At 35.3% G+C, this 72,089-nt stretch overlaps 5 protein-coding genes across 5 annotated transcripts in view; 1 reads left to right on the top strand and 4 right to left on the bottom strand.

Moving 5' to 3' along the window:
- Nucleotides 1-3,759: 3,759 nt before the first annotated feature.
- Nucleotides 3,760-11,942, bottom strand: Smp_133030 (hypothetical protein; the record flags this gene model as incomplete). Its single annotated transcript, XM_018793484.1, has 3 exons — nt 3,760-3,825; nt 4,614-4,778; nt 11,709-11,942. 3 exons carry the CDS (start codon nt 11,940-11,942, stop codon nt 3,760-3,762), a joined length of 465 nt encoding a protein of 154 aa, XP_018647993.1.
- A 4,901-nt stretch (nt 11,943-16,843) lies between these two features.
- On the bottom strand, nt 16,844-22,574 carry Smp_019920 (hypothetical protein; the record flags this gene model as incomplete). Its single annotated transcript, XM_018793483.1, has 5 exons — nt 16,844-17,087; nt 17,845-17,980; nt 19,359-19,562; nt 20,617-20,728; nt 22,525-22,574. 4 exons carry the CDS (start codon nt 22,572-22,574, stop codon nt 17,849-17,851), a joined length of 498 nt encoding a protein of 165 aa, XP_018647992.1. The 3' UTR covers nt 16,844-17,087; nt 17,845-17,848.
- A 10,005-nt stretch (nt 22,575-32,579) lies between these two features.
- Smp_133020 (serine/threonine kinase) lies at nt 32,580-52,390 on the bottom strand (the record flags this gene model as incomplete). Its single annotated transcript, XM_018793481.1, has 7 exons — nt 32,580-32,665; nt 33,418-33,594; nt 35,259-35,337; nt 44,251-44,402; nt 47,637-47,694; nt 50,136-50,265; nt 52,359-52,390. The coding sequence occupies 7 exons, from the start codon at nt 52,388-52,390 to the stop codon at nt 32,580-32,582; spliced, it is 714 nt and encodes a 237-aa protein (XP_018647990.1).
- Smp_191040 (putative p38 MAPk) lies at nt 45,628-45,888 on the bottom strand (the record flags this gene model as incomplete). The annotated part of the gene is made up of 1 exon (XM_018793482.1): nt 45,628-45,888. The coding sequence occupies one exon, from the start codon at nt 45,886-45,888 to the stop codon at nt 45,628-45,630; it is 261 nt and encodes an 86-aa protein (XP_018647991.1).
- A 9,784-nt stretch (nt 52,391-62,174) lies between the features above and the next one.
- Nucleotides 62,175-72,089, top strand: part of Smp_019900 (putative zygin) — an 11,048-nt gene continuing 1,133 nt past the window's right edge. Inside the window, exons 1-7 of the mRNA XM_018793480.1 lie at nt 62,175-62,421; nt 62,460-62,571; nt 62,607-62,762; nt 62,798-62,903; nt 64,088-64,435; nt 65,252-65,772; nt 70,554-70,701. Of these exons, the coding sequence (XP_018647989.1) occupies nt 62,300-62,421; nt 62,460-62,571; nt 62,607-62,762; nt 62,798-62,903; nt 64,088-64,435; nt 65,252-65,772; nt 70,554-70,701 (1,513 nt within the window). The 5' untranslated portion in view covers nt 62,175-62,299. The remainder of the gene's footprint in view (nt 62,422-62,459; nt 62,572-62,606; nt 62,763-62,797; nt 62,904-64,087; nt 64,436-65,251; nt 65,773-70,553; nt 70,702-72,089) is intronic.

The raw sequence follows: 72,089 nt of genomic DNA, 5'->3' as shown, positions 1-72,089 counted from the left end.
AGAGTACGTCATTTATTTCAAAATGAATTTCCTTACTAATTTAACATTCTGAGTACCAAAATAATTTATATCATTCATTAAAATGTTTTACTGTTAGTAGTGTGGAGATTCATTGAATGGTGCCGTTCAAAATAGCATTCGACTAGTAAATGTTAACTATCGGCTACTTATAAAACATTAATAGCAGCAGATTAGGGTTGGTTTACATGATTTGTAAGGCAGTTTAGGCTGATGTATATATGTATCGAAGAAATGTTCTTGATCATCGGATAAGTTAAGTTTCATCATGAACTAATACAATTATCAGTTTTGGAAAATTTTCCCATGTGTTGGCCCATAAATTGTATTCTGGCTGTACGAACTATTTAATAATCATGGATTTCCATTGCCGTCCCAGCTGATAGTGATTTTTGAAGGACAAGTATTAGCAGTTATTTCAAACAGTTCTACTATTATGTTTTGATTTAACCTAACACATAGTGGTCTTTAGATGTCTTTAATCCGAAAGTCACTACAGCTGTTAGAAATAGTTGTGTAGTTTTATGATTTCTTTAGTTCGAGTGAATTATTCTTTTGTGACTGACTTTAGGGGTTCTGACAAAAATTTACCCAAACTGTCAAAACAAATCGGACTTTGGATATCATTTAGTTTGACAATTTATTTAAAGACGAATCCAAGCTGTTACGTCTTCAAAACGAAATTGAGTAGCTTACCAAAATGTTTAAAATAACACCAAATTTAGTAGTAATGCACAAGTTTGCTTAAGAAATAACTCTTCATGAATTTCAATTTAGAATCGGTATTTACATTGTGTATATCAGTATGAAACATGTACAAAATTCAAGTATATCTGTAAACATAATTTTCTATGTACGTTAGTATGATTCTATTGTTTCTGAATTTTCAAACGGACCAGTATTCACTATAGAGTAGGTAATTTTTCAAGTGTATTGGTAAATCCAAATGTTTAACGAAATAAGCGTAGTTGACACCTGATGAAAGTAATTATTCAAAAAGAAAATAATTTATATATGATAACAGCAAATATACAGCTTTATGAATAATCCTGGCAAAATTCACTTTCATACAGCGACGTCATGTATTTGAGATATTTCTTAGTCCAAATTATTCTGCATAAATGCAATAGTGAAGACGATTTATTCTTGAAAAAAAGTATAGATTGACTCGTTGCTGTAGTTGTTCCCTAACATTTGTTTCCTTACAATATATTAAATTATCATTAGACAAATATCTTAAAATAATGAGGAGCAACTATAGCCATCAGCAAAGATGGATTTGTAAGTTGAGCACAATTTCTTACCAACTGACATTGATGTTCAAATTTAGGCTTTTTTAACTTAGCTATCTTTGAATATCGTCAGGTTTTTGTCCATAATAATGTTTTTTATGCAAAAAATCGATCCTTGTAAATAAGAATCAGCACTTGGAACAGTCGGGGAATGTACGGACTGGTTCGGGTTTTTATAAAGACAAATATGTAGTTATCAATCTAGTATGACGAATACGTAGTCAGAGTTGATAGAAAACATTTTGCTTCGGTTTACAAGATGTAACTGTAGGAAAGCGTAAAAGTATTTGTAAATAGTATAAATACTCATACCTCTGACTAATAGCTAATCGCTATTAATTAACGTATAATTGGTAAAAAAAATTATGCTTAATTTCAAATCTCACATTTTATGTAAGCATATAGGGAGAGGACAATAACACAATGAAAGCTCTAAGTCGAAATGGTTATTATATCAAGTCTAATGAAATTCGTCTTTTGAAATGTAGTTTGAAAAGACAGAAATGGAACAATTTTAAAACTCTATATAGCAAAGGGTGTGTAGGGAAAACGTAGTTGTTTTTGTTTTCGAACAATAGTTATTTTCACGAAAAATGAACAGAATATGCGTATTTCATTTCAACTACATTTCAGGATTTTTATACGTGTTATCTAAAAAGAGTATTTATTAAACTAAAACTCATATTTATATAGTGAAGAAATTTCTGAGAACTGTGGTTGTTATATAAATTTATATGAACATTCACCGAAACTTGAAGGAATAGTTTCACAGTAGCTGAGATTGTTTATTATCTTTAAAAAATTGCCCTTCCTTTATCTATTGTTACCACATTTTTGGTTAATTTAGTTCATTTAGGGCTCTTTAATAATATTAATATGCTTTCAAAATAAGAAAGTGCGAACAGATGTTACATTAAAAAAAAACCCAAAACATTTAGCTAAGTAAGTTAGTATTAAGCCAAGGAATAACGAACATTAGTGTATCGAAACACCACCTTTACAGTATGTCCGTAAAGTTATTACGCTGTTGAAATTAAAATATATAAGTTGGAACTTGTTATTTGAAGCAAATCCAATAAACAAAGAAAATGTTTATGGATTATATAAATGATTGGTTATATTGCTAAAAATTATTAAACTCAGGAAATTTGAGTCAAAGTGCTTTATTTAAAATGTATGAACGTTGATATTATCTGACTTGACTTTATGATATTGGGGCATTAGACGAGTGCGCGCGAATTGAAGATTTCCTTTTCTTTTGCTTGAGTTGATTTTATTGAATACGTTGATCAGAACACACGCAGAATAAACTATCTGTTAGATAATTCATTTTAGTATTGGTTATTTGAATCTTCCCACTGATGTTTAGGATCATAATTAATCAATATTTCATTAGCATATATGCATCCTGCGAGGTATGCCTCGATATTACTTTACGTCATAAGAATTATAAGCAAAGGTGGATAAGCTAAGTAAACAACGTGATGGCGCTTCAAATGAATGGTCCTGGGTTCGAGTCCCAAATAGGACGAACCGCACGTGCTGGATCCCAGTGCTAGCCACCATCCGTCTCTGGTTATATCTGTTAGATGAATTGCTTTGATTTACTTGGTGGACACTACCTATTGGTGTCAACACTTTCCGAATCCTACCGTTTAGATATATGTATAACATAGAAATAGCTAAGATCTAACTGTTTTGTGATACAACTGATTGTTCAAATCAGTCATATTCATTAAGGTGTATTATGATGAATTTAACGCTTATTTTCTAATATCATATAAAGCGACCAGTTTGTGGCATAAAATGTAGCTGCATTAGTTTGAGACCTGTTGATTTACTATAATACTCTGGATAGACCCCGAAAGTTGATTCAAATCAGCGACCTGAGACATTATTCAGACAGCTTAAAATAGTGGTCAGTGAAGATCGTGATTTCGTTTTTAACTGCATTCTTCAAAAATGTAAAGTAGGCTTTTTACCTGGATGAAACCTGCTTTGAATATTTTGTTAGTTGAATTGTCTTTTTTAATAAGTACTATTCTTGTTTATTTATATATTGATTTATGATAGAACTTTTGTGGCATATATTTTCTCACACTGTCGTTATTTCGTTTTCTGTGGTGTATTTTGAGCGTCCTGAGTACCAAGCTTATCAAGCAGATAATAAACTACAAAAATTCCTATTCAGGAAAGTGATTTATTTGAAGCACTACTATAAGTAGCGTTATGACATACCTGATCTTTGAACTCAGAACAAAATATTTTCTCCAGTGATTGTCAGTTAACTTGTCGTATCCAACATAATTATGAAGTAAAAGTCAAAAGAGTGTCATTATTATTGTAATTTAACCCCAATTGTTGGTGTTTCGTTCAACAATATTTTAATATTAACTAAAATAAAAGAACTTGTGCAACTTCACATAGAAGCAACGAAAAATGATTTTGTCTAAGGCATTTTATTCGCCGGACGTATAATTTCAATGATCAGTAAGTCAAGACTAAATATCCAAGTCTACATAAATAACAAGGAAGTACTAATTAAAGGATAATGCTTAGTAATGTTGGGAGTGAGACAGTAACCACTAATGATACTGGGTGGTCACTTTGCTAAATGACTAATTGATTGAAGTACGGAACTTGGATGCACTGGGTTCTCAATCAAGTGGTCTGAAGGTTAGACGGTTACAGTCAGACATGGAAGTTTTGAGTTCAACCCCTGACGGGATCATAGTCGTACACTGTTATGGAATCCTACACTAAGATGAAAGGATTATCTAATGCTTCTTGATTGTTAAAAGCACTACAACTGAGGTTAATCAATGATGAAAATCACCTACTAGATAATGACTAGTATCCATTTTTTAAAACTCGAAGTTAGTTGAAAAGATTGTCATTTCTAAGATTGACTCAGTTTTATATAAATGGTATCCTAACCAAACAAATATAAATTTAATGAGAAATACAGGTAATAATATATTTTTTCTTCAAAATACCTGTTTGTTGTACTGCATATCTTCTCAATGAAATACGACAAATAGCTTGTAATTCAAATGGTTGTTGAATGTACATGTAAGTGTTGATGTTATCCCATTTGATATTCTTTTTATTTATAATTACTGTACGATAAAATAACCATGTATAAAATAATCTATTCCATATTTCTTCCCATTTATGCGTTACTGTCATATGTTCAGAGAAAATAGTTAAAAAATGTAGTTCCATAGTATATCGGCATTTATCATCTAATGTTGTATTATAATTTTCATAATATTTCTTAATATCATTTAAAATTTTACGTACTTCATTTATATCTGATAATATTGTAGGACAAATTTCTGGAGTTGCAATTATTAATTCAAAAAGTAATGATAAATTATGAACTGATCTATATGGACCAATTATTCTATTATTTAGATATTCAACTGCTCTACCAGGCATAACATCGTAATAATTCCAAGTGAAAAGCTATTAAATAAAAGAAAATGATTAAAACTCGAAATCCCATCAAGTAAACAGATGTTCTGTTCTCGGTCAGTCATAACATAGAACCTGTGTGTATGTACTCCAGTTCAATTTGCCATAAATCATTAACATAGAGATGTTGTCAGGCCAAATCTCAGATTAGTAGAAGTAGTAACGATACCAGTGGTGATTAAAAAGATTAGTCGCCGAAAATACGATTCAAGGAGAAAATATAAATTAGTGAAACAAAAAATGTCATGAGGAATTAAGAATCTCAGAATTTGAGGGAAGACAAAAAATAGATGCACCTGCGCCATTGCAAACGATTTTGAGTCATGTCATTCAAAGTCTCTAACCATTAGTTACAATAATCACACGGACCTCAACCAGATTGTCTGTATCTATTAACATGGCCTAGTCCAATTATCAGTGGCTTCATGGACTGATGGTATGTTCTGGTTTGTCCGCCTCTAGTTTTCTTCCAGCCTGCTCCTGCACTAGAAAACATCGCCCGTCGATTTAGGGGGTGGTTGAGCATACGTAATACATATCCCACCCACATCAGTTGATGAAAATCCATTACCTCCATCCAACTGATTGGTCATCTTTACCTAGTACTCTATTCCTAATCCAAGCAGTGCTTACTCAGTGGTCCCAAAATACACGAGTAACGCTTCGTAGACACCTATGATTGAATCCTGTTCTGTTCTATTAAACTTATATAATTCATAATTCTTAAACTTATTTCAAAGTTGTTCATTAATGGATAGGGTACACATTCAATATAAACAGTATTATTTTAGTGATAAAAGTGAGGCAAACTCCGTGAACAATTATGGGAACAAGTAACTTAGTGGGCTTTTATTAGATTCTTAATAGTTCCATCCCACAATTTTCCTGGATGTTCTCTGTGAAAGAAAAAAATATGGTAGAATCAATGGTTTTAATTAGTAGCTCTTTTGAACAGATCCAGTGAAATCCAATGGAATGGATTTGAAATTATTATTTTCAGATCATATGTTCATACAGACTGAAGGGAAAGATAAACCTGAATAAAGTAGATAACGGTGTTTATTAATCAAGATGTTTAAGAATAGCTTAACTAATAATACATTGAATAGTACTTCAATACAATTATAATTGGTTAAACGTTTGATTTCATTGATTGTGTGGTGAAAATCAGATAAATTTTTGCTTAAAATTTACATGAAATGTGAAAGTACTGATCAGTACATATAACAGGTCATTTATTAAAACTAAAAAAGATTAATATATTAAAGTTTTTGAACCCAATCAAAAAAAATTCTCAACTGGGTACCAGAAGGATTTTATTTCATTAAATGAGATTTGTGTGGCGCATATATATCTGGTGCCCCTTTGTACCAATACTTATATGTTTAAATGAAATGAAAATGAAGATTAAATTCAGGTGTTATTTTGATTTTATTTATAGTTCTTACTCAGTGATTGTAATTTAACAGAAGAAATTTGTCGAATAACCAGTTAATAACTAATTCACTAAATCTATTTATCCCATACAAAATGTATACTATTTATTGTTTATTTATCCATATATCAGTTTGTAACATGTTATATATCATTTACACAGGTAGTTTTCTTGATAGTTCACATATATTGAATATAACATTCGTCATTAAATGAGGTTGAGTACAAAATCACTGTAAAATAAAATAACTGTAAGACTTGCTTATGAGCATACAATTCGAGAAAACGTCCATTGATTTCACTCCTCGTTCTTATATACTAACAGATGGACAGTAAAGCGTTTACCAAATGAAATTAAGAAAGTGGAATTCCCAAGTTTTGCTGTGTTTTTTTTAATATCCTTTCAAATTTCATTCAGAAAGTTATTATGATATACTTCATCCAAATATGTCAACTGATAATATGTTTCTTTAGCCCATAAGATTTCTGTGCAAAATGATTTACTTTTCGAAGTCTTATGGTAATGATTATTGTTAGAAAGTGATAAAAGAAAATTGTAAGATCCAGAAAAATATTTCTGAATGAGTCAGCCCGAGAATTTTGAACGTGTATTTATTAGTCAGTTAGTTTATGGCATTTTTAAATAACTTTAATTTTAAACTACTATTGACCCTTTGATTGTCCTATATTTCTTAATGTCTATAACTTAATTTTAACTAACTAATGAATGCATGACTCAGTTTCATCCCGAAAATGAACAGTTATGTACATGTTTTATATGGTTTCTTATTTTATTATGTTGTGGTCTAGTACTTTAGTTTCATATAATTACATGATTCAAAAGTTTAAATGTACACAGTACATGAATGGTCTTTCTTGTGTTCTTGTCAACTGATTGAAAACATGTGAATTTTACGCCAGAATATCAATCATTAAAATATTAAGTAACTGAGTTTGTGAACTCAGTGTTACTCATGTCGGTGACAATGTAACTGTTATGGCCAGAAATTCAACAGTACTGTCATTAAGTGGACCTCCTGGTAGGAGATCGATTCCGGAAATTTCAGTCGACGGGAACGTTATTTTCAGCAATAGGTCTATAATGAAGTTAAACAAAAATGAGATAGTGAACAGCTTTGTCGGACACCACTTGACGTTGTAAAATCAGATGACAGTTCGCCATAAGCTCTCACTCGACTGGTAATGTTCGGTTAAAGAGATCTCACATGGTTTATGTACTTCTGAGGTACCCTTCTCAATGACAGATAATGCCACAGAACCTCTCGGTCTGCAGAGTCGAATGCTGCTTTTAAGTCAAGAAAAACTATATTGTCGGAAGCCGATAAGCATGTCTGTGCTTTAAAAGCTGACGAATAGTGAATACGTGGTCGATGCAGCCACAACCAGGTCTGAAGCCAGCCTGGTTTTCTCTGATATTTAACCATTCATCTAATCTGTTTATTTTTCTACATTATCAATAGAATGTTAAGAAAATGGAATAAAATCATTATAACTTTCGAAAATTTACAAGTTTTATTCTAAACAAACTAATCTATTTTCATTATCTAGATTTTCGAATAAATGAAGAATAAGAACAAATATACTAAATTGCAATGATTAAAATAATTTACTACTTACCTCACTATAAGAAAATGGTTCTGTAATAAATGCTTGTGGATAAATTAAAAGTGATGAAACTGATCGAAGTGAAAACTCAGGAGTGACAAAAAAATTTTCTGGTGAATTTGCTGCCATTATGTATTGCAATTTTAAACATCCTTGTTGTTCAGCTAGTTGCATGGCACTTTCCCCATTTTTATTCACGTAATATGGACTCCACATATATGGTGGGTTGATTAAGATTTGAATACAAGCGGAAGCATGATATAGAACTGCAAGCTGAAGACAAAGAATTCTATATGCAGTATAATTAGGTTTTGTATGTCCTTTTTTGGCTATTAGTTGCCAATTTTTTTAAGTCTAGATGAGGTGGTCTGTTGGATATTACTTTAATTTGTAGAAGGTATTCATCGCAGACTAATTTCAGTCATAGTGTTAACGAAAACAAGAAAGAGTTGGCCAGTTGTTTTGTTCTAATATAGGAATCCTCTACGCTATGACACTCATTTTAATGGTAACTGACTTCTGGATAAGCTCCTGAATTTTCAGTGAAAAAGTATAGCTCATAGAGTTCGTATATAGCTAGATTATCTTCAGATCCCTTTAATGACCTCACTTTATTGCAAATTTGTTGAAGTTCAAAACCTGTGCCATTCAACGTAAATCCAGTGGTTTGAACTCCTAAGCGTTTGCCACAAGATGTGAAGATCTTGAATCTGACCCCTGACAAAGTCATGACTATATATTACTGAGCAGCCCCATACTAGAATGAAACAGTCGCCTAATCCTTTCTTATTTTTAGTGGCAGCCCAACTGAGATTAGTCTGTAACGAAAACCTTTAACAAATTTTAAAGAATGTGTAAACTACAATCAATTCACTGGAGTTTTCAAAAACGTGTGTTGTTGATCGGCTGTTTTTAGATATGTGACTAGTAGAAGCACGAAAGGTGACCTAGTTTATAATTATGTACATGATTAAAACACTTCCTTGAATATCACCGAAATTTGGTTCATTGGATATTAGAACTGATCATCACAATTGTATCAATGCGTAACATATAGAAAAGAAAATTATTGTTAAATAAAGCATTGTCAACAACCATATAATTTGATCTTTTTAAAACTCTTAAAGAAATCTGTACTACTTACACATTTTTGAAGTAAATGTATACAAGATCTATTATCCCACACCGAAGTGTACATTTATGTAAAATCCTTTAAAAAGTCTCAATGTAGTTTAATTTATTTGCCAAAATAGCCAAACTAAAATGTTAACCAGACTAAATTTGACAGTAGCACCGATAACACAGACATTAAAGTATTGTTTTACTAACGTTTAAACTAAACGATCTATTGATACAAAACAAAATCTCTCGATAGTCAAATTGAGAAGGTTAAAGGATTATTTTACATCCTAGTGAAGATGAAAGTACAGGTAACTTCCGGGACCTATTAATGGACTATTATTCCATACATATATTATTATTGTATAACTATTGAGTAATTAGATTGTGTATATCTATATTCATCTTATTATAAGCTTCATTTTGACCTATGAATTATTATTATACGAATTACTGTTCCTAAATTATACCCAGTTTATTGATTACTGTCTCCCATGTTCACAGCCACATTTGGCTTGATCTTGTACAAATATTATTTTCTATTTTATGGTGTGATGAGGTCTGTCTGTCTAGTATATAAACCGAGTATGCTTGAAATAAATGATTCACATAGCAGACGCTGTAATTGGTGTTCTGGACTCAATTGGAAGGGCTAGGCGGACAGAGGACCAATAAGGACGCTAGACTGCTCATACCGGTCGAAGTCATTGGTTGGCACAGTGCTAAGATTGGATAAGTCATATTTCGATTGGTGGGTAATTCACGTGATAAAAAGCCGGACATAAAATCATAACAGATTATATAGTTATTATGTAATGTTACAGGCTTAACTAACCCCAGATTTTACCACAGTAATCTAAACCTGAATCTATTTTTCACCGGTAAGTGGTAAAAGTAAATCGGTGAATTTTACTTTTATAACTTTTCTGGATATCTATTACGTGATAAGCTCTATACTTAACCAAATTAAGAAATATGTATGTTTAAGGTCAAGTAAAATCAATAAATATGAAATAGATTATAAAAGAAGAGATAATATGCGCTTTCATTATCATTATTAATAGGACGAAAAAAATCCAAATAACTATGTGAATTTTGTTTAGAATATCTATTATTATTATTAATAGTATTAAATGGTGTTTACTTGTGCTTACAGGACTTGATAGGCAGGAAAAGTCGAATTTCCCAGTGACTTAGTAGTCATAACAAAATTCAATACAGTGAATTAGAAATCCTTTTTTTAAAACGACGATGATCCATTTATGATAAAATAAAAACGTACATCAATCAGTCGTACTTATAAAAGTATCAGATTCTGTTTGTTAATAAGATTCATTTAGGAGGTCTGATGTAGTGAATCCCATTGAAATTATCAGTTGCTATATTGAGAAACTTATCTACATTGTCAATCACACGTGAAACGAAGGTCATATAATCTTATCAAATACTTGCGTTAAATCTTTCTCAGTAAAAAAATAGTTTTATAATTAAGCTAGACACCTGTGATAGTAAGTTTTATTATGAATGACTTTCATCAGGAAAATCATAAAAATAAGGAGTGAAATGTCTGTTTAATACGTCCTGGGATTTTAAAAGTTATCCAATTAATATTCATTCATGATCAAAATTACTTTGAAATTATATTTGTAACTGAATAGTCATGTATAAGCGAGTGGGTCCTTCTTTGCGTGTTACAATTCTAATGTTCACAATAAATTTAATTGGTCTTTGCACAACCCAATTAGTTATTATGAAAAATGGGATCTTTGGTCAAAGATACGGGGATTTGAAAGGAGATAATCACCACAGTGTTTAATCAAAAACGTATCTGGGCCGGGATTAAAAGACAATATTTATTGTGGCTATAAAATTGTAACATTCTATGCGTAAATGAGTTATATTTTAAAATACCATGGAAACCTGAAAATAATAGGGACGAACCAATCAAAATCAAGGGTACGGATTTCAATTTTCTGTGGGAAATTCAAAAATGAATGACTTGTATTTTATGTCACGTAAGAAGAACAGTAGGAGAACTTTTGTATGAAACTTAAGACTCTTAAGTGTACCTATAAAACTTTTGTAGGCAATGATGAATTTTCTGAAAAACTATATATAGTTACGAGAAGGACTCAGAAAGAAACTCTATAACATGAATATATTTGCTCTCAGATAAATGAAGTAGCAGTATTTTGACAATATTAAGATTGAATTACCGATCATAAGTCTTTAAAAAAAATGACAAGCTGTTTAAAACCACCATAGTCTAATAGGTTTCACTTTGTCTAGTATGAAATACTTTTTATTTCTAAACAGACGCTGTTCATTGAATAATAAGTTACTTCAAAATCAAAAGATAATATTAAGATTGTTGTTGCATCCTCCTTAACTTAAACGTCAAACGAATTTCATTTGGTTTTTTGCCTCATCTTGTATGTATGATCAAATGATGTACTTAGGATTTTCTTCTAGGTTGTCGATGGATTAGAGATATAAAATCATTCGATACATTTGGAAGTATGAAAGACTAACGTACTAGTTGGTGATTAATAATAGTAGTTGAGAGAAAAGAAAAAGGTTATTTCGACTCCAATATGGGTTCGTCACTATATCATAGTTACATCAAAATATCTTTCTGAAATCCTATTTAACAGATGACAGCAAAGTTTTATCATTACATGATACTCAGTTTAAAAAAATGAACGAAAAAAACAATAAATATCAAGTGAAAAAGAGGCTTACATGCAATAAGTCTTCATATCCAAGAACTGTATGCTCAAAACCAAATAGTTTACTTTCTATTTCGTTACATTTATCCTTGTCAGTGGTATTTAAAGTAGTAGCATCCTGACTAAGATTATTTAATACTGCTAGCAATCGGTTTGCATCATCTTTTTTTATAATCGATTTTATGAGTGTTAGAAACTCAGGTTTATTATCAAAATTATTGATGAAAACATTTGAAGAATCCGTCATAGTATAAAATGAAGGAAAACATGTAAAACTAAGTGGAGAAAATTGAAATACACTCAAGTAGTAGAAAAGTCACTTCTTTAAAAATTTTGTCTCTATAGTTTCATAAATATACTATATCTGACCAATAAGAATAGATTTAGTATTTCTTTTCTTATGTCTTATTTTACGAATGACCCCATCACGTGATCAGTTGTTTGATGATTTCCATTAAGTATAACAATTTTTTGAATGTACTTTAAAACACAAACACGAGTGATTATGTCTTATATAAATGTACTGTTCAGTTAAAATGGTTTTGACATCTTTCAGTGTTTTAAATAATATACATATTAACTGATGATAACTACAAACTGGGGTCCATGTTAAATAATATTTTATGGGTAGATCGTTGTTACAAGAGGAGGTATAAATGAACATTAGTTATTTGTGAAATTTATTCTCTGCTTATTCATATATTGACTAAAAAGTAACTATTCAGATTTATGCTGCTCTGATGAAACAAATAACATTAATTTCCTAATAAATATTCATTTACTAAGTTAGTCATTTCGCTTCTTGAATTCTATTTCGTTTGGGTAATTAAGTAATATCAATACAATCATTTTGTTGCAGTAACTTTGAGTGTTTAAATGCAGAAGTATAGGTATATAAATTTGAGATGGTGAAGATTTGTAGCTCAGGTGAATGATTTAGGTGGAGTTTTGTTCTCTTGGCTGGATGGTTTGTTCGTGTGGCTTTCATTGTCCTTCTGACCGACATCATCAGCACAAACCACAAGTAGAAGTGATGTGTTCGGATTTCTCGAAATATGGCCCACAGCTTGCCCAGTGGACCTCGAACTAGATTGGTTATTGTTGACATTTAACCTGTCATTGTTTACTTCTTTATTTCGATTGTATCTCCCATTGATTTGGTTCTTGGTCCCATGTTTGTCCGTAATTCATTAAAATTTAATATTCTATGTAAATGAATTTCAAAAAAATAATCGAAAATTTCCTTAATCTTTTGTTATTAAACTTTTCTGATAGTGTATAGTTTTATAAAGCACGTTTCTACCATAAGAAATGCACAAGAGGAAGAAACCCTGTGGAGGTTACCTGGTTTGTATCCTCACTACTGTCTTAATCAATGAGTGGATAATGTGTTTTAGGACAGTTATCGATGGCGCATGTGCATTTACTCTTTTTCTTCCATTCGATCTTAAACTTCCAGATTGTCTTAAACGAGATTATTTTTGTCCTTCTACGAACTCATAGTTTCTTCCCAAATCATATTCTCTATACTTAATTTGTTCTCTTATCACTTATACTGTTGCTACATATGTTACTCTAGTATCTCGTTGTGCTAGTATGTCCGACCGTTGCTGCTACCTTGACGTGGTGGTCGGGTTTGCCTATCGTGATGAACCAGTCGAGCTATATTGGCTGGAACAATCGTTCCTCAAGGTCCTACCATGCCAGTCAGGTCGGTTGAAGAGCGGTAAGACTAAAAGCAGCAAACCCAAGGTCCGAAGGCGAAGTCGTACTGTTGACTGTAAAGAAGTGTGACAGCAGCAAGGTGTTTCCTTCATCAAACCAGCGATGCTGCCCTGAAGGAGGGATGGGGTTAGAAAAGGTCGACCCTAAAAATGCACACATCGCCTTATCCCAAGGATATCCATCTCCGGCGGTAAGGTCCCAACAAGTACGGCAGTGGCTGTAGACAACACCAGAGAACACTTCAGACTAACAAAAGAAACTGCAATCAAGAATTCTAGTGTGATACGATTTTGGGAAAAAGACGAAACTCCTATCTGCTCTCAGCCCAGACATTTAGAAAGGTGGACGGAACACCTTGAGGAGCAGTTCAGCTGCTCTACAACTACCCACCGATCCCAAACAACCTTAAGAGAACATTGAAGTAGGTCTCCTGACTCTAGCTGAAGTTCAAAAGGCTATAACTAATCTGAAACGAGGAAGAGCAGCTGGTCCTGATGGATTGGCTCCAGACGTCTTTGTATATGGTGGTCCAATTTTAACGATTAGGTTGACTAATATTCTGGCCAAAATCTGGGAGTTGGACGTAATTCCATCTGAATGGTCACAATCACTGATTGTCCCAATACATAAGAAGTGGTCAAAATCCTCCTGTGATAATCATAGAAGGATTAGTTAGACTAACATAGCATCTAAAATACTAGCCTCAATAAATATCGGACGCCTAACAAAACACTCGTGAACTGCAAACACGGGGAAACTAGGCTGGCTTCAGCCCTGGTCGTGACTATATCGACCACATATTTACTATTCGTCAGGTTTTAGAACACAGGCATACTTACCGTTGTCTAACAATGATATTTACTTAGTATTGTTTGTTCGGATCTTCCCATGGATGTTTTTAGGACTGCAACTGGTCAGTCTCTAATTGGCATATGTGCATACTGTGCGTATTGCCTAAATACAGCCTAAATTCACAAGCATGGTAAGCAAAGATGGATAGTGGCTAGCAGTGGAATCCAGGACGCGCGTTTCGTCCTACTTGGGACTCGTCAGCTGGATGCACCTGCATCTCAGAGCTGACGAGTCCCAAGTAGGACGAAACGCGCGTCCTGGATTCCACTGCTAGCCACTATCCATCTAACAATGATAGTTGTTCTTGAATTAAAAGTAGCATTCGCCTCTGTAGACCGAGAGGTTCTGTGGCATTATCTGTCATTGAGAAGAGTACCTCAGAAGTACATAAACCATGTGAGATCTCTTTACCCGAACATTACCAGTCGAGTGAGAGCTTATGGCGAACTGTCATATGGTTTTACAACATCGGATGGTGTCCCGCAAGGCTGTCCACTATCCCCATTTTGTTTAACTTCATCATGGACCTACTGCTGAAAATAACGTTCTCGTCGACTGAATATTTCCAGGAACTGATCTCCTACCAGGAGGTCCACTAAGCCACTTAGAATACGCAGATGACATAGTCCTGTTTGGTGAAGACGCTGACAAAGTGCAGAGTCTTTTAGTAGCACTGAGTAACAATGCCAGGACGTCTGGGATGCGTTTCTCCCCCTCTAAATGTAAATTGTTATTCCAGGTCTAGCCTGAGTCAACACGTGAACTAAGGATAGACAGTGAAGTAGTTGGACTCATCGACAACTCCACTTATCTTGGAAATCTGATCAACCCTAATGGGTTGGTGTCTGATGAGACCTCTCCACCGATTCAAAAAGCTCGTTTGGCTTTTGCCAACTCACGTCACCTATGGCGAAGACGAGATATCCATCTATCAATTAAGGGACGAGTATAATGCACAGCAGTTCGTTCTGTTTTACTTTACGGCTGCGAAACGTGGTCATTAAGGGTAGATGATACTCGTAAGTTACTAGTATTTGACCACAGATGCCTTAGAAATATTGCTCGCATCTGCTGGGATCACCGGGTATGTAATAGTGAGGTTCGACGCAGGGTATTAGGAAATGATGGTAAGTCAGTTGATGAGGTCATGAATCTTCATCGACTGAGATGGTTAGGCCATGTGTTACGTATGCCTGAACATCGATTACCAGGACCCGCTATGCTAACTAGTATTGGGGATGGTTAGAAAAGAGTTAGGGGCGGCCAAACCAAAACGTGGCATCAGTGCTTGAAGTCACTAACTTCCAGTCTGAGCCATGTTGGCAGATGCAGACTATCTGGTTGGGGTCCGCGTGACTATTGTAAATAATGGCTGTAGTCTCTGGGTGACATGGCTGGTAATCGATCACAATGGAGTAGGTGTATACACTCTTCTTCCTTTAAACCTTGAGATTAAAATTGCTTCATATCTGTCTTTCTTCCTGTACTATATCCTTATATACAACCTATCTTTTATATATTACCACCACTAAATTAACTATTTCTATGAATTCGGTGTTCATCTTGTTGTACTAATGAAGTATGGCAACTTGGACCGATGCATATATGTGCCTGATCCTACGTTGTAGCTGACTGACTAAATTTTTCTGATTAGTTGATAAATTGGATCGATTTCAATGTTTAATTGATAGCTGATTGACCTGAGTGCCAAGCTTCTAAAAATTCCCTCTATCCAGGATCTCAACATTTTCCCAGTCGAATTTGTGTCCACATGTATTGATATAGGCGAGGATGTGTCATGGCGTTTAACCACCAATTGATGTTCATGCAGGCGAAGATGAAGGGAACATACACTTTGTCCGATGTAGTGTTTTTCGCAGTTGGAACAATTTATTTTGTAGATGATGTTCGGTTTTTCTTTTGTCATCCCGTTCTTTGGTTTGCATAGGATTGATTGAAGTGATTATGTTGGTTTGTGTGCTACACCTATTCCAAAAGGCTTCAACAAACTCGTAGTAATTCCTAATATGCCTTTTATATACGGTAGGATGAGCAATTTGTAGGTTTCTGTACTTGATCTTTTTTCTGAGTTTGTTTGATATATTTTTATGAAGTTGATTGGGTAGCCGTTCTTTTGAAAGATAGTCTTTAGATATTTTTCTTCCCTTTTTCGCGTTGCAAGTGTGTTGCAGTGTGTCCTCGCCCTCTTGAATAAAGTTTATACGCAGTTGATTTTGAGTTATCGCGTTGTTGCTAATGTAGTTGAGAATTTGATTAGTGTGGTCGGCTTCCTGTACACTTGAGTCTCCAGTTTACCTGTGTCGGTTCCGGTGATTAATACATTCAAGAATGATAGTTTGTTGTTTGTCTCCTGTTCCATTGTAAACTATATGTCACAGAAGACGTTATTGATCAGTTTGAAGGTGTTTCCCAGCTCATCCTATTTGATGATGACGAATGTGTCGTCCGCATAACAAATCCAAATTTTTGGCTCGATCACTGGTAAGATTGATGCTTTCAGTCGTTGCATAACTGATTCTACAACAAGTCTTGATATTTGTGATCCCATCGGTATTCCTTTCGTTTGTTCGTAGGTTTTTATTATTGAATTGGAAGTATGTTGTTAAGCATAAATCTATGATTTCTAGTAAACTTTGACTTTGAAGCTTCCTGTGCTTTGGCAGATTTGTGTCGTTGGTAAGGAGCAGGGGTAGTTTCTTTTTCTCGAATGATTTGCTGAAATCGTTTTAAATAGATTTTTTGAACTCAGTAGCAACCAGCCAGACAGAATGCGGCACATTCCATTTCTTTCAAACTGAAAGCAAGATAAATTGAACATTTCAAATAGCACATTGTGTTAAACGAAGCAGGTACGAACTCAATTCAAATCAGTCTATGGATCAAAGGAATGATTTATAAAGGTAATAGGAAAATCCAAATGAAAATTTAACAGATAGGAACTATTAAGTTGAGGTGTTTTTTTAGATGCTCTGATTGAAGTGATTTTACTAGAATATCAGACTTTCTTTCACTCTAAGAATTGGGACATCTAATGTTTTTTTGATGAATTATCCTGATCGTAATAAATATTTACAGGCTAGTTAGGGATCTAGTCCAATTTCATGAATCGAAATAATATCACATACTACTTATAAAATTTCGATAGTTGAGAGTAAATCTATTCCAGCATTACCTTTTATAGATTAGAATTTTCGAGTTAGAATAAACTACATGGAGTTTCCAAACACAATATGCTCGTAAGTACATAAAAGTACAAAAATGGGATCAGAAAGTATTTTTGGTGGTTACCTGCACAACTCAGAATTATGTTGCATTATTTTTCATCCAAACACAATCAAACACAAGCGTTTAATCTCTTACAATTTTGAAAATAAATCTGGCGAGTAACAGAAAAACCAAAACTATTACGACTGATTTAAATTTCCTTATTTGCAGTAATAAGTGTCTTATAAAAAGAATACGTCAAGAAAGTACATGTTGTATTTGCAGAAAATAAAAACCATAATCATTTAAATAGAGCAAACCACTAGTAAGGTATAAAAAATGTATACTTTATTATCCAATTCCATTAATTCTCTTTTTCTGATTTGTGTTTATAGTAGATGAAATCTTATTTACTCGATGTGCCTTAAATTCAGCAAGTTTTACCAACCAAGCATCCCATGCGGATGGATCAGATTTATCCAGCTGTAAATTTACAAAAAAGAAAGGAAACGATTACTGTGTAAGTAAAATGTTACTCTACAAATTAAGTGATAACAATGTATTAGAAAAAGAACAATATTAAAAAAGTTATAAAGTGAATAAATAAGTTTATCAGTGGCTCATTGGTTAAGGCATTTGACTTTCAATTAACGAATTTCACGTTCGATCTCTACTACAGTCACTTTAGTTTAGGTAACTAAATAGTATCACTATTTCTCATACATTGGGTGTGAAGTGAAGTCAAGTAAACGAATTTGAACCTGATAAATGAATGAATAAACCATGAGCTAAGGAATATTTGAGATGAGAACATGATAAAGTATATATATATATATATATATATATATATATATATATATATATATATAACTCCATCGTTCTTCCATTCTTGTTGCTACTCCGATTGCTTTTGCTTTTCATTTCTTCTCTTCACTTTCCTTTTCTGTCAGTAAGGATTGTACCTCCAAATCTTGATACACACTACGTATATCTGTCTGTATAAGTAGCACACACCACATATATATATGCATCGAATTCTCAAAAATTAAGATAAACCATTAAGTTAATTCATAGCACACAAATTGAAAAAAGCAATGCCAGGGGAAAACAGATTAGGGTGTTTCAGATGACCTAAAACTAATGATGCTCGTAATGTAAAAAGCACGAGTTGTAAATTAACTAAAGCCTCTCAAACTAATATTTAGAAGAATATATTTTTCCAGTCTGAGAACGAATCGAAGCAAAAAGAAATATAACGCAACAACTAATTGTGCAATGAGTCACTAATTCATGTTAGTTATCTCCTATCAAAAATTGAATTTCTTCATGCATAAGCAGAAAGTTTCACTGTTTCTTCGTCTTTTTTGATCTGAAATGTTTTAATTCCAGTATAAGAGAATCGTTATTCAGCTTGAGTTTCATTATTTATGATTAGGATAAATCTTTTATAAATAGACTTTTATTATCATTTGACTTTATTTAGTCGACCAAAAGGTTTTTATCTTCAACAGTTTATTAAGATACACTGTAGAAGTGGCTTTTAAATAAGCAAGACACTGGATTTTTCCGGAAGTATGTATGACATTGTAATGAATGACAAAGCTTTAGCGACCAAACCATTCAGATCAAAAAATGTAACACCAACGAAATCATTCCAGCTTTTCATTAGTGAATACATTTGTACTTTCGAGTATTTTATTTGGTTGCAAAGTATTAATTCTGATATGTTGTTTAGGTATATTTAAACTTTGGGTATTGATAAATTTATTAGCATTAATGAATTCAAAGTCATGAATAGCTACAATATAGGACACGTAATGTGCGGAAACAAGGAAATATAATCTTTGTTAGTGCAGATTACCGAATGATGAAGTAGTTGCTTCACTGTATCCACAGAAGAAACTATTTTATCTTTGCCTTCAGCTGGATCTGTACCGAGAATGGAAGGTAAAGGAACGGAAGAATGACCAAATATGGCCGCTTCGTGTGCTCTTTCCAAAATCATCGTAGAGTAATGACCTGAATTGACACCTGCCGGCCGTGAATATGAATCCGGATTCAGTAGCTAAAAACATCAAATAATTATCAGTGTATATTTAATTATAAATATTGAGGTGATATTTACCATGGCGTAGATGAACTTTGACGTAAAAATCAACTTTTTGTAGTCTACAAGAGAAATGATGTGAACAAGACTAGACCAGATCCTCTTTGGATAACAGTCTGATGATTTACGTAGAGGAAATGTTCTGAAGGGTCCTGAATAGATAATTTGTAAGTATATAACTTGATAACAAAATTGCCGGAAATACTTACTCGCTTGAAATTTTTCCTTCAAGTTGTTCCGAATAACTTAATAAACTGAGAAACACTTATCCATTTATAAAGCAAGACTACCTGTTTACGCATTAAATGTTAGACAGAAAAAGAGCTTAATCAATTACTGGGCATCCCTATGTTTTAAGTAAACAAAATTAATTTTCCTGATAATTTAGTCCCAAAACCTTTTGACTTTGTGCCGACGCAACCATAAACAATTGAGTTGCCATAGAGAGTTATTGGGTTGTAATGGAATACATCGTATTTAAGGTATTTCGACCACTGATATTTTACATAACTCTCCACCATATATAAATGTTGTACGTTAACTGTCACAGGATATATACTTATAGTTCAGCAATAGGCTAGTTTTATCGATCAGATTTAAGATATGTTTACCAAATTAACTATTCATCAACATTTCGGTATACCGTTTTAGGTGCTTAACGGTAGGTAGTAATCTGGAAGTTCCAATTATATAATTTTTTTTTGTTTCAACATATTATCAGCGACTTGAAATGAAGTGTTTGTTTCATCTGGCACTTAAAGCTGCACAATCTAATTGTTACCTGGATTTTTTAGTTGAGCGATGAAAACTAAGAACTTAGATAAGTAATGAACTTTTGCAAGGTTGCAGATAGATCTTGATGATGAGTAATCAAATGTAAAAAATTTGGATCAATGGCTTCAAAAAACAGATAACAACAACATAAAAGCAGCATAGGCTAAAATGGATATTCTTTAGCATACAATCATATGGAACTTAGAACCATAAGCAGTTTTGCATAGCGTAAACCTACTGTGTCTTGTTTACGCGAAGATGAGAAGCTTTTCTGTGTGAAACTTGAGCCTTCGATGTAACTTATTTCATTTTGTCTAGTTAATTCATTATCTGAAGAAAGCATCAAAGGCCTAAGAAAAGTAGCGTTAAAATTAGATAGACGATAAAATATTGAAATCTTACTTCATTTGAATGCGCAGTTCTTTGTCTTTATCACTGAAATAAAAGAGGGGTATATTATTTTGCATTTGAAATTTAGCACTAACACATATTTTTAAAGAAGTGCACTATCAAGTGACATGACTATAACGGAGTTTGCAAACCAAAATTAGAAAGGTAAATTTCGAAAATATAGATTTCGTACACGGTATCCATTTACATCAAAGTTTACAGTGCCTTGACCCGCGTGAAATGCATAGTTTGACAAAAGCAAACGACAAGTTTTAAACAATAGGTATGGGTAACTATACTAACATCTATCTGTCCGAAAGAATTAATTAGAACTTCCAATCAAGATAGATTGTGGTAATCCTTAACATTGAAAAGGGTACCAAAGTACTGAACCCTCTTTGCAATACATGGTCAAACTGCAGCCCATAGGAAGCTACTACGTGAACCGAGTATGCCAAGTAGTGCCTGTTACAGCTGTAAATTTTTCGTATTTATGAATACTTCATCAGTCAGTCAGTCAGTCAAACGCAACGTAGAACTTGGTGCAATGTGTACATAGATACTTTGCCTCAGATATATTTCTAAAGCTAACCGTTTCCATCTGAACTTTCGTTGATCTATCTACTATCTGGAGATTACCTCCTCACCCTGTAGTACAGAGATGATGTGGTTCTGTCTGACGAAAATGGTAAGTATTGAATGATAATGATAAAATTTTTGAGATGTGTTTCTCTTACCCTTACTAATAAATTTTGCTTTAGGTCAAGCTTGTACCAAAATTTAACTTATCCGTAGGTAGTGAGGCAGTTTATTATGTTAAACATATCATTTTTAAAGTTTTTCCAGCCACTGTAGACTGATGATTGACGAAAATTGTCCATAGCCACAAACTCTTTTGCTTGTTGATAACTCGTAATATATGTAGAACAGGAGAGATGTCTGCCTACTTAGCAAAAGGCGTGCATACCGTGCATTAGTTAGCTCTATACGAATGGACTAAATAGAGTAGAAGATATGAACAGGTTGCGTGTAATCGATTATTGACCTCTTCGAAAGATTTTATCCGTACTGTGGAACCATCAATTGAATAGAGCTGTAAAATGTAGTTCTAGCTAGAAATATACCATGGATTTATGAGTGGGTTAATCTTCAAAAACCAATGTGTTTTCGAAACACGTTATCTATGCTCAACCACTACCAAAACAGGCTAGAATAGAAATAAATGTTAAAAATAGTCCACGGCAGTAAGACTTATTTATGGAATCATTTCATGAAATCAAAGTTAGCCTGAGGCTTTACAGATGTATGGTTGTCTATCGGATAGTGAAAACCTCTTAAACCAACAAAAGTAGTTAAAACTCAAAATAGCGGATGAAATTTCCTCAAATTACGTTTGGATGTCAGATGAGAATTCTATATTGTATTGTATATTGAATAAAGCCATTAATAATAATAGTAATAATTAATATATGGAAATTAGTTATACTTACTGTGAATGCGAGCGGCTATCCCGCCGATGTTTGCGTGAGGAACCATGCTTTTCATGATCTTCACTAAAATACATGGAACAATGTTACGTTAACATTCGTAAAAAATCCACTAGTACAAATAAATCGGTCATTTTATGGGAGAATAACACTACACTGCAAAAAAATACTGTGACGTAGGCGTTTATCAGTACAAAGGAACACAAAACTTTATTAAGAGATTATGAAGACTGAATATAAGAAAAAATTGGCTCAAGATGAAGAATAACCTTAACTTCCTCGATTTGTCGATATACTTGGCAAGTCTGAATTCTGCCATATTCAAATCTAAAGTGTCGATTTGAGACGAGAAAATCTTTGATCTGATAAGGCAATTAAATAAATACTGTTCAGATACATTAATAGTACCGGATTAATTTCGAAATTTAAAAATATCTACTGTTTCTGAGATTTGCTAACCTGTGACATTTCACGCAAAGAAGGAAGTTATTTTTATTCCTAATATTTACTTTTGTATATCTGATAAGTAGATCAATCTGAACGTATAAAGCCGCTCAAAAAAATGGTTAATTATGATATTATTATCAGAAGGGGGTTTTTGTGGGGATTTTAGTAATTTTATAGTTGAATTCATTAGTCGATTGAAGCTAGACCACCATGGAAAGCCTGAAGACACTGGACGGTCGTTTCGTCCTAGTATGGGACTCCCCACAAGTGAGTGTCGACGATGCCGCACACAGGAATCAAACTCGGTACACTTCTCGCTCTCAAAAGCTTAATCTCTAAACCACTGAGCCGACATTCCATGTAGTTAATATTTAACTTCAACCAATCCACGATATCGCGCGACCATCTTCCATTGTCTTCAATGAATTACTACCTCACGACAGGCCTAGTTGAACTCCACTGGTCACGGCTTCTCACTAGAACTCCTGGAAATATCTCTTGAAGCCAGTCACTAGTGAGCACATGATAATTATTAACAGAAGGCCATCTAGTGCTTTCAGGTTTTCCATGGTGATCTAGCTTTAATTGACTCATGAATTCAACCATAAAATTCTGATATTAGCTGGGAAAATAGACTGGCAGGCTAGAATAGTGATGCAAGAGCAAGTGTTAGGGAAATATCACAACTAGACGGAGAGAACAGAACTAATAACCACTGATAAAAGATTTAATAAATAAGAACGAGCTACGGTTTATATGGAACAAAAAGTTAGTGCTGTGATAAAGCACTAAATATTAACTTAAGTTTACATAGTAGAATAAAACACTAGGTATGCTATTTCCATTAGATCCACAGAGCTGTGAACAGGTTTCCCTTCAAGGTCTTCGGGAAAATAGACCATTTGTGGTATCCATAAAATGTAGATAAGTAACCTTCGATACCCATTATACCACCCGAGAAGCACGCAGGCTAAACGCGGCTGTTTGGGACCAAATATATGGCTAGTATTTTTGTTTTCTACAATTCGTAATAATTACATAATGTAAGAAGCGAAAACAACTTTCATCCATTTTGATGAACTGCCGACGAAAATCTTAGTTTTCAATTAGATGGTTTTCAATTTCTATCAAAGTATTTATGCAGATGACTGTTTTCATAAGACTATGATTATGAGTTAATTAGGGCAATCGCGATTTGGGAACAAGATAACAGAAAGACTCACGGAAAAAGGGTACGGCTCTAGAATGTCTTTTGCATAAAATGGCTTAAACAAATTCACATTGAAGCTTAAACATCTTTCTCATGGTAGGAAGACATCGTAGCTCCGACAGTCCTTAATTTGATATTAAACCCATTTAAACCTTATCCAATTTTAGACATGAAGTGGTACTTTTATGAAGTTTTGTCCCATATTATATCTGAAGAGACTACTTTAGCATATACCTTAACTAAACTTTGTTTTCCGAACAGTCACATCGATTTTAATAAATTTGCAAAGTCCTAGTTCAATATTTCGCAGTAAATAACTTCACAACATTGATACTGATGCAAAGTTGATAATTCGAAGACATCAACTAGGACGGCTGGAAGCATGATCACTTTTCAACAACCTACTGAATAACCTAGCACCATGATATCCGAGATGATCAAGTATTATTTGCGAAATACCTACTTGAGCAACTCAGGAATTTATACACATTTAAATGTACGTATCCTTAATATAATGATGGAAGAACTCATCAACGGATAATATTAATTTATAACTGATCAAATGATGAGGAATCCTGAATGAATTTGATGACTCAATCAACTTATCAATGAAGAAATCTGCAACATAGTAGATGTCGCATATACGACAATTAGATAGGTTTGCAAGACCCAAACAATCATGTTGACGTCGACGTCAACATGTTGAACTACATGACTCAAAACTAAAACTGACATCCCATTTGAACCTTCGCAACTATTATTCCCAGTGAAAAAGTGAAAATAACACGGAAGAAAAGCTATTATGACTGGTTTCCAGCTTACCACTGACTTAAAAATAGATTTTGAATGAAGTTTTGACTCATAAAACACTAAACAGAGCCTAGGTCATTTTTAGAAGAACTTGAGTCATCAGATTTTATGATAATCATTATGGAATAAAATCGGAAACTATGCTCGACCAGCTCACTGATATCTTTTGCTCATTGCAACCTTGAGAACAAAACGCCCTCCGAGGCTGATAAGTATTCTCTACATTCCAAACCGTTCAGATGGTTGTGGATCCAATAGAAGAAGTTTTCGCTTGGCAGGTTTCTTCATCGAGCACCAGTAGACCACCGATGTCTTCAGCTAGTTACCTAAGTATATTCAATAATTAAAATTTTTCGGTAAATCATGGTGACATACTGTCCTGAGTACTTAAAAATGTGCTAGCTTCCTCATGAATGACCCTAAAAAAACGCTTGGACCACCTCACATACATCAAACTCTAGAATTTGACTACCCGTAAAGAGTGTAAGGTTATTTTAATGTTTTGATGGTTTGGAAATGACAAAGTGTGGGTTTTACACTAAGTTGCTGCCATTCTACGATTAAGTGTATTGTTGTGTCGACTTTTGAAGTGTAGGATGATCGAAAACGTCCCATAAAATGCCCACTTACTCATCGTATTCGATTTTTCGTAAGTGGACATAATAACTTTAAATGGTTCAAATGATTCTGAATAAAATATGTAAGGTTTTCGCTTCACGGGCTCCTGTTTATAGTAGCAGCGTAACATTGATGCCTCCAGGTAGAAACCTACGCGTATTTAACGATAAAAGGAAGAATATTGGTGAATCATGGTGGGATAATTTCCTGCGTCTTGAGGGATATGTCAAATTTACTAGTAAAACACTCCTGAGAACTCTTTTATGCCGTCTTAGCCACCAGAGAATTCTAAAATTTGACTACTTGTAAGGAGTGAAAGGTGTGTCTTGTCGTAGCTAGAGTAACACTTAAGATCATAGGGTACCAACACTCCCTAATCTTTTTCAACTTAGTGTACCTTCAGAAGGAGTTATCCATGCTATTGTTATATCTAGATCTTAGATTCTTAGTATGCCGCGTATAACTTGAGCATTCGAACGCTAAAACCTTCCCAAACCGTAAATGAGAAGACGGAAGACAAGTGGAAGGAATGTTATTTCAAACAGTCTCAATCATGGTACTAAACTGTCGGGTATTTATAGATTTTAGTAAGAACGAAATCATCATTATAGTAATCTAATCCTCACACAATGGGTTATTAGCATTTGTTCAATAGGGAAGCTACATGTAGTGATTCTGGAATATTCTTCCATAAGCTGATTGGATGGAATATGTTCGGCTCTTTCTGAAATTCTCAGAGCTTCCTCAATTTCACCCATGGACCGCCCTCATAGTTATATATGTAGTGCACAACATGTCTCACACAGTCTAATATATACTTTGAAGTGCACATAGTAACTCCGTAGTTATCCGCCAAAATTTCAAGTCAGTCGAAATCCCCCTTGAGGGTCAACTTGTCATCTTGTTTGCAAACTGCTCCATAAATTTTATTATCGTCAACAGAACGCAATACATCAGAGGACACTTGCTGATGAAGGTCATTTATGTGAATTGAGAAAAGAAGAAGTCCTAGTGCTGAACCCCAGGGGACAGCACTGAGACATTTTTTAGCGTGGTAAAAGTGAAAACCCCTCTGAACTCAAAATTTCGACTATTTGTATATAAAGTGAGCCAATCAATCAACAGTGACTTGATACCTTACTGTTGATGACTAGGCTGCATGACGGAATAAGCTTGTAGTGACTTACTTTTACAACAAGAACGCGATTGGTATAATGGAAACAATTATTAATATAACCAATTGTACCAGAGATTGTTTTACTGTACTTGTTTGTATAATTGTACCAAACGCACTTTTCATCCCGTTGCCCGTGACCTTGCACGAACTTTCTCAGCAGTTCCGCCCGTAAACTTTGGCACGCCTCGGTATTCTTTCGACACTACGAGATCACAGACAAATATGTCCTAATGCAACCATTAACAGCCTCCTGGTTTTTGGCCTACCGAGGGATCCACGTCGATACCTGGCACGTAACCTTCATGTAGTGGTGATCATAGCCAATCGCGACGCGACACCAAATACAAGCTTTTCAGATTGGAAACAAGTTTATCGATTTGCTTTCTATGATATTGAAGCTTATTTTCTGTAATTTTCTTTGTGCACTGGTTCCTTGTCTGTTTTAACTGCGTATCTATTCTGTGGACACTAGTTCATTTGATGGGACTAATTTTTGGACGACTTTTAAGCGACCCTAACGTGACCTTGAGAGTGTCCACTTACGAATTTGGACTAAATAAAGGTTTTAAATTAGTGTGGCTGGTCAGAATTATGGTTAGATTGACACCAGCTATAAAGTTAAAATTTTATTCAGCCCATTGTAAGAATGAATTTCGCGCCATAACGTAAGACTCGTTGTCTTATGTCTGTTCGGTTCGTCCATCAAATATGGTCTTGCTGTTCGTTTGTATTCCGCCATATAGTACCTTTTGCGTCATAATACTTGAAGGGTAAGATTCTTTATGGTTGTACGTTGCTTTAACTTTTTGGAAACCGTTTGTGAGACAGACTGTTTTTCAGTGCATCAGATGGTTTACAGTAAGAAATCTCGAAGGATGTCAACATCAAGTTGAGGGTGAGATTCTCAGTCCACCTCCTGTCTGCTGTCTTGTAAAAAGGACCCATAAAACCGTTTGAAATTCCAGTGCACGTTTTTAGTAGGATGTTTTAGTTTGGCTTGGTTGATAAAATTAAGGGCTATGACAGAGTGAGCACTTTTCACAAGAGATCCAGGATCAAGATCTTCATTTGTAAATATGTAGTCTAATATAGATGGAGTCGTACGGGTTCTCCACTGAGTTTTAATCAGTATCTGCCATGTCCAATATGTAATCCACTAGCTTGTGCAGGACAGTCCATTTCTTGGAGCCTCCTTATTGTCGTTAAGATAATTTACAGGTCTTGAGTATCGACTCATGTATGATTTTAAAATCATAACAGAAAGCGGAGAGAAGGTAGTGGCTGGAATAGATGAGGACATAAGTATTTTGTCACTATAGGGTTGTGTAGATTGTTTAGTTTTGGTTGGGGTCATGAATGGATCAATATAAGACCACTATTGAAAACCTGAAAGCTCTGAACGGCCGTTTCGTTCTAGTATGGGGCTACTTAACTGCTAACGCCCACGATCTCGCACGCAGAATTCGAATTCAGGACATCTGACCACGTGAGCGAACGCTTAACCTCTACACAACTGAGTCGACATCCGATGGTGTTCTTGTTAAAACGTTCAGGCACGAGACTGAATCTCTTGAGTTCAGATCCTGCGTGTGGGACCGTGGATATTAGCAGTTAAGGAACCCCATACTAGAACGAAACAACCGTTCAGTGCTCCCAGGTTTTCAATGTTGGCCTAATATTGATCAATTCATGATCTCAATCAATAAGCATTATAGTTAATTAAACAACCACAATGATAAACGGGTTGACAAAATATACATGTATATATAATATGTGAATGAAGATCATTATGACACGTCGGTGTAAAAGGTCACCATTTAAGGCTTTTTGTAGTTTTGATAAAATTTCTTAGGTTAGAACCGTCTATACTGAGCACAGAGTTTGTTTTGGTATTATTTATTACGAGTAACTCAAAAACGCTTTGTATGCGATACAAGAGAACGTAGTTTGGTATAATCGAATAAATTTTAGTTCATTAGTTCTGCAATCAAACCGATTATTAGCAATTCGGTAGTTACAATTCCGATCTTTTAGATGTTCAGTATGATTTTCGAGCAATAATTTGCGGGTTAAATCGCCTATTCTGCTAAGTTCAGATACTGTGGTTTAACTACTCAGTCTAAAAACTCATACCTTCCGACGATCTCAGTCTTTCATAATTTCAATTTCTCAGCCATTGTCGGACTTACGAACAAGGGATATATAGAAGATGAGCAGTCATGAGCCACATTTCTGTTTGAATGACTACCTATCCTTCTACTATGATAAGGTTTCGAGAACTTTTCAGAAACCCAAGTCCACCTGAAATGCCTCGAATACCCTCGATCTTTTGTACATAAACTAACCTAGGAGTAACGCGTTCTTCCCGTATTTCGCACCTTTTCTCTCATGTTCGAGTTGGCGTGTAGATATAGCCTGAGAGTTATCAAAAGAGCTTAGTAAGCCAGCTCAAGAGTTAAAATAAGGTTTATTAAGATTAACCTTGCGGAGCAACAGCAATTTCTCACAAAACACAGGTTATTTATCTACCTTTCTGCTCCTACACTACACCAAAACCGTCATCAATAACAAGTACGAAATGTACATTGGGAGAGTAATTTTGAAGAACTGAATCACTTAGAATAAATTTTAGTAGACCTCACAGGTAACTATTCTATAGCTCGCCTCAAATAAATGTGCTGGATATCAAGATTTGAAAAGGCGGCTCGACATAAATATTAGGGAAGAACGGGAATGGTATTTAATATGACCCAATGGTGAATGTAATTCCGTGATATTTTTTCTTATATGGTGCATTTGTAATTGAGGCTGATTTCTTTATATCAGGTCTAAAACGGCTGCCGTCAACTTTATATTAAAACAATATGCACAAAATAAATGCCTATTGAGATTTAAAGCAATAACCTCCTCAAGTAGGGTACCCAATAAAGCAACATTTATCTGATCATGGGCTACTTTATCGGAACCATGAATAATAAAATCAACTTGATTAACTTCAGAAACCCTAATATTGTAGACTACACTATTCATCAATTCTTGATATTCGGCTGGAGAACAATGTAAACCAAGTGGAAGGCAGGTATGTTTTGGATACAACAAAGTTACTATTTCTGTCAAAATGGGTGTCGATTGATCTAGGGATCTTTATAATTGACTCCCGAGAATACTTAAGAACCATGATATCATATAAGCATATTTTCGGCTTCCACTATGGTGCATTTTTGCTTCGACAAACGAGAAATCGATGTTAGTCTGTAATCACCACATGTTCCAGTAGTTTTGCGATCAGACGTCGAAATCGTAACTATATATGTACTTCACACCGTGAACTGAATCAGTTCAGTTATTCTTTCCTAACGCATATTATTTAGCGAATTGCCTCGTGAAGACAATGAGGGATTGTTCGTCAGTAGAGACAGTGTCACTCACCACAGTCTCATTCCTACACTTCACTCAGCCATCAAAATTTATAAGTAAACTATCAGAAACTTCTTCTGAAGTCAACATGTCTTTTCAAGTTCTTCAAACCTAGTATTGACGGTCCTATTTCGCTTAGTAAAAACTCACGGTACATCTTTGGAAAATTGTAATTTCTGGTTCATAAATATCAGCATACTCGTAAAGAGAGCTAGTCTCCAGTTATCCCCAACAATAAAATGTCAGTTTTGTTGTGCATGCAGGGTTAACAGTATTGTAGATCAAGTCGGGCTCAACAGCGTAGGTCACTAACGTAGATGATAAGTGCTGAATGATTGGAGACCTGCTGGGGCTAGACAGAAATGCTGTGATCAATCAGTTGACGTCGAAGTTACATCTTGCAGTTAGTGTAAAATGTGGACTAACCTCTCATTGTATCCAGGTACTATGCCTGCTTTGATGACCATACAACACAAACGTTATTACAAAAATAGATTAGTATGAGTAGGCACAAGTTACAGTGTGCGACCACTGCCGCATGGGACAGTCCATCGCATGCAAATGACACACAATGCTTATCCTTATCAAGGATAGGCAAAATGTTTGAAATTCAGCGACCCGACTGCCGGTTGGTTTGGTTAGGACCCGATGACATCTCACTAGCCCTATAGTGTCATGCTGGTCAACAAGGTTACACTACCCCAGCTTATACAAATACGAGATGTTTCTATTGTGAGAACATACGCCTAGTGACGATTTCAGTTCAGTTTTGCACTGAATACGTCACGTCGGAAATCTATGAAAATAAAAGTGAAGGGGCCAGTTGTCATAACAGAATCCAAGCGACTATAATTCCTCAATGGAAACTAGGCACCACAGACATCTAAGCATTTAACTCGATGTCACCGTAAAGAATCATTATGGACTCAACGTCCATAAATCTATTTCCCCTTTTCAGACTATTCACTTTCCTGCACGCCGACGAACTTCATCATTAATTCAGAGCTTTTACTTTAAAGGCTGATGCTTTTATCCATCAAAGCTTGGAGAGCAACAAGACCCGTCGCAAAATAGCACGGCCTATTTCAGGAATAAAAGTTAACTTTGGGATGAAGACATGAAATTACTACCACATACGGCGTTGAATAATTATCCGGGACTGATTTACAGATCGTTTGTACTCGGGATTTTTTGGATATGTCAACCAAATGATGAATTCATTCCCCGACAATCCATTCTGTTTATTTTTATGGCTATGAAAATTGTCCTTTCAAAGTAGGTGACATTTTCAGGCTACAAGTTATGATTACATGTTTGTTCAAATTGTTGCTCGCATATGGTAGGACCACTAGATGTGTAATGTTGAAGTTGGACGTAAATTACTGAGCCAATTGGTAGGCCAAAATTTAAGTATTCATCCACTAAGGTGGCTGGGACGTGTCATTTATGTTTGACCCCTCTCTCTTGAGGACTGTTGAGGGAGTAGGTTGTAAGAAAATTAGAAGCATGAGAACAAGCACATGGCATCAGTCCATGAGAGAATTTATTGTCGATTTGAGTCACTTTGGTTGGTCCAGGTCATTTGGTTGTGATCCGCGAGATTCTTATGATCGACAGTTGGGAACATCAGTTGGGGTGTAACTTTCGATCACATTGTCACAGATGCACCGACTCTTGACTTACTTTTAGACTAAAAAGTAAGAAATTACTTTATTTTTGTTATTCCGCAGATTCATTCTTCTCTCTAGAACTATAGTTTTGATGTCAACCTATATTATAACTAATACTACCTTGGTATTCGTCATAATGACTTCGTCTACCTGTACTAATATTACGAACAATCTAAGACGATGCACATTTCTATCAGGTTATTACATTCCTTAGGACTGACTAAATTAACTAATACCATACACTGAGAGCTTATATATAAATTGGGAATCAAATGAATAAATGATTTTACAGTGAAAAAGCTGATGGTGAATAATTTATCCCAAAAAAGTGAGAATAGAAGCAATCACAAAAATATCAAAAGGAAATGAAAACATAGATTAGCATCACCCTTCATTTTGTGTTAAAAAACTTTTTTAATAAAGATGATAGAAGTACAAAAAAGGCTTTAAAAGCATTTTTCTCTGTCAAGGTTTTTCTAAAAAAAATTTCCATTTGCATATACATATCCAGTCTTAAATTGAATTGTGGTTAACTATTGAGCTGCATGTAGATTTTTTATGAAACAATTTATTCCAATACTAATGTACACTTTATTTAATGTTTTCAATAATAGTCACAAAATGCGAGATCTTTGTGTATAAAAAACAAGCCACAGGATAAAAGCGAAAAGTTTACATATATAGAAACGTTTGCATGAAGAAATATTTATGTAAATAAAATGTTTATACAAAGAATATTTAATATTAGTTTTTCGTAAAAAGAAAGAATAAAGCATGTTTAAGGATTTTAGGAATATGCGGAACAAGCAAACATGTCAACCAGATCAGAAAGTAAATGGCAATTGGGTTTAACTCTAATTTATTAATTGTGATAATTCCAAACATTATCAGTTGCATACATACACCGATGCATAAATGAGGCTAAAGAAACAATATTCCTCCGTGTATATAGAAATAAAATACATACATATACATTCAAGCTGCATTTGTCTCTTCAGAAGCGCATAAATGTAGAGAATTTAGATTCGGTACAAAATTCTCTAACGTATTCCATACAGCTTCTGTTATAAAGTAGAAGAATAGAAGTACATGCATTTTGTGTAATACTGTAGTCAGCGTTGATAGTTAACATTCAAAATAACAACTATTTAACCTAGATTAAATAAGTGGAAATTAGGTGAATATAACATTATATTTCTTCTGACAGTTAGTCATTTAGATTTAAATGCATAATCGGTGTGCAGATCGGGAGACTAGAACTAGAAAGCTATCAATGTAATTTAGTGTTATATTTCAATGGTTTGCAATACTTCAGCGAAAGTTATATTATGTAAACCAGTTTAATTAGTTAAGGATAAAAGAGACACTGATACTGTGAATAAGATGCGAAAACCGACTTCAGAATTTCGAATAATGTACTGATTTATACATCGAATGTAATAATTATTTTTTTGCTTCTATGCCACAATTCGCTTTCATCTAAAAAGTATACTGACAGTACAATTATAGTCTCCAGTCAAATATAACGTTAATTAGAATATGGAACTCAAAACTTCGCAGAAATATTGATATGAACATAGGAGCGTAAGACGTGAATAGTAAGCAAATGTATACAAAGTCAAATCACCACATATAGCAACAACAAACCAGTTTGAAGGCATAATTTAACTTGAAAAATAAATTTTCCTAAAAAATACTTCCAAGAATACTCCTAACAAATAAAGCGCGTTTTGTTTATATATATATATATATATATATATATATATATATATATATATATATATATATATATATATACAGAGATATTAAATACCTTTTAACTGATCTAAAGATACATTACTATCGTCTTGAAATGGATCATCGAATCTCTCTGCAATTGGTTCATCTGATTCATCATGATACGTTGTGAAATAACGATGAGCTAGTGCTTGAGCAGCTGTTAAACGTCGATCTGGATCAAGGTGCAGCATCTTTTGTAATAAATCAACAGCTTTAAAAATAAGAAAACGCAAAGGAAAACGTGTACCATAACAACCTTTGCATTGTCATTTCTTCACAATATCAAAATATATTTATTTTAAGTATGGAATATTATATGGATGTTAGATTAAAGCATTTAATGGTTATAAACCAATCAATGAATAAAGAATTCGCAAGAACAGATAAGCAAAAATATGCAAAACTACAAATGACAATCATTCAAAGACCAAACAACTCCAATAGTTCATCTATTTATAATTCAGTTGATAAATAATAACAAGAATGATATAAAACGAAACTATATACAATTTCTTCTGAAGTTTCAAATGAAAATCATATTTAAACACGTCCAGTCAATTTAAAAACCAGTGATTAATAAAAGGGGAGTAAGATGTTTTATAATGTTTACCTATTTCATAAATAAATAGCAAAAAGTTTATTAGCCCTGGCTGCTTATGATCATGGGACAAATATTAAAAACCAGCAATACAATTTCGAGATCATGGAGACGTCTCTTTTAAATATGTGCTAATAATGTTGTTCAAAAGGACAATGAAAACCTCATAACCAAACGATCCGGAGCAGAGACCATAACACCAACATTATACAAATTGAAATGAAAGTCACCATACGTTTGAAAAGAATTGCTGAGCTATTGAGATAACATAACTATATAACTTACAATAATTGCTAAAGAAACTCTTTTCACATTATCTCCACCAAAGTACATGCGCTGACATTTTAAACATTTAAGACTAAAATAACACGGAAGTGAGGAATCACGTATTAATGTAACCGTTGATCTGTTTAATCATCAATTGGAACGATTATTACATTAATGCTGAAATCATTGACAACAAAATAACTCATTAACATTGTATTTGTACATAATTAAATAGAATTATCCACATTCCTCTATGAACGAGAATATGTTTAGTTACCCAACATCTATTCAATCACTGAAACTAGAAAAACTAAAACACGTTTGGAAGGACATAAAGATTTTGTCATTTACGACAATAACTTCCTTAGAAGATCCATTACCACACAAATCCGATCAGGGAAATTCATGAATAATATGAAAACAAAAACTCGATATCAACTAAATTTTATTATGAAATGTTACCCCAATAGACCTTCGAGGTGGTTAATAGAGTTGGCAATTTATTTTATCATTATTATATATAGTAAAAATATCCATGAGAGTTTAAACGGAAATGTTCGGCATTATTAACATTACTATTACACAATAATATAAAGAACGAGTTTTCTTAATACACAATAGTGAACAATATCAACAGTTAAACACATGAATTTATCGATGAGTGGTATTACTTGCATGAATCGTAAAACGCATCATTGGATGAAGTAAAGAATAAAAATTAAATAAGTAAACTCTAACCAACAATTTTATAAAACGCTTGCTTCAAGGTCACCCCATCATAGGCAGACATTCATCAGAATATCATAAAAAATTAGGGATCAGTGGAACAGTCATACCATTACAAATTTAGACTCATTAACATGTACAAAGCAACAAGCTCAAATAGAATCAGAACCAAGATATCTAGATCTTTGTAAAAAACCAGATACTATTCAAACGTCGAGTGAAAAGAATTTATTTCACGTAAACATGAACTTACAAAACATACGAATTACATCTTATTGACTTACCATCACTTGAAAAAGAAGAAAAATATGTGTACAGATTTTGTGGTTCGCATTTACTGATATCGCGAATAAATCCACATGCCTTTAAAAATAAAAAAATGAAATATAAATGAATTTGTATGAGACAGGATGCTACAATGATTAAAACAAAGCAAAGAATTTTCAATGAAATGCAGTTAGATGGAGGCTGTATACTACTCTTTGTTATCAAACTGAATCCGAAGTAATATTAATGATGGTAAGCACAACGAAGATACTCCCCAACCGAAACTGTAATAATACCAATTTTGAAACAACAATAGCATTTTCTCATTTACTGATCATAATGTCATGCCTAATTTCAGATGAAGTATAAAACGATAAATAAGATTTTAATATGTAACATGAATCACTGGTAGACCAATATTGATAAAATTTGTATTTGATTTTATCAAAATATCATTTATAATGCATGCAATAGGAGTAAGCCCCCAAATGCCCTGCTACGGCTGAGGGTAGGGAGAGTCAGCTCTCCCTCTCAAAATGCTCACGTGGCCACGCATATACAGACACTGTCATGAAAGTTTTACTCATTGCCTTCTCGTGGCGGGAATGTTGTTTACTGAATTGAGAGGACGAAACGCCAATGTCCGGCGTTTTACCCGGGTAGGTAGATGCCAATGATCCATCTAGGGGAGTTGGAAAACCCTGATTTCAAACCAAAAGTGAACATGGGCTCCAGGATCCCGAGGAGACAAGTAGCGTATGAATCTATTGTTGGTCACTGGCTATTATGGGATTGCATCATCCAACGTCACTTCACTGCCTTGTGGATAAGACCCCTAGGTTAAAGCATCGGGAAGTGACCCCGTAAGAAAACCATTTGCTTCGGTCTGGGCACCCGGGTAATATCACAGCCTTCACACAAAGCGAATGATGAAGTGTGGTAGACACATATTCGGGGCCTTCTTATACCAACATTTATGTGTTTGAATAAAATAGAAATAATGGTTCTAAAAATAGACAGAAAGTATCAGTAAATTCATTACTTGACCTCAAGGGAAATAGAATACTAAGTGATTGAGACGAGCTGAGCTAAGATAATTTCGAATCCCGTTAGATGCTGAGCAACTCAACATCACAATAGATAACACAGTTTTTCAGACATTTTGATTTCGCTGACTAATCAGAAGGATTTCGATACAAAAAAGTGTAACTAAAACCTACCTGATAACGTGGTTACTAATACACAGATTAGTGGACTTAGCGGATGCTAATAACACCAATAAGCAAAAGTGGATACCATAGTGGATAAGTCCTCTAGGTCTAAGCATCAGGAAGTGGAGCTTTAGGGTAACCACCCGCTTCGGTCTGGGCACCCGGGTAGTATCTCAGCCCTCATACAAATCGAATGACGTAGTGTGGCGCATATATATTTGGTGTCTCCTTGCACCAATGTTCATGTGTTCAAATAAATAATAAGTAATATAAGCAAATTAAAAGCAGATATTGAATAAAGAATGGTAGCGAAAGGAAAATACTTCAGTGTTTTAAAAAAATAAAAATGATTAGAAGCAGAAAATGTTTATGGTAGGAAGGAAGTATATATTAGGTATAAAACTAATGTTCTTTTGTAGATATTCATATACCCAAACAGTAAACAGTTCACTTTCATAACTGATTGACCCCGTCTGAGGAAGAACACAAGATCCTGATGGTATTATGAGTGAGGAGTCCTATAATAGGACGAAACAATTGTCTAATGCTACATAGTTGTGAATGGTTTCCAAGCTAAGATTTGTCCGCAATGAAAACTAGCTACAAACTGAAGTCTCCTAACATACTGACTAAAATAATTATTTAAAAACCTCTAAGAAACTTATTGACTGTCATATGAAATAACCTTATCGTTTGATTATAATGACTGATTACAACAGGATGGAAACATTTATACTTGAACACATTAATGTACAAATACATGGATGCATACGTACAGTACAGGAGAAACCTTTACATAAGAATAAGTTGCAAGGTTAAAAAGAGAACTTTAACAATAAAAAACAAACAACTTGAGATGATACAATTTTCTTACAAAAATAACTCAATAAATTTTATTTAGAATTATTACAAAAGTAGTAATTTTTCGAATTTCTAAAAATAGATGGTGACATTATTAATACTATGATTATCTGTAATAAGGATCACAAAAGAGAGTTCAATTTAAAATTTTTACTCTATATATTACGTCACGTATGTCATGTGTAGAACAACGGTGATAATAGTTGCTATCTTCTCAGACTGCAATCAGATTAAGAGGTGAAACGAGATAGTTAAAAAGTGAAAACTTTAACCATTGAGGTGAGACCTCACTAAAATTCCAAGTAAGATAACTGAGTATGGTCAATTAAATATTTTGTTAAAAACAAGAAAAAAAATTTCGTTTGATAGGGAAGAGGCGACCAATAATTCAATCAGCATAATAATGAATAAATGTTGTAACTGATTATCATTATATTAATTATGGGTGTATCAAATTGTATAAGTTAGCAAATGATGAAGGCAGAAATTTGTAAGCGCTAATGTTGTAATGATACGAAAGTGACCAGAGAAAAATTATTGCACTGCAATATCCGGTGGTTTAGCGTTAAAATACAACATGTAACTAGAATTAAAATAGAACCAACAGATGAAGGGTAGTCTGTTATGCAGTATTAAACATGACCAACGCAAATAACTGTTTGATATTATTTTGATATTCTTTTTAAACATACACTTTCTATTTGTTTTTGAGTTTTGTGAAAAATATACTACGGACCAGTCAGTAAATGAATTCAAGATCACTACTGTTAATTTCATATTATTGGCTTAAATGATAACACCAACTACTTGAGAATATATGAAAAACATCTAGATGTAAATGATAATATCTTCAGAAGTCATTTACAGAATGTAAACCATAGAATGATAAGCTTTATATCATTACAAAGTAGTAAATATCATCTTTAGACGAACGGTTATTTAATGAGCTAACATCACAATTACACACTGTAATGTCGTAATGTCATTGATAATTCTTTAAAAGTAAAAGACAATAGCAACAAATGGATGTTGAATGTAAATTACTGTTGCTACAAAACAAGTGCCAGGAATATAAACTATATAAACAATGATTCATCTATAAACAACATGAAAAATATGCATTAAATATGACAATCATTCTAATATGTATATAAACTATGAAATTTACAATATAATAATAATAAACACCTTTAAATAATCCAATGCAAGACAATAAAATTATGTTCTAATGAAAATATAGTTACAAATTAGACATTTATTAACTGAAAATTTATTGATACTCGATAATCTATTACAAACATTTAGTACTGATTATAAATTTTTTTCACTTAAAAGATTATTTTATGGGCTGTGCATGGTTACATCGTAATGTGAAACAATCGATTTATGTAGGTGTTAACTGTATAAGTGAAAATTCACAATTAAACAAATTTTCATATTTGTTTTACTATATAAAACAACGCAGCCAAATATAATTATTCATAGGATAAATTTAGTGTTCTCTAATAACCTCAGCTTACAAGATAACTTGATCTGTACAGTTAGTTATGTAAGCCAATAAAAAATAAAGGAACCACGATCAGAAAAATATTTACTGTAAACTGAGAGTAAATTGAAAATGTATGTATGAAAGTATTGGTGAAGAACTCATCTAGAAAAAAAAACACTAATAGTATAAAATATGAACAAGCGCAGTAATAATGTAAACTGTTTTTGATTTGATCATACATGACACAAGATATATACTTTAAAATAAGTTACATTTACTCTAAAACTTGTTTCACGAGGTTATTACTGTTTTACACACGTTATATGTTCAGAGAACTGCAATAATTTAACTTGTCACATAAGTTCAGAGTTGTTTATATAAGGGTGAATTATGCAATGATCAATAATATTAACTGATTACCCTGATAAAACAAACAAAACTATTTAAACTAATAACCTGATATATGAAAGATAGTCTGAGCTCATGTGTCGCAACTGTTCCCTAGCATTGTAGTAAATATAATCGAGAAATATAACACTTTGCATTCTTCGAAAAGCTTGAAAGCACGCAAGACATAGTAGTTAAGCGCTCGCGTGAGAGACTGATAGGTCCTGGGTTTGAATCTCGAGAGGCGGGATCGTGGATGCGCACTGCTGAGGAGTCCCACAATGGGACGAAACGGCCGTCCAATACTTACAGGTTTTCCATGGTGGTCTAGCTTCAATCGATTCATGACCTCAACATAGTAAGCTGTAAAATTCAGTATGAAGCTAAAGTTTTAAAAAAGTATTAATTTATGTACTAGGTTTCAAGTTATGTAGTCGTGCAACAGGTAGTGATAATGACCAAATACGCAAACCACAAAGGGTAAGGTGGGATTTGTACTTGGTGTTCAACAGTTGAAACTTAAGTGCCTTATACACTGAGTCACTTTGTTTACTTCAGTTTGAGCAACAAAGTGGTATCACTACTCTTAATGTCGATATAAAAAATCATGTTTGGATTCATGAGGTCACTCAGAACATTGGATTTAAAAAACGATATTTTTAATAACAAATGAGCCAAGTGTATTTTGTTGAAATAATACTACTAATGAGAGAGTTGACTGATTGGTGACTAGAAGTCGGTAAACAATGAAATGTAGGGTATGACATGTATACCACAAATTACATTGAACAAACGGAATTTGATTTTTATATGCAATGAAATAAACGGAAGCTTCATATATGAATAATAATATAGTTTGAAACAAGATATTAGCTTATAGCAAATTTACTAGTATGGTGATCAATAACAAGCAATAAACCCATGAGAATAGCTGATAATTTGTTTGAATAGTGGGCTTTGTTAAAAAAAGATAATTAGTAAGTGGTAACTGTCAATATTTTTCTAATTTGCTTGGTAGATCACTATATTATTAATTAATTTACCAAAAACGACTGGTTTACATTGATGATTAATTTACTAAACAGAGATTACAGGAAACTTACATCTAACATTGGGTTTTTGTCGTTCTTGAAATTATTTTTAAAGGAAGAAAATTGGTGAAAACGACTGGATTCAAACCAAAATACTTTTAATCGTAAAGAAAAGAGTGTTGGCTTTATATAAAAAAGGGTGTAAGTTTGTTTCAGGCAAACACCAATGCTCAAAGAGGTATATGTAAAAGACAGATAAATCATTATCAGAAGGGGTTTTGTGGATATTATAATAATTTTAATAGTTGAGATCATGAATCAATTGAAGCTAGACTACCATGGAAAACCTGGAAGCACTGAACAGCCGTTTCGTCCTATTAACACAGTACGGAATAGTAACAAGAAAAATGTCAATTTGAAGGTAAGCTTTGCCAAGAATTGGAAATAGTTGCTATACTGATGTCGATTCATGATGAAAGTACCATCAAATTGAACAACTACAAAATCATTACATACATACAAACATAGAAGTTATAAAAACATGCAAAAATACAAATATACATTTGGATAATATAGCATCTACATTTAACGCTAAGAGCCCAGATAAGACAAAATAAATATTTTCGTTCATATTTGAAGAATTTTATCAAATAAGATGTAGGAAAACTATTGCTATTCAAGTTAAATTAATATCGAAGCTTTAATAAATACTAGAAATAGAATCTAAATGTTATATGATACCTCAAATTATCATGGTTCATTTCAGTCAGTCAGTCAGCTACAACGTAGGACCAGGCACATTTATGCATCGGTCCAAGTTGCCACACCTCATTACTACAACAAGATGAACACCGGATTCATAGAAATAGTTAATTTAGTGGTGGTAGTAGATAAAAGATAGGTTGTATATAAGGATATAATGCAGGAAGGAAGACAGATATGAAGCAATTTTAATCTCAAGGTTTAAAGGAAGAAGAGTGTATACACCTACTCCATTGTGATCGATTACCAGCCATGTCACCCAGAGACTACAGCCATTATTTACAATAGTCACGCGGACCCCAACCAGATAGTCTGCATCTGCCAACATGGCTCAGACTGGAAGTTAGTGACTTCAAGCACTGATGCCACGTTTTGGTTTGGCCGCCCCTAACTCTTTTCTAACCATCCCCAATACTAGTTAGCATAGCGGGTCCTGGTAATCGATGTTCAGGCATACGTAACACATGGCCTAACCATCTCAGTCGATGAAGATTCATGACCTCATCAACTGACTTACCATCATTTCCTAATACCCTGCGTCGAACCTCACTATTACATACCCGGTGATCCCAGCAGATGCGAGCAATATTTCTAAGGCATCTGTGGTCAAATACTAGTAAATTACGAGTATCTTCTACTCTTAATGGCCACGTTTCACATCATTGAAGTAGAACAGAACGAACTGCTGCGCAGTATACTCGTTCCTTAATTGATAGATGGATATCTCGTCTTCGCCATAGGTGACGTAACTTGGCAAAAGCCAAACGAGCCTTTCGAATCAGTGCTGCGATCTCATCAGACACCAACCCATTAGGGCTGATCAGACTTCCAAGATAAGTGAAGTTGTCGACGCGTTCGACTACTTCACTCCCTATCGTCAGTTCAGGTGTTGACACAGGCCAGTCCTGGAGTAACAATTCACATTTAGATGGGGAGAAACGCATCCCAGACGTCCTGGCATTATTACTCAGTGCTAACAGAAGACTCTGCATTTTGTTAACGTCTTCACCAAACAGGACTATGTCATCTGCGTATTCTAAGTGGCTTAGTGGAGCCCCTGGTAGGAGATCAATTCCTGAAAATTCAGTCGCTGAGAGTGTTATTTCCAGCAATAGTTCTATAATGAAGTTAAACAGAATTGGAGATAGTGGACAACCTTGTCGGACACCACTCGAGGTTGTAAAATCAGATGACAGTTCGCCATAAGCTCTCACTCGACTGGTAGTGTTCGAGTAAAGAGCCTTCACAAGGTTTATGTACTTCTGAGGTACACCTTTCAATGACAGACACTGCCACAGAACCTCTCGGTCTACAGAGTCGAATGCTGCTTTCAAGTCAAGAAAAACTATCATTGTCGGACGCCGATAAACATGTCTGTGTTCTAAAACCTGACGAATAGTGAATATGTGGTCGATGCAGCCACGACCAGGGCTGAAGCCAGCCTAGTTTCCCCGTGTTTGCAGTTCACGAGTGTTTTGTTAGGCGCCCGATAATTATTGAGGCCAGTATTTTAGATACTATGTTAGTCAGACTTATCCCTCTATGGTTATCTCAGGATGACTTGGACCCCTTCTTATATATTGGGACAATCAGTGATTGAGACCAGTCAGATGGGGTTACGTCCAACTCCCAGATTTTAGTCAGAATATTAGTCAACCTGATCGCTAAAACTGGACCACCATATATAAAGACGTCTGGAGCCAATCTATCTGGACCAGCTGCTCTTCCTCGTTTCAGATTAGTTATAGCTTTTTGAACTTCAGGTGGGGTCGGGGGACCTACTTCAATGTTCCATTCAGACTGTCTGCGAATAGTGGGTAGTTGTGCAGTAGCTGAAGGCCAGCTGAACTGCTCCTTAAAGTGTTCTGCCTATCGTTCTAAACGTCTGGGCTGAGAGCAGATAAGGGTTCCGTCTTTTTCCGAGATCATTTCACTCACACTTGACTTATTAATTCCGGTTTCTTTTATAAGTCTGAAGAGTTGCCTAGTGTTGCCCTCAGCCGCCGTCTTTTCTATCTCTTTTGCTTTCGTTGCCCACCACTGCTCACGATCGTTCCTTAGACTTTTAGTTAACCTACATTTGATTTGTTTACACTCTCCGTCGTGTTCAGAGCCTGATGGGATGAGTTTACGCGAATCCATCAGTGAAATAGACTCGGAAGAAATCCATTGGTTTTTTGGAACCCTATGGTTTAAATTACTAATAGATGTGACTGCTGTTTTCACAGCTGTTCGTATGTCTTTCCAAGCAGCATCTGGGTCAGTCTCGTTTACAGAACTGCCTAGATGTGAACTCAGTTGTTTCTGGAATTCGCATTTGGCTTTCTCGTCCTCCAGTTCAATCCTAATGGGTCTTCTTAGTGTACTTTTCCTGCGTCCATTGAGGCGCAGACAAATGCGCGCTCGTATTAAAGCGTGATCAGAGTCTAAACAAGTATTCCAATACGAGCGACAATCTTCTATCGAGCCTCTCCAACGATGGCTGACGGCAATATGGTCCATTTGAGTCCATCGTTGGTTTGGTGCAGGTGGTCGCCATGTTAGACGATGTATCTCCTTATGTTTAAAGTTAGTGTTTGCTAAAAATAAACGATTGTCTGAGCATAGTTGCAACAGACGATCACCATTATCGGTTCGTTGAGCCGGAATACTAAAACACCCACCTAAATGTCTTTCTGTTTGATTTAAGCTGCCTAACTGGGCATTAAAGTCACCCGCTACGACTACTATATCTGAGCGCCTAGCTTTCCGAAGAAGCTCAGAGAGCTTTCTGTAAAATTCATCTTTCACTTCATCATGGCTGCAGTCAGTGGGAGCGTAGGCAGAAACGACGAAACGGCAACGACGTGTGTCCCTGTCCTTCCGAGTTCTTACGGAGCCATTCAGCCGGACAGCACACAGGCGACTGTTAACGGGAATCCATCCTAGTAGTTCTTGTTCTGCCCTTGTACTAAGTGCTATGTCTACACCTGCAAGTCCACGAGAACTAGTCATGGGGACGCCAGATACACAGAGGGTGTATTTCGTTGGCTCTCCATTTTGGCGAGGTGAGGTCAAGTGAATGACCACACTGGGATCCTGTATGCGTGTTTCGGAGACACAACATACATCGATGGTTCATTTAGTCTTTACTGGTTAGAATTATGTAAGCCAACATCTGATTCAGTATTCCTCAAAGCAAATATGTACGCATAAACGTTATTCAATACAATCTCAAGAGAAAAGAATAGCAATCGTAAATTAAATAGATAAAAAACAACTCCCTTACTTCAGGACTGTTAATTTTTCTCATAAATTCTTCATCAGGTTTTCCTAATAAATTGAGAATCAACTGAATTTGATGAATATGATTACCACCTTTAAATAAAGGTGCACGATTTCTCAATTCAGCCATAATACATGCTACGGACCAAACATCAACTTAACAAAATGGAGAAATTAAAAAAATATGAAACCATTAATTTTTTCAATATAATACACTTGTTCGGTAGGCTGATCGATAGTAACATGTGAATAATTCAAAGTTTACTGATAATGTAATGAACGAATACTTGGGTAGTGTAAACTAATTTACTATATCATGCGAAATCACAGCATTTTTAAAATATGAAAACAATACATTGAATACACCGTTTCGACATCTTCATTGAATCGTCTCTTACAAACTTCATCGTTCTTTTATTCTTGTTGCTACTTTGACTGATTTTCTTTTTCATTCTCTTCTCTTCATTTTCCTTTTCTATCAATAAGGATCCTATTTCCAAATCTTGAAACACACTATGTATATCTGTCCGTATAAGTATCACACAACACAATAGTACAGGTTACAAGATTCATCATTTTAAACAGATCAAATAGATATCGTTATTTAATTCCATCCAATGTTATTAATAGTCCAGTTAGATAAAACGGCATCCAGCTAATGTGAGAAAAAGGTATTCAGAAGAGGACAAGTCAAAGACAGTGGTAAATGCAAGGAATTGGCAATACAGAACGACAGGTCCTTCAGCATTTTGAAGATAAACTAAGGACACACCTGTGTCAGAGATTGAAGTCGAATCTTGACAGTCGTTGAGAAGCAATTATAAAGACAGTAGAAAATCATAAAATTAAGGTAGATATAATTTTGAAAGTGAAACTACCTACTATTGTGCTTGGTTTTAATAATACTGGTATACAAATTGAAAACAATAATCAAGTTGTTGATTTAATATGGTCAAGAATATTTATGTCCAGCATATACGTAAGACAACTTCTTGAGTGGTGACTGTCCAGAAGAATACACTGGAATTACGGCTTTCGTATCCTAAGAAATTACGACTCGATAAACACACTGATTAATCACTTAACTATTCTTAATATTACAGATTGTTCTCTATCGAAGCTGTTAACAACTGAGAAACATATTTTCTGTTGTTACTGATAATAATACGATAAAAAGAAGAAAGAGTATGTTTATAGATTTATTTCGCATGAACTTGGTGTTTATGAGAAAATACCTGCTTCAGTCTGGGCGCCTGGGCAGTATCACAGCCCTCACACAAATCAAATGAGATTTGTGAGGCGCATATTTATCTGGTGCTTTTTGTACCAATATTTATGTGTTTAAATAAATAAATAAATAAATTATGAGAAAATGTAGAGATTAACATTTCTGTGAATAGGGAATGAAAAAAGATTGATAAACTGTAAGAATAAATATACATTTTTTATTACCAGATTCATTATAGTGCATCCAATTCAACATAACTTCAGGTGCCCGATACCAACGAGTTGCAACATAACCAGTCATTTCTTCTTGTTTTTGACGTGCTAAGCCAAAGTCGAGAATTTTTAATTCACAATCTTCATTTACTGCTATATTAGCCGGTTTCAAATCTCGATGAATTAAGCCAATACTGTGCATATACTATGAAACGAAATAAAATAATATGCATGATTACATTAAATTATAGTGGGTGACTGCATAGAGCAGAAGAACGAATCATCAAGTGAATGTAGAAGAAAAAACAGGAAGCATACTGCTGCAGTTCCAAAACATGTGAATGAAGACAACATAGAACTTTAATTTACGCAACTACCAAGACTATACTTGATAAGGGAATTTTCCAATAATATTGAAATTTAATTATCGTTATCCAAAGATATAAGTTTAGAAAACAATCAAAAACGTCTATAACATACGTGGCTAGTATTTTAAATAAATACTTTGTATGTTTAGATGGATATAAGAATGAAATGTTTTCACTATGAATAACGTGGAGAAAAATTTTAGTTAAAACAATATTATTCACATTCAAATTTCTCTAGAAGTCTACAAGTTTTATTACGAACCCAGCACATAAATATTATTTGATATTTATATAACCTTTTCTAATTAGTCAGTTATAATCAATGTAGGGCCCGCCACAAATATACCTTAGTTCAAGTTGATGTATCCCATTACCACTATGAGATGAAAACAGTAAGATGAATGGGAAACGAATTCTAATGATGTTGTAATTAACATAATGAGAAAGACAAAATACGGTAAAGTAGGTACATTTAACCCCGAGTTTTTGAGTAGCGTGCTCCTTGTAAATCTATGTAATAACAAACTAATCAAAGCCTAAAAGTGCCATACCAAGAATCCAAATTCCATATTAACATATTCATTACAAGACCACTATAAACAACATTGCTGAATACATGCAGTCAACGAAGTGCATGGCTCAGTTACAAATCATAATGAAACAGTTATTTGCTGTTAAACGGTCTTGATTATTTTCATAAGCAGTATGTTTTTTTTAAAAAAACTCAAAATCTATTCGGTTTATTTTTTAATCCATTCTCTACACTAAATTTCACGAGTTTTCTTTAGACTAAGTAAATAAGAGAAAATAAACTCAAATCCATTAGACTTTTTTTCACAATGGCACTGAAGCTAACCATTCATCAGGTATATTAAATCCAGTTGGAAGAACGTAGTTTTTACCAGTTAATTTTGATTTTCACGGAGCCTTTTGTAGTTATCATAAGGAATATTATTCTATGACAATTACTTTTACATAAGGTTCAGCAATAAAATTTTTTTGAAAAACTCAACAGTAATCCTATACAAATGACTTTACACCAAATAAGACATTAGCTGACATATTTTAAAAACTTCTTTTAAAATTTACAGAGTAATAACTATTGTCTACGCGAAACACGTATTATGGAAGTCATATATCCGGAAGAGTTTTTTCATCGTTAACATTGAACAGACAATCAATGACATAATATGATAGTCTCAACAACACTACCTTTGTATAACTTTCAGAAACTATTTGCGTACTACAATGAAATTAAATAACCCAGGTAATTTACTTAAACGATGATAAAATGTACTCCTCTAAGTTAATTGAACTTACTTTTAAACCCCTTAAAATTTGATACACAAGAAAACGTATTTGCTCATCTGATAAGGATTGAGTTTCAATGATAGCTCCAAGATCAGCACCCATCAATGGTGTTACTAGGTAACTGGTGAGAAAAATTCAATCAAACAATAAGAAACAAAATTACTAAAAAATGTAAGTATTTACCGAACACATGAGCCAAGAGCAATAGCTTGCTGACAACCAATCTGTGTTTAGAACGAATCAAGAAACTATTTAAAACTAAATAACATACTTATTTCAAGTTTCTCAGAGTATCCACTCATCATTTTATCACATAAGGTTGTATTATCCTTAGAAACAAATAAAATACTACATTTCATCTAGCCATCATAGCCATTAATGAGTGAAACTTTTACATTCATTAATACGATTATAACGACATATTTATGCCAGCTGCGAAAGTGCAGTAAACACTAATTATTTTAACTAATAGTTCAGTAAGACTTCGAATGAATGGCTGACTTTTTGTCAACTAAGGTTCTATTTACATAATATGACTCACCATTAAATTATCCTTCATATTTGTGTAACAGTGTGTGAGTAGTTGAAATTTATCTTTAAAACCAGTTAGTCCAATCAAATTAAACACAATGGGTTTACTTTATGGCTTAGTACATGAATCTACGTAGATACTGGATTACATGAATAAACTGTCCAATAAAAAGTGCATTGTAGTCATAAGATCTTACTTTCTGAAATTCAAGGTACACTAACTTTAATTCCTTCCAATTATTACCCATTTGTAGCTATAAACTTGGGGTATTTATTATTTCAGTGTTCATTGATGAAAGTTTTCAGAACTTATGTTCATCATCTACCTCATCGTTTCACACAGTTTCACAAATACATGATTTGCTGTAATTACGCGTACAGATGATTTACTTAAATTTGGTTCGCTAATAATTATCCAGACACTGAGTTCCGAATCGAAAGCGGCATTATACCACACAACTTCGGTGCTAAGATAAATAAATGTGCCACGCAGTTGTTTTGCCTTTGCACCAAACTTTCTATTTTTGTGACCCTTACTGAAACGTTTGATCCGCTTGAGGAAAGTTGTTTTGTCTCCATAAACATCCCCCCAACGTTTTCCGAATACGCTGAGATTTTACTACTCCTCATAAAAATTGGATGTACATCAGTCCGCAAATTTATTGGACATAAAGGGGACATATAATTCGGTCAAAAAACAACTAATCAGCAAGCAGAGATGGATAGTGGCTAGCAGTGGAATCCAGGACGCGCGTTTCGTCCTATTTGGGACTCGTCAGCTGGATGTACCTACATCGATGGGAAGATTCAAACAAACAACACTAAATGAATTTAACTAATCAGCATTTACTGTTTTGTTACCGACTACATCAAAATACAGTCACGTGGCATATTTGAAATATCGCTTCAAGTCACAATTTGTAAACTATTATTTCTATAAAAATAATTTTATTCAAAAATAAAATTCTAAACTTTAAATTTCAACATACATATCTGAAAATTCTTTCAATGATGTCTGTGGTGAAAAGGCATCAATCAAACAAACGATCTATAAGAATAGAAAGAAGAATACAAATAAAATTGGTGATCGAGTGACACTAAAGAGACTAGAAACAAGAATTGACTACTATAATTCAGTAGTCTACCACACGGCTTGAAGCGAGAGCTACTAGAGTCATGTACCAGTAGAGTGAAAGAATCTAGGATTCTACAATAAACTGATTTGTTATTACAAACTTAAATCTGATTCAAAAATCATACTAGAAAAATTGACAAGACACTAATATCCAGGCGTTAAAACTTATCTGTTATTAGATAAAAAAGCAGACTAGTGGAATGTTTAGTTAAAACTCACATAAAAAACATACAATACTTCCATAATTAATTTGAAAACCTTGGTGCCAAGTTAATTATTGATGACCGATAAGAAAAATTAAAATACAGAAAACAGCTCTAAAAGTCGTACAAACACAATATGATATGGATTCAAGCTTAATCCCACTCCGAATACGAGTTATATCGTTTCTAATAATTATTTTATACCTTCCTGTAATTCTAAAAAGCGTAGATATAACAGTTACAGATTTAGAGGTACAACCGCCTTCACTAGCAGTTAACAAGTTATCTCAAAGCAAATAGTATAGTAATTTACTTCTAAGTCACTTAAATTAATGATGGTGAATGGTTTGAACGGTAAGCTTATCGGTATTGAGGGGTACAATACGACAATATTATGATGCTACGGATTATACAATTGATCTAGTTTCTAAAAAAGCTCAATAATGAACTTGACACCTTAACAGTATTATCACCAAATGAAAAATTTTGCTAATTGATCAGTAACAGGGTCATTTGAAGATCTGTTACAATTATTTAAATATTATAGTAATTGTTACATATATCGGGAACATAGTAATGGCTAGTGTCGTAGTACCTCGGTACATAGTAACAAATGAAGCTACATCACAAATGAGTCGTAATTCACAACGTCAGTCGGTGTACACTATGTTTAGTTTCAGCAAAAGAAACTAAAGTGAAGGCAATAAACTGCCAACTGCAACTTCAAAACTAACTGTAGCTAAAGAATAAAACATTATGTATGTGCTCATTTCAACACCAATTAGATTAACCCAAAATTGTCAAATAAATAGTTATTCGATTATTTTCCTGACAAACTACAGACCCAATAATCTTTTGAGTATTGGATCTGATGGCTAGAAACACGTTTTTATTGACTTACATTTTCATGATCCATTTGAGATAAAATATTGATTTCCCTATATGTTCGTTTTGTATATTCAATATTTTCAAAGGGTCTACTCAACTTTTTAATGGCTACACGACGGTTTAATTTGTTATCGTGGGCAGAACTGCATATATTAGGGAAAACAGAAAAACGACAACAATTAATAATAAATTACTTATGTAACATGACAGATGAGTAAAGTATTTAACATACACTGAGAAATTTAGTTACATAAACATTACAAAAGCAGTCACATCGGCAAGAAAATAGAGGTTATAGGATCAAGATGAAAAATTATGTGGAGTTAACCTAGAAAAATAATAACATACATTTTACCGGATAACAACTTAGACAACCCATTTCCCAGGTGCGAACAACCAAACAATGAGATACAACTTCTAACAAGCATGAGATGTAAGAGTATGAAAAACTTCATAAAAATAGGGATGGAGACGGATTTCAATGAGTTTCCAAAGTTATTTTTTTTAAATGACTCTGTGTCTCTCTCATATCAGAGATGTGCACACTATACTTTGTCATTAATGTTTGACCATTCCGCCCCCAAATGCCCTGGTACGACCGAGAGTGGGGAGAGTCCGCTTTCCATCTCTAAGTGTTCTCACATAGCCACGCGTATATAGCCTCTGCCAGGGAAGCCCTACTCACTGCCTTCTCGTGACAATAATGTTGTTTACGAAATTGAGAGGACGAAAAGCAAATGTCCGGAGCTTTAACTTGGTTGGTGGACACTGAAAGTCTACCTAGGGGAGTTGGGAAACCCTGATTCGAAATCAATGGTGCACATGGGTTCCAGTATCCTAAGGGAACAAATGGCGTATGAATCAATCGTTGTTCACCGGCTACCATGGGACTGCATCTCCTTACGATGCTCCACTGTCTTGTGGATCAGGCCTTTAGGTCAAAGGCTCCGGGTGTGGCCCCCCAAGAAAACTACCTGCTTCAGTTTGGGCACCCGGTCAGTATCTTAGCCCTCACACAATTGAATGAAATGACATTTTTTGTGTGGCGCATATGTATCTGGTTCCCCTTTGTACCAATATTTATGTGCTTAAATAAATAAACTAATTAATTAACCATTCCATCAAGTACCGTTGTCTAATTTTTACAACTAGGACAGTAAGTGTGGGCTAAATATCCCATCCTGAATGACTGTTGGTTTAAGCCATGTTCGTAGATGAGAACTATCTAATTGGTGTCCCTGAAATAACAATAATGAGTGGTCGAAGATATTGGGTAGCATGGCTTATAAACGGTCACAATGAAGCAGATACATTCACTCTTTCGTTGGATCTTCAGTTACAGATTTCTTCTATACATGACTTTTTATCGTTTTCTAGAACTATAATCTGGATGTTTAGTCTTTTTCATTATCATTACTACAACATTATTAGAATTATTTTTCTATTCATCTTGCTGCATTCATCTCATATTGCTAACACATCAACTTGAACTAAGGTGTATTTGTAGAGGCCCTAAGTCGGTTAAGACTGACTGACTAAATAATTGACCCTAATTTTACTGATGGAAAAACTAACAAAACTATCAGATGTATTTTTTATGGCTATTTAGTGAATTCCTTACCATAAAACCAAAATTCATAAAATAGTTAAAAAGTTTACACGCAGCAGGAGGAAATAACGAATTTTAGTCTCTTTGTACAGGAATTCTGAAATTAGGGTTGCCAACATAAGAACTTTTATTTTTTAAATAGGTTAAAACTTATCTTTTTAAAGGTTGATAGAAATGAGCTGAATTTAAACTTAATAAACCGTTGATTTTCAGAATCAGATGAGCATTACGCTTACACACTTTTATCGCTTGTTTATTGGAGAGCAAATATTTCAACTGTGCAATGAGGTAAGAGTAAATTACATATTCGAGGACAATTACAAGACACAAAACAGCAATGGCCTGGTTTAAATTGAATGAATCTCATTCAACGAACGATAGCTTTAGTACCAAGGTTTTTTCAAACAGTTTTAACCTTAACCTACTCCATCAGCACACCACAAAGAAGTAACATAAAAATAAGCGTAATAGATATTCTGTGAGAGTGATCCTACTAGTTGACTACTTGATCGGAATTATGAAATGTTACTAATGCTCAGTAAGAGAAAAGATAACTCAAGATAAAACAATATTCGGAGATATATGAATAAATATAAGTGTACGCAAAGTTTATTTATACTGACATACCAAACAGTTCCGTACGCCCCATACCCGATCATTGAAAGTTCGTTGTATCTTGACGGAACACACCATTCTACTTGGTTTAGTTGTAGCGATACAAAACCAGATTTCAAATTCTTGGCGGAAGACATGAATCTGAGAAGGTAATTAAAAACTTTAATGTTAAGAGCGCATAGTTATTATTACTGAACAGCAAGTAATGTACATTTTAATAAAAAAATAAGATCCACATGTTATGATAAAAGTTATTACGATTGTACCTATCTTTGAAAATGGTTAGAGGTCGTTTTTGAACTGAATAAGAAGTGAACTGCTTATTTAGGAAACTTAACTGTTGTACAAGGATGGTAGTAGTAGTTGTGAAAAGCCTTCCGCATTCAAAGGCAAACCTGCAACTTCTATTGATCGTACCCCTATTATAAACAGAGACAAAATGTTTATAAAAATGCTACATATAAGAGTTTGAGAGAAAATGGATTTCTTTTGCCATGTATTATACTACCTTTATTAGTGGCACCTACGTAAAAAAACGTTTGTCACAAAAAGAAAACGTATACAACAAAATAGCTCAACACCTTGTTTGCTAGGACAAAAAGTTTTAAATGCCTAGTATATGTATCAGAGCAAGACCCAAAATGAAACCCATGCATATAATACTGTTGCATACAACCACTTGAGTGACCTAGTCTACGAGTGCTGAATGGCAAGCAAGAAACTCTGAAATCTGAATCTTGAGGTGATTATTCAGAAAGGCCTCAAAATACAGTATACGTTACTGGAAAGTAAGAATCCTATTAATAAAACTTCAAATAAAGTGCCTTGATTGTCATACACAGTAGGACTGCTAAACAACAGCCGAATAAAGGAAATGTAAGAGACAAGTACAGGTATGATGGCAGAAGATAAATATGTATTAAGTGACAAATATTTCACGATCTAAATACATAGAATATATAAACAACTAGTTTACAACCAAGCCCTGTTGACAAGAATTACTTGATAAACTTTCTTGTTGATCCCAAGATTCTTGGTCAGAAACATATCACCATAGGTTACAAGAAGGATTCACGGTTTTCTCTCAAAACTACACCCCACAACATGGTATTTAGAAAGAGTCTTTGCATAGTACACTTTACCGTCACAACTGGATAGAATATAAGTTCGTAAAATTAGGTGAGTTTATCGCTTGAAAGGCTAGATATCAGTATGTAATATCGGATTTTTTGTGCCTATGTTCACCGCCCGACACCCAATGAATTGTAAACAAAACGAACTACCTTTGAAGTCCAGTAACAATCAGGACACCATATGATGATACGAAGGACTCAGATGGGATGAAAACATGGTAAGGGCCTGTTTACCCACCTCATAGTCAACACGTGGTCACCTGTATATAGCAGGAAAAACATTGTTCAGATATCTGCTGTAGGGGGTAGTACATTGGTCATGAATCATTGAAAATACGTGAGCAAAAATCTCCGGAAACATGACTCATTGTAATGAAGCTCGAAGACTCACCGAAGACAAATTCGAATGCGAAACAGGTCCTATTTTAGGCAAGGATATTTAACAGCCATATGTTTGAAACTTATCAGTAGGTAAATAATACTACAGGGAAATTTTTAAGTAGAGAATAACTTCAATAGATCAGGTCATCCGACTGTCGCAGCTTTTGTGCTTTGCGAACTTTAGGTGTACTGAGAACCTCCGACGCTGACTCCTGGAACTTGACAGAGAACTCCACAACAAAATATATACACAAAGTGCTCGAACTCATACGCTAAATTGGAAAGAGTCTAAGAACTTCTAAAACGACTACCGAAATACCTTTTATATAACGAAATCGAAACTAAGGGTGGTTATGTGTATGTTAATGAACGAACGGAATCCCATTACCATTGGTGGGATTTATGAATAGTACATTGTTTATATCTGTCCTCTATAGGTTAAATTTAACATGTCCGAAGGATCTATATCGCCGCCTGAGCATGTGCAAAAGCGGTTTGAAATAGTCTCGAATAAACAAACAGAATGAAAAGAAATTCATTACTAAGTACGAGATACCACGTGTAAACACTACTGGATTTGATAAAAAGTAGCCGGGTAGTTTTATGTTTGAAAATGTTTACTGGTTAGAATAAAAATGTTAAAATACATTATGGGCGCAATATCGGTATAGCTAGATAAAGGACAAACAAATCCAAGACATACCACATGTAAAGGGCCTCAATACTTGGCTCTTTAGGTTCCGTCAGTGATTGAAAAACACGGACCTGACAATGAACAACCAGGGAACTATCTATAAGTAAGAAGCACAAAATGTATTAAAGAAGGCAAAAGGGTAACCCAGCTCATCATATTTTCCTCATAACATTTAACAACGTACTGAATGAACAAGCAGACCGAAAAATGCGCAACAAAAGCGGATGCAATCGGTCACAACGCACAGTAGCAGATAGTGCGCCAGGTAAATCGAATATCAATGCGACTGTCGTAATAAATGACTAGGTCAATAATCAGGATTGAACCCCCGTTGTTCTTACTTTTATCTGAGTATAAATCTTTGTCAAAAAGCCCTAGAAACCGAATTTTATCATATATTGAAAGATCTGAGAAACCAAATTATCTTACCTAATAACAAGAAGGCTGTAGCGGTAATTAAATACCCAGAAGCAGTAGCTCCGTAAGTCTTCGACATCCGATGTCGACTGCATTAGTTTTAGTGAACCCACCTAGCTGAAGACGGTCGGTCACGCATCCGCACCAGATCACGAGTGAGAACGTTGAGCTCAACTTCTCCTACAACCGCTAGCCAGTTTAGATCAATCACTTCTAGATTTCTTCCAACCTCATCACATCTGACTTTCGTTTTCACTGTGTGTGGGCGTTACAATTATATGTGTTACTGGTTAAGGTTTTGTTCAACTCCAAATACTTAGGGCATCTTGAACGCCGACCATGATGGTGTTAGAAATTCTGGTACATGTAACAAACGTAGCATTTGAGTCACTAATATGGGTACGGAAACACAATAAGAAATCTAGATGCGAAGCTGGAGATGTCTGCAGAAAAGTATGCCATAAACCTCGGGTGCGCACACTCTATGAACAGGAGGTTTGATCCCAACGTGGTTTGCAGTTCTCATTCTCTTGACAGGTCTGTGTAAGATGTCAGAAAACCTAGAAAGAAGTCAGTCCTGAAACGGACAAAAGAACAAAGGCACACAATGAAATAAGGAAGGTGGTCTTTGACAACATTAATATAGATGGAAAACATATTGACACTAGTGAGAGCATGTTGAAGCTCCACGTCTTCATAACATTGACAGTAGTGGACTATCATCAAACTTGGTTCTCCCAACACAGGCTCCCTAAATGCAGCTGTAGTTCGCGGAACTTCTAAAGGCGACTAAACCCCTATCAATAGAGTTAAAGAGGATCGAGTGTCACCGTCAAAAAGCTGAACAGTCCAGGTCTTGTAATGCAATCAGCTAGTGGTTTTGCCGTGCAATCTATCCCTAAGACTGTTCAACCAACCGGTAAAGGGGGCGGGAATCCCAAATGCATTCAAACTGGCCAACTAAAAGAACCTCAACCTCAACGTACCTGAAAACTTAGGAAAACGGTCACGGTTTGCGACGATTCTCTCATAATCATGAATCTTAAAGACAGTTCTAGCCTCACTCCGCGGAACAAAAATAACAGGATACTCTGGGAAAAGTTGGACAGGAAGCCCGAACTCACTAAATTTGAGCCACCCCCAGTAACACTGCTCACTTGGTGGAAGGACTAAAAGCACCGAAATCACTTAAGACTCCTTCCTGTAACGTTCGCCAACACTTCAGACGCATAGGATGTTTTGCTGGCTATTCACCTGCTGAAATCAGATGAAGATGCAAGAACAGTACCTGACATACCATATTCTAAGCGCAATCTCGCCAGGAACATCCATAGGGGATCTCGCAAGATGTTCTTTTGCGGAAGAAATATCGTTGTTCAGGATGTGCTAGAAAACACGAATTCTGACCACGCAGACTCCGTTATTCGGGAGTGGACATTAATGAGACAGTCCTTGAAGCTCAAAAACATATTGACTCAACAAGTGATGAGACTATACAGGAAGGATGGGGATTCTTGACCCCGACTAGTGAAGATAACCTTCACATCTCATTTGGAGGCTGCCACTCTTGAAGTATTTTATGCTAACAGAAACCGGTTGCCAACTAGACTCCACGTGCACCCGGACAGGCCACATGATACATCAATCAAGTACAAATGTAAGTTGAGATTGACTATCCCACGTGTGGACTGTCAAGATAATGGAGAGAACGTAGAAGAGACAGGAGCCATTAACTAGGCAAAACCTGTATAGGTAGACTGTCTGTCCGTTCACACAAGTCTCATTCAGATAAACAGGATAAGGAGGCTCACACGTTTCAGATTGAAAACATAAAATGCCTATATATGAACGCTGCAAGTTTACCGAATAAAAGGGATGAGGCAATGTCAATAATACACATCTGACAGTGATATCTGAAACTTCGTATATCTTCTTAAATTACTACGGTCAGAACAAGTTACGAGAAAGTCCATCGTAGTAAAACGATAAAGAACAACCTTTTTTTTTAATTTACTGTACTTTAGTCCTGTCACTCAGTAGGTTCTGTTCAAACACAGAGAAAGTACGACTGATCAACTAAAAGAATCTGACTTCAGTGAATAAACGGTGATTTTATTGTGTTTTTTTGCCACTGTGCACTTATATAATACTAAAAATCAAGATAAACACCAGAATCAGAACATATGAGAGGTTATACAAGCTGACTTTTCAATTAAACCCGGGACATCTGCACTTAAGTGTTATAAAGCGAACAAAAGTAAACAAAGATGTTTTATTGTATCTTGGCTTAAAAATGAGGTTTTCATTAACGTACATAAACTATTCGAAATGAGATTGAACCATGCACAAAACCAACAGACTCAGCTCATTATTTCATTGTCAACCAGATAAACGATCACATGTGCCTTGTCATCATGTAGGTACTTTTCTTCGGCACCGATGGACTTCAGATCGTTATCAAACTTACTGACAAGTCCACTCGAAAACAATGTGATAGCACAGGTCAATGGAGGCAAACAAGAGACAGATCTTGTGTAAAAAGTATTCTGATGTGATCAATCAGTTAGGAACCATCTTTATACCAAAAGCACCTGTCCGTGTAATGTTTCTTCATACCTCTAGAACTTCAGACACCATGACACGCTTTGTCTGAATCAGGAACATATCGAAAAAAGGTTTTTCAGACCCATTTCGTACTCAACAAAATGACCACTTGCAGGGCTTACAGTTTTCCAGCAAAACCAACACTTTGGTGAAGTTCGTCCTTATGTCGAAGCCTGGTTCTGCAGCGCAGAAGCCGTTTTCACGAATGCAGAGAGATGGATCCACTTGTGCAGCTCCTCACATCAGTGAAGGGACTGCTGTGTGATTCTAGCGTATGCGAGAGGTCACTGGTCAACGGACTCTCGAAAAGAGACTCTTTAGACAACTATTCTTATCTAAGCTCTCCTAGAAGGTGTAAGCGGTTCTTGTCTCATGCCAAAATAACTCCGCGGACAAACTGTCTACATCTGCCGATTAGATCACCAGGATCCTCAGGACCGAGTTCCGTCCCGCCTAGGAAAAACCTCAAACGACACAGAGTGACATTGCAGATTTCCGCAACTCTCACGCATTATCATTATTGACCACAGACACTCTGGAACTCCCCAAATAAGCTCGTCACGAGAACGATTTGTTTTGAGACTATTCGTTGCAGATAGACTCGATTGATGTTGGTACCCCTACAAGTATTAAAAATCTCTTAGAAATTACAGTTTCTACGATCTCGAACCCTCCGTCACGAAAAGCCATTCGGCAAACTTCCTCGCCTGCCCACATTAACGGCAATAGTGGGCAGTGTAAAAACCTGTCTGTCATATATCATCGACATGGCAACGGAAGTCGGATATCTCGTCGGCAATGGCACAGACGTGAGCGTTCATTTTGTAAATACCAATGATCGTATACAAGAACCAGTTCTCTGATTGTAGACGGCAGATGAAAAACCGACCACCACGTACGTTAAGAAATATTTACCTTCACGTGGGTTCACATAGACCCATTCACTGGATTCTCGTCGTTGCATATGTTTCTGTGTCAAGCATCGTTATGGACCTGCTGCAACACCATAATCTACTCATCAACCAAAACAAGCAGAGGTTAGTAGACAGAGACATTAAGTTGTCTGGTTGTGGAAGTGAACCAAACTGACCAGAATTATTAAAGTCAAGTGGTTAAACTACCTTCCATTGGAGGTCATCAAAGACCTGGAGCTGTATCGAAACGACGAGCAGGAAGCTCAAAGAAACCAATCAGTTCGTGTAAGCCCGTAACAAAGATATTGGGTTTGAAAATGTGAAAAACATCATTCCCTTTGCAGTCCCCTATGATCATCAGTTGTGTTATATGCTGTCCTGCGATAGCCGTCAAAGGTTTTAGGACCCTATGGTCAATACGTAGAGCTTTTAGCCATGTTTATGCTGAAGTCTTTTTGACTTTTTATACAGTATTCCTTAATCCTAAACTCTGGTATTGCATACAAGTGACTATCTTCTGCTTGAAAGGAGACAATGGGCTGTTAGAAAAGGTTCCAATATATCACAAAGTTCCTGTATGATGATAAACTGACTAATCCAAATCTATTCCCCTTGTCACATAGAAGAACCAGATGTGAGCTGACCACAGTTTCAACCTACTTGGAGATAAACCGGAATATTCTGTGGCGTTATTTTCCAAAGCAGGGAATTTACGAGGACATTCTAGAAAAGTTCACGAGCTCAGAACAAATTACTTGTCAGTCAGTCAGTCAACTACAACGTAGGACCAGGCACATTTATGCATCGGTCCAAGTTGCCATACCTCATTAGTACAACAAGATGAACACCAAATTCATACAACTACTTACTTCAGTGGTAGTAATATATAAAAAAAGGTTGTGTATAAGGATATAATACAGGAAGAAAGAATTAGTTCGTTGAAATAAAGATAAAGCAATTTTAATCTCACGGCTTAAGGGAAGACAAGGAGTCTATACACCTACGTCATTGTGATCGACTCCGAGCCATGTCACACAGTCTCCAAACATTGATTACGATAGTCTCACAGACCCCAACCAAGTAGTCTGAATCTACAAACATGGCTCAGACTAGACGTTAGTAACTTTATAGGCCGATGTCACGTTTTGGTTTGGCCACCCCGAACTCTTTACCAACCATCCCCAATACTAGTCAGCATTGTGCGTCGTGGTAATCGGTGTTCAGGCATACGTAACACGTGGCCCAACCATCTCAGACGATGAAAATTTACAACCTCATCAACTGATTTACCATCATTTCCTAATACCCTGCGTCGAACCTCACTATTACATACCCGGTGATCCCAGCAGATGCGAGCAATATTTCTAAGGCATCTGTGGTCAAATACTAGTAAATTACGAGTATCTTCTACTCTTAATGGCCACGTTTCACATCATTGAAGTAGAATAAAACGAACTGCTGTGCAGTATACTCGTTCCTTAATTGATAGACGGATACCTCGTCTTCTCCATAGGTGAGGTAATTTGGAAAAAGCCAAACGAGCTTTCTGAATCGGTGGAGAGATTTCGTCAGACCCCAACCCATTAGGGCTGATCAGACTTCCAAGATAAGTGAAGTTGTCGACACGTTCGACTACTTCACATCCTATCCTTTGTTCAGGTGTTGACGCAGGCCAGTCCTGGAGTAACAATTTACATTTAGAGGGGTAGAAATTACTTATCAGCTGACTATCGACATTTACATCAAATCATCAACGAATGGAATCCATCGATTCAACAAGTGATTGAAGCTCCATCTGTCGATGCTTTCAAAAGAAATGCTGATCAACCAGGAGACCACAATTATCAGGAGTAACATAAGCCATCCAGCTTCCCGTCTATTTCAAACTGAAACGTATTGTGTTGGTGGGTGCTACCAATTATTCCGTACTTCGAATCAACTGTTAAGTTTATGTGCTAGCATACCTTCCATTTATTTCAATTTGTAAATCCATCGTCTCCTTTATTATATATGTATTATTTCATCATAGTGCAATGATCACCGTAACTATGATTGATTTTGTTTGGTTTGTTACGTCTGCTGATCGTACATATACTCATATATTGTTGGAGATGAAATCGTAATTATGAAAAATTCCTTTAATAAGTGTTCGCGCCAGTTTTCACCCCAAGTGATGTATTCGGACCTCAAATATTGTTGATTATATTCTTATATCCATTCGCTTGACTAAATTAATATTTCTCAACCCCCAGTTGCAATGAGAGATTAAAGAATGTGACTTCATGAGTTCAGAGAGTACTTTTATTCCTGAATCTTTAAGTTTAACGGCTGTCAATGTTTTCAAAATAAGTAACAACAACCCACAGATCAATGGTCATGGTTAGGTACTGACAGTTGCATCAGCCAGTTTGCTGATAGTTATACGTATAGTATTGCCAGAAGTGTTGTTTGTAATGTATACACTTCATGGTAGGAAATGTCAAAATAACTATATTTTTTGTGCTGTCATGAAAATTACTAGTTATCAAATTACCTTTGTAATTTTCGGGCTAAAGTCGTAATCCTCCTTTTAAGTAGAGCCTAGCACTGTCACTAATCCACGTTTCAAATGCAACTCAACACCACGCTTGATTACTGTAACCAGCGGGTAGACGCTTTGAATTATATGACTCGAAACCATTCTCAATGTCGTAGTTGCATCCATTCTTTGTCTTTCAAATTCTGAGATTCTAAATTCATCATGACATTTTTTGTGTTTTTATTTCACTAATTTGTATTTTCTTGAATCGTATCTTCAATGCCTAATCTTTTTGACCGCCAGTGGTATTTTTACTACCTCTACTAATCTGGGATTCGGCCTGACACCTCTGTGTTAATGATGACAACTTGAACCGGAGTACATACGTAAGAGGTTCTACGTTAGGACTGACAACACCAAATACACGAATATTTGTTTGGTTATTAGGTCATGTGGAATATAATTAACTAATTCTAAGCCAAATACTTTCTCACCCAGGTCCTGTTATTTGCTAGCTTACCTTCTCTAAGCAGCACGTTCCACAAAGTGAACCAGGTTAGGTTTCAGGTTCGTAAACAGTAGGCTAACATATTATAGCCGTTTTTTTAGTTAGGACGTGTAAATAAATCTGAACTATTCCTTAAATCCAACTTTTAGACCAAAGTATAAGTGAGGGTCTCACTTTGACCTGTCTCCTACAAATGTTAGAATGTCTGTATTTTGGGTGAAATATACTGCTAATTTCATTAATTCATGTGTGCTTATTGAAAATGATGCTTCTCAAAATTTTTAAAACAGTCCTGACTATGAGGTAAGAAGATCAATCGTTAAAAAAGTAATATAAGTGAAACAGTTTGTACGACTAGATATAAAATCACTGTATACTTAACTAAAACGTAGCTACAGAGATTTGGTATAAACTTCGCGAGTCACAAAAAGAGGAGTGATGTAGGTATCCTTTAGGCTCTTGAGAATCTTTAGCGGGACACTTCATCAGCAAGCTACCAGCTTGCCGTTGTTTTTAGTACGCTGATGTTTAGTTAGGAGATAATGATGTATTCGATTTTCGGTTATATTACTGTTTGAAGTCGTTACATCACTGAGTTTAGTCTTTAAAAAATAAATATTAAAGTCTTATGATTATCCATAATTCCATTCTTCCTTAAAGATTCGTTGTTGGGTCCGAAAGGTTGATGTTTCCCTACCATTTGTTTTTCCGGGCTATGTGCCAAAACGACACGCAGCAGTGAAATATTGAGAAAACACATTATTTAGTCTCCGGAGACCGCAACATGACCAATGATTTAACTACAGCTTTCAGTGAGGAAATCGCAAGGTGCTTCACGTTTGATGGTGTTTTCAAAGATTTAAACGATCAGGTTAAACTTAAGGATAAGACGCAATCGTTTGATTCGTAGGTCTCTTCTCTGATAATTATTTGAATATTTGTAGCAGAGAATATTTGGGTCCACTACTCAGTCATTACACATTTCCACCAGTACATTGGTTTGGGACGTGTTTGTATGGAGTTGTTTTAGAAGCTTTGGATATCAAGGAACAGGAAGTTAGTTTCACAATATACTAATCTACAACATTTAGCAACCAGTTGAATGTTACGACCTAGATATACCTGAAGATGAAGCCATTAGTTATGCATTCGACCACCATTCGTTAGTAACATCTCAGTTGCCTGATTCATACGATGACATCGTCCAAACCGCCGACGAAATCATTAAGGAAATTGATATCCTTATGGTAAATGTGGAGCAAAGTTTCCTAAACTATTTCAGAATGATAATGAGGATATCCCTTTGTCACTGTGCAATATGGTTCAGTCGGAGTATAAACGTCCACTTGGGATAGAAAATATCGGAAGTGATTGGCTTCCTGAAGAAGGTTTACATTTTTATAATAGATAATATTGTCCATATTTTTCGGTTTTCAAAAACCTTACTTAAAGAGACGCTTGCTAATACAAGACATCGATAATCTATGCATCTGTTCAATTGCGCACCCCTTGTATTAACTTTATATGTTTATCTGGTTTTCTTTCTTATGATCGGAAACAGGGGCTTTGTTTAATTTGATTTCTTTTGAATGTATAACTACGCATTTTAATAAGTGAACACTAAAGTATCCATTAGACGAGTTTAAATATGAGTTTGAGGATTCGACTTCCAACTACCTAAAAGTGTATGTAGTAATTCGCTCAAACGTGTACGTGAGTTCTATATTTGCTGTCGGTTAACAGGTTAGTTGTTTTCTCGTTTAACTGACAGAAACAAAAGCGCCATCGATGATCAAACTTGAGTGCTAACTGAATAGCTCCATATGGAATTTTTATTGTCACTAGTATTGTAATTTAAAAATGTCTGATGTCTGTTTGTTAAATATATAACTGATCAAGTTGTACATAATTGTATTCAAGCTCCCACCGAAAAAAAATAAAAAAAAGAACTGTGTCAATAAATGAACTGGGACATTAGCAAGTAGAGGGAAACAGTTGTAAAATACTGTGATTAAAATTCTGATGAATAGTGAATGAGTCTACGCTGCGTTCTTTATAATCTCTCATGTCTGATTTGTAGCCACTCACGAACCCGATCCAATAGATTTACACGTCATTGTTTGTATTAGAACAAAAGATAGTTATCATGAAGTATTGTCATAGGGCTTTCAGCATGCTAACTTTTGCTAACACTTACGTTTGCTGTAAACAATTCTGTAACTTAATGCATTGAAATATTTGTATGACATCAAATAAAGTGATTAAACTTTTTAGTTTATTATATTATGTATACAGTTTTAACTCCTTTTTATTTACTAAGCGTGAATTAATTTTATACCTGAACTTTATTTTGGACATTAGTTTTACTAATCATTGGTGTTTTTTCTCATCTATTAATCGTTTGAAAACTGTTTAATCCTCTTAGCTGAGGGATTCGTTGAAATAATGAAAACAGAGCATCATTATAATTGTTTATCTAATCATTTTATTTTATTCTAAACTAAAAAAACGTTTACCTGATATTCATTAAAAAATTTCAAATTAACTTTTACTTTATGTGAATTTTTTGAAGCTATGCAAGATCTTTCTCTGAATGAACTCAATGCATTATTAGAAGAGCTAGAATCTTGTGTACGAGAATACTCTGCTATCCTTGTTCAAGAGTTAGCATATAGAGAAGAACTGGATTTTGAACAGGAACAGAAAGATATTTTTATTGCACGCTTGAATGAATTGCATCGCCGTCTGGAGCGTCGGAGACGTTTAAGTATACCACCAGATAGTCATATCCAGTTACTGTCAAATTCTCTGTTGGTAAAAGACTATGATGAAGCGTCCACATTTGGGCGAAACCTAGTATTTGAAAATATGGGATCGCCACCGAATTCTGTTCAAAAAGAAGCTCCACCGTTCATTTTACGTATGCTATGTTCATATTTTCAATATTTTTGGTGTCTTATTTGTTTTTTATCATCTTAAATCACTTCATACCTACCTTCTACTATGCAATCATAGTTTTCAACTTCTACAATGAATTTCACTGTGTACATGATATAATTACTTCGTATGTGAATCACAGTAGATTCTTTTTATGATATTTGTGTATATATGTTCAAAGGAGTGTAGGTCTATGAAGGTGAATATCTAACGTACTAGAAAGTTAATTTATTCGTAATGCTGTAGTGTTTTCACCAAGTACTTCAATTCGAAGATTTTATTGGTCTCAACCACTGGATATTTGTGGCAGATTGTAACATTTATTTGCGGAACCTGAATCTAGTCACTCACTAATCAGGACAAATAAAATCAATATTTAACCATAGGCCTAATGCATGTAATATACGCACTAGTTTGATGTTTACCAAGTTGAATTAGCGAATGCTTTTTAAAGATTGTGCGATATTAACCTCTAAAATAAACATAACAATGGACTTTTTAAACCAAGTATTCTGTCGCTGGTTTTCTTGAATTATACATTGCTTTACAGTAGGACTATTTACTTTCGTTTTTTACACTCATTTAATAAGGATTTAAATTGTTTGATCATTAGATGAATAAGGATGTGTCAATTTTTAAAAATTAAAATCCATTTCTCTTGTAGGAATCTTATTGTTGATAAAGAGTAAGTTACAGTAGCATATTTTCGTTTCGCTCAATAGTTGGGATTTTTAAACATTTAGGTTAGTAAATTTGATGTGTCTATTTTCTTCACTACGAACTATTTTCTTACTAACAGGTGCGCAGTCGGCAGCTCAAGCAGCGGTTGCTGCAACGTCATCTGCAACAGTTGCAATAAAAAGACGTTTGCGAAAGCTGAGTACATTTTCAAAGGATACTTCAGGAACAACTTATCAGTCAGATCAAAGTAATCCTGTCCACATTGCATCCATTTCTTCAAATAATAAATATGACGTAAACAATTTGTCCGATAAAGATGATCATACAATTCACTGTCCCGCAATTATGTCTGCTCGAGCTATTGCCATTGCTCGTCTTCGAAAATGGGCCGGAAGAAAATCGGAAGGACCTTCGAAAACTGAGAACACCGGGACTTTCAGGGCTTTTCTTCGTCGTGGGCGTCATCAAGCAGAAGTCCCAATAAACTCGTTTGTCCGTAGTCGAGAAGCTCGTTCAGCAGTAACTAGTCCTACATCATCCCAATTTGAATTCCCTTCAATACCTACCACTTTAACACACTCAGCTTCTGGTCATTTGATTGGACGATCTGAACTAAGTTCGGATGATCTTGAATACAAGGTAGCCAACGTCATTTTAAATATCACTTTTTTATTTTCAGATGTTCATGTTTACGCTTATAGACCATACCAAAAATATCTTTATTTCAGTTACTCAGTATAGTATGAAACTGCATCTAATTTATAAGTCGATAAAATAACTCCCTCTTTAGTCTGAATGAATTATGTATCTGTAAATGAAGCATCCCTCTACAATAATTGATATTGTAGTGAACGAAAGCTCGTGTGCGGCAAACCAATTGGTTGTTTATGCGAAATCACATTGCCTTTGTAAAATATAAAAATCATACATCAAATACATCATTTGCACATCATCCTTAAGTTGTCCTTCACACACTTCACCATTCTTCCAATCATGATGTTATTCCGATTGCTCTCCGTTTTCCCTTCTCTTCTCTTTATTTCAATCCTCTTCTGGTATGCATCCCCATTCCAATTCCCGTCACATACTACTTAATTTTGTCCTCATAAGTAACACACTCCACAGTGTTGCTAACAACCTACCAAATACTCACATTATTTGGAATTATCAAGTCAGACCCTAGTAATAATACTTACACTAACTGTTTTAGCGTCTAAACATGGTTCATTTATAAGTAAATATAATAGTCCCCCGACCGTAGCTGCTACCTTGACGTGGTGGTCCGGCTTGCCTATCGTGATGACCCAACCGAGCTATATTGGATGGAACATATGTTCCTGTAGGTTCTACCGTGCCAGGCAGGTCAATCGAAGAATGGTAAGACTAAAAGCAGCAACTCAAGATCTGAGGGCGAAGTCGTACTGTTGACTATAGAGGGGTGTGACAGCAGTAATGTGTTTCCCTCGGAAAACCAGCATCTGCAGCAATGCTGTCTTCTCACAAGGAAGGAAGGGGTTAGAAAAGGTCAACCCTAAAAATGTCACACCCCACCTTACCTCACGGATTTCCGTCTCCAGCGGTAAGGCCCTTTGAAGAACGGAGCTAACACGGCAAAAACCTCCCACAAAATGGCCGTGCGTGACCGGCCTCAAGCAGTTGTCCCTTGGGTTCTGCGGTCACACTCCCAGGTCGTTAAGACCAACATTAATCCAACTTCCTTTTCAGGTTCCTTAAGAAATACTCTTCCACGGTGTGGGCAGCCGGGAAGTGATATCAGCCCTCATACTCGTAACAACACATGAGACCAAGTTATTCACAATCAAATCCTTCCTACACCTCCTAATAACTCTCATATCTCCACGACTAACCCTTCTCATGTCCTTTTATCACCTTGCACCACTAGGGCAAACGATTCGAGTACGAGGAACGTTATTCCTGGTCTCCTGAAACCACGCTCTAAACAACATGTAGGAACTTTTAACGTCCGAACGTTATACCAAATAGGACAACAGGCTTCCTTAGCTAGAACTTTAAAAACTCGGAACCTATGCTGTTTGTACGTACACTATTTACTCTCAGCTAATTCCTTTATCCAGTGTCTTTTTTGAGTCTGTTAGCGGGACATAGATTGGATTAAAGCATGTTTCATGCATGATTGTGTTGCTGCGCGCTGATTGGCTAATTCTAAACCGATCAGCCCGGGTAAATTATTGGAGAAAAATCTAGAAGCTTCTTATGTATATACTATAAATATATGAACATTATTCAAATCAGTGATTGCTGTTCGCATACAATTGTTATTTTGAATACAATTTCATTCCTGTTCAACGTGTTCTGATTTTGGGGTCTTGTCGAGTGTCATTGTATAAGAATACTAAGCAATAGGAATAGCTGGGTCATTTATTAGCAAAAACACAATTATAACAGTGGCGACGAGGAAAAAGGAAAATTCATTCAAAATGCCTATATCAGATGACCAGCTCAGCCGAATACTACAACAACAGCAAGCACAACTTGATGCACAAATGCGGTTGTTGGAGACTCTGATGCAACAGTTTAGCATCCAAAACTCGAGTTCACATGCTGTTTCAAGTACTTCTTGTGATGCAGTTGCTAGCAGCATCCCAGAATTCATATATGATCCCGAAAGTGGAATTACCTTTCTCATGTGGTTCAAGCGTTGGGAAGATACATTTAGAATAGAATTCTGTCAACAAGATGACGCATGGAAGGCTCGGTTGTTGATGCGTAAGTTGGGAAGCAATGAACATGCACGTTAAGCTGATCATATATTGCCAAAGTTATCTCGAGAGCTCAGTTTCGAGGAGACAGTAACGCAGTTGTCAGAGATATTCGGCGAATCTTCCTCATTGTTTAGTATTCGATATCAGTGTCTGAATTTGGTGAAACGAGAAGCCGATGAATATGGTGCTCTAGCAGACGTCGTCAACAGAGAGTGCGAACGGTTCAAGTTACGCTCGTTGACAGAAGATCAATTTAAATGCCTTATATTCATCAAAGCTCTGCAGTCACCACAAGATGCTGAAATTAGAACCAGACTTCTAACTCGTTTGGATCAAGACCCAAACGTCACACTCAGAACATTGACAGATGAGTGTAAACGACTACAAAACATCAGACACGACAATCAGTTAATTGAACAGGTAAATTCTAATTTAACCTGCAGTAGTGTAAATGCTATGACTAGATTAAAAAGTCAGAAGCCGAATAAAACTCATAACAAACCAAAGGATGCCTGTTGGTTATGCGGCGATTGGCCTTATGTACGGTTCTGTCCATTTAAGAAGCATAAGTGTCAGGTGTGCAACAGACGCGGACATAAAGAAGGCCATTGTCCACCGAATCGTACGTCCCAGCCCAAGAAGAAGTATAAACGTCTTTCACGTGTGGTGAAAGCAGCTGAGTCTAAATCTCTTTCTCTGGTAGCAGCTTTTCAAACAGACTATGACATTCGGAGAAAGTATGTTACGATCCAAATTAATGGTATAGCGGCTCGTCTTCAAATTGACACAGCATCCGATATTACTCTAGTGTCTAGAGAGACGTATAACTTGCTGGGAAAGCCGCCAATGAAGCCATCGAAGAAAACGGCTAAAAATGCATCTGGTGGCGTACTAAAACTAGTTGGCGAATTACAATGTGAATTTTCCTTCAATGGAAATAACTGTAAAGGGGTATGTTATCTAACAGAACGACCAACCCTTGATCTACTTGGTCTAGATATGTTAGAAAAGCTTGGATTAATGGATATACCCATCAACAGCGTTTGTAACGTGTCGTGTCCATCATCAGACACCACTTCACATGCAAAAAAGACAGGTGAAAAGAATCCAGAAATACGGAGTGTAGTAGCAGCGGCAATTCGAAACGTTCCAGTGTCGTCAGATGAAGTCAGAAAAGAGACTCTTAGAGACCCTGTTCTACAAAAAGTTAGAGAGCTATCCCGTTCGTGTACAAAATGTGCATTGGCAGCAAAAGCACCACGAAAAGCAGAGTTGCAATCATGGCCGATACCACAGTCACCGTGGCAGCGTATACATTTGGACTTCGCTGGTCCATTCCATGGACAAACTTACCTTCTGGTAGTGGACGCATACAGCAAATGGCCGGAAATTTTCATCATGGAACATCCAACAGCAAGCTGCACAGTTAGAAAACTGCGGCAATTATTCAGTCGTTTCGGGGTTCCAGATAAAGTAGTCAGCGACAACGGCACACAGTTTACATCATCTATCTTTTCAGAATTTTGTCAGCAGAACGGAATCAGGCACATCCGAACACCTCCATTCCATCCGCAATCGAATGGCCAGGTAGAACGTTTTGTTGGTACGTTCAAAAATGCTCTAAAAAAATCAATAGGGGAGGGGGACACCGAAGAGATCTTAGAGAGGTTCTTGTTTATCTACCGTTCTACACCGAACCCTCAGACAACAAATGGAGTCTCTCCAGCGGAAGCGTTACTTGGCAGAAAAATAAGGACACATTTCGATGTCATCCGTCCGACGCCAGCTCGTGAGCCCCAACGAAACTTATCGATGGAGAAGCAGTTCAATCGACACCATGGGGCACAAAGACGATTGTTCACGGTGGGTCAAAAAGTACTTGCTATGGACTATCGTGGTAAACATCCTACGTGGACAGCTAGTCGAATCGTGAGAAAGAAAGGGAATGTGGTTTATGAGGTGTCAGTTGGCTCAGAAGTTTGGATATGTCATGCTAACCAACTGAAAGCAACTTCGATAGCCAGCAGCGAGAATCGACATCAAATACCTCTTGACGTTCTGCTAGACACCTTTGAAATCAAAACGCCCGGAACAGACAAGTCAGTTTCTGTGCAAGCAAAGAGTGACACAACTTCCTTATTGCCTAGACGATGGACAGATCGAAAGCGCAGGCCAGTCACTCGGTTGCAGTTAGACCCTAGCACCAGATCCTACGAATCTGCTCAAGGGGGAGGTGTTAGCGGGACATAGATTGGATTAAAGCATGTTTCATGCATGATTGTGTTGCTGCGCGCTGATTGGCTAATTCTAAACCGATCAGCCCGGGTAAATTATTGGAGAAAAATCTAGAAGCTTCTTATGTATATACTATAAATATATGAACATTATTCAAATCAGTGATTGCTGTTCGCATACAATTGTTATTTTGAATACAATTTCATTCCTGTTCAACGTGTTCTGATTTTGGGGTCTTGTCGAGTGTCATTGTATAAGAATACTAAGCAATAGGAATAGCTGGGTCATTTATTAGCAAAAACACAATTATAATAGAGTCCCTTTACGATCAGCTTATTGTGATTGTTTTGGCCGAGTAATATTAATTTCCAGGAATTTAAATATCCTTCTTTGAATGCAAATATGAATTTTTGTTTTTTTTTTCTGTTATTTTGTTATTAGTATTTGACCACTTCGGTTCCGTACCATCGATCTCCAAGGAACGAAGGACCTACCGTTACCCAGTTGGAACTATTCAACGATATGCTTCTAGCAATTTTAACGAACAATCCAAATCTGACACCTATGCTCACCGATTATATTCTTAATGGTAAATTATATTTCTTACCTACCTTACGATGTTTTGCTTTCATTAATCAAGAATTATTTATTACTTTTCCTAACCCTTTAACGTTTTGCGTAATGTTTATATATATATATATATATATATATATATATATATATATATATATATATGACTTATTACCACTCATTAAATCGGAAATAATCTCTTTTTAATCATGAAATAAACTGTCACCTGTGTTATAGATTATGATTTTTATTTTAGTAGCAATGGACTGAGACTTATTAAATTTTTTCTTATTAATTGGAAGCAACACTTAAAGCATTAAGGGTATCATAATATATTAAACAAGATTAGGTTATATTCGTATTATACAGTTATTAATTAGTTTATCAGTTTCATTTACTAGTAGTTGCTTTGGTATCAATCCTTCCAATATTTTTCTCGCAACTCTCTTTCACCTAATTGCATTGGGTCTTAGTATTGTATTTAAAATTACTCAGGGGTGTATGGGTTTCTATCTATATAGTGACTTAGATGTGTTTATGAACATGTACTTACTCTTTATGTATAAAAGTATCTCTTCGATGGCGTTTTGTAGTGTCACTGATTTTATTGCAGATTTTTCAGTTGAAATAGAATTCATCATACGAAATTCCTAACCGAAATATATCTTCATCATATCTTATCATTCATTTTTCATCATGAAAAAAAGCTTATAATTTATTTGAATGATGTGCTGGCGAGATATCTGTCTGCCAGCCTCACTGGGAGTATACTGCACGGTTATCCTCTTTGTTTGTGAGACGTGGCCCATAAAATTAGAAAGCACGCGTTGGCTTCATGATTCTTGACCAAAGTTGCATCTATGCATTGCTTTTCTTTCATGAAACAATCAGTTGGGTAATATTGAGGTTAAGGATATGGTTTTAGGCAAAGATGGTGATTTGGTTGATGACGTTGTGAATCTTCATCAACTGAGGTGTTTGGGATATGCTTTGATTAGCAATGGTAGCTGGTATATGAGTACGTTGGAAGAAAACTAGGGACGACTAAACCAAAACGTGGCATGAAGTAACTGACTGTTAGTCTGATCCATATTCGTATATTTAGACTACCTGATTTTGATCCGCGAGATAACTGCGTTTAATGGTTGGAGAAGTTGTGTGAAATGATCCACAGACGACTACAATCAAGCAAATGCATTACCTCTTCATCTTCCTGTCGATCTTGAATATCAGTATTTTCTTTTGAAACTACTCTTTCATCCTGCCTTTCTATACCATATCCTAAGTATTCAGTTTTCCCAATTATAATCGTTGCTGCATTATTCCTATTTGTTTGCTATTCATCCTGTTAATTTCATCTCGTCATACTATTTTGGGATAACAACTTGAACCAACGCAAATTTGTGC

Source organism: Schistosoma mansoni, chromosome 1 (assembly GCF_000237925.1).
Source record: "Schistosoma mansoni strain Puerto Rico chromosome 1, complete genome".
Taxonomy (NCBI): Eukaryota; Metazoa; Platyhelminthes; class Trematoda; order Strigeidida; family Schistosomatidae; genus Schistosoma; species Schistosoma mansoni.
This window is presented reverse-complemented; position numbering and strand designations above follow the sequence as displayed.